General features: G+C 41.0%; 1 protein-coding gene across 2 annotated transcripts; it reads left to right on the top strand.

The window, feature by feature from the left end:
* Positions 1-6,467: 6,467 nt before the first annotated feature.
* Positions 6,468-57,796, top strand: LOC148025734 (conserved oligomeric Golgi complex component-related / COG complex component-like protein). Of its 2 annotated transcripts, XM_087692957.1 has the most exons (14): positions 6,468-6,754; positions 7,912-8,066; positions 9,896-10,048; positions 40,568-40,716; positions 40,916-40,993; positions 41,069-41,162; positions 41,369-41,443; positions 41,522-41,818; positions 41,909-41,976; positions 42,073-42,127; positions 55,932-56,070; positions 56,195-56,379; positions 56,667-56,793; positions 57,301-57,438. In XM_087692957.1, exons 2-13 carry the CDS (start codon positions 7,947-7,949, stop codon positions 56,748-56,750), a joined length of 1,497 nt encoding a protein of 498 aa, XP_087549083.1. In that variant the 5' UTR covers positions 6,468-6,754; positions 7,912-7,946; the 3' UTR covers positions 56,751-56,793; positions 57,301-57,438. The 2 variants fall into 2 exon arrangements, with proteins under 2 accessions (XP_087549083.1, XP_087549082.1); XM_087692956.1 differs by lacking the exon at positions 56,667-56,793 and having other exon boundaries at positions 6,471-6,754; positions 57,301-57,796.
* Positions 57,797-67,111: the final 9,315 nt, after the last annotated feature.

The raw sequence follows: 67,111 nt of genomic DNA, 5'->3' as shown, positions 1-67,111 counted from the left end.
TCATTTTCTTCAAGAAATACTTGCTGACAATGTAAAACTTACGACCTTTTCCTTTGATCCTTGAATCTTCAAAATAAACATTCTTTGGATATGAACCTGTTTTTTATGCAGTGTGCCCTAGTAGAAATATGCTTTTAAAAATGTACATCGTGTCCATTCATAGATGATTTGAGAAATATGCAATATTGGATCTATGATATGCATCCAATCAATCAATGCTCACACAAAAATTATGTATGCACTGAAGAATTGTGCCTAGTCTATCTACACGTGCTCATGACTCATGCATAATGCAAACATTGTTCCTTGTTAATTTTAAGTTTCCTTATTCTCATCTCTCAACTCTCAACAAGAAAATATGTTACACTCCGCTCCACCCATCCAAAATCCCACAATATCTTTGGAAACGATGGTCCTCAAGATGTTGACCAGATAAGAACAACCCATCTCACAATTAGCAGTGTCCTTCACAATCCTCTAACTCACCCAACCACCTTACACACTCAACCAGAGGTTCATAACTTTATGCTAAACATCCCAAATAATGTGCGTGCAAGAAACGTGTGTGCTCAATGATAGGTGCTCTCTCATGTGCGTGTGCAACTAGGGTTTACTACATATAGCTGCAACAAGCCTCATGCCATGCTAGTGCTCAACGATGGTGCAAAATATGTTTAATCCCAACCCATGGCATAACCCTCGAGTGCAGTGTATCAAACAAGTGCAACGTGAAGTGCTTGTGAACCCATCATCCCTGTGATGTGCAAGAGTCTCAACAAGAAAACAAACCTTGTTCCACAATGTTTGATTGCTACTAGCAAACTCTAGCTTCAACCTATCCAAAAAAATACCAAGCTCGACCAAGACTATCAAGTTTCCACACTCAACAAACCAAACAAAATGACAAAAACAAATCCTAAGCTAGATAAACATTGAAAATTCAATTACAAAACAATAAAACAAACTGTCATGCAAACAACTAAACTAACAAAAACCAAATCTAACTACAGTTTGACTAGGGTTTTCTAGTTTTTAGAAAAATGCTTGACAACGTCCCCTCCATCTCTTTGAGGGGACTTGTGAATGTTTTTTTCATTGAAGAGGAGGCTGCCGACAACCCCTTTTCTTGGCGAAAATAAATTTTACAAGTCCCCTTAGAGAGATGAATGAGAAGACTTGTGAAACGTTTTTTCACTACGAGAAAGGGTTGCCAATAGCCCCTTCCCTAATGAAAAAAATTTACACATGTTCCTTGGACATTGCTTCTTCTGTCTTAGGGGACTTGCTTTGAATTTTTTCTTGCCATGAAGGGGTTGCCCCTTTCCTCTAGAGAAAAAAAATCAAAGCAGGTCTCCTTGGTCCCTCCCCCACTCTCTCTCTCTCATTAACGTTTAGAGAGAAAGTCTCTCTCTCATTAACGTTAAGAGAGAGAGGGAGACAATGAAGCGGAGTTATGAAAATTTTTCCTATTGAAAAGGAGTTGTCAACAACCCCTTTTAAAGTCCAAAAAAATTTCACACCTCTCAAAGAGATGATGGAATGGAGCTATGAAATTTATTTCTATCGACAAGGGGTTTTTGACAACCCTCTTATTAGCAAAAAACAATTACAAAACAAGTGCTCCCTCTCTGCCCTCTACCAACACCTCCTCTCCCATTCTCTCTCCCTTTCCTGCATGTTTGTAATTGATGGCCTCATAGGTCGTTTTTTCCTTTTACAGAAGTTGATATATCATTTTAGGTACTTCCCAATTATTGGGGATTAGATGACACACACTCTCCCCTATTTTTGTTTTTGACAAATATGTAAAGGATATTTTGTACTCCCCCTCCCCTAAATTGACACTTGGATTGATGGAATTAAGATATTTACATCTCTTCTCCTCCTCTTGCCACATGCTAACCTCAAAAATCCCATGACATATATGAAATCCCCCCCCCCCCCTCCAACTATAAAAGAAAGACCGGTTGAGTGTAGGTGACAAGAGAGATAAGTGATAGCAGAACAATGACAAAATATGAGAAGCAATAATATACTAGAGCATTGAGAGTGAGAGAGAAGCAAACACAAGGTTCTTAAAGCACTTTCCCGAAGTCATACACCATTTTCCATCGTCCTACCCACTTTCTTTTTCTTCAAACACAATGCCCCTTTGCAAAACGGTTTATCTAAACACGTTATCTTTGCTCTTAAAAATATTTCCTCTTTAGTAGAGCAATGCAAGCATATGAGTTATTTTTGAGAATCCAACATTGTTAATGCAAGGTCACTACACCCTACATTACAATCTAATATCATGTCCCCTTTTGTGTATGTCAGAAAAATGAACTCTAAAATCCCTTACCACATTGAATGCCACCTACAACATATGGTTTTCATACCAAAGAATTAGGAATTTGCTAATAGCCCAAAAAACAGCCATCCATTAGTTTGACAACAATGGATCTCACACCAACCTCTCATTTGGGACCCATGTTGTATCTCACATCCACTCATCCATGGCAAAGAACAACTTATGTTGTACATAAGGCCCAATATCTCTACCCTCACTCTATTTGTCAATGCTTATCCTCCACAACTTGCTCAATAAGCTCCACCACGGAGGATATTGTAGCAATGAAAAGTAACATCCCTATGTCTTTGAGCATGTGATATGCTATATGCATGATGTCGACTAACTCCCCTTAGTGTGCAAGCTTTGTGATGATGGAATTCAATCTCCCCAATCCATGCACAACACTGTCATCACTGAGGATATGAACCACCATGATATCACATGCAATGTTTGTGGTTTCTCAAAGGGCCATATTGGCATTCATGTGGGAGCACCCTTGTAAGACATTGTCTACCGTAGCTTTGCGATGGCAAATGTAAAGTGGCCCTCGTAAGACATTGTCTACCGTAGCTCTACGATGGCAAACGTAAAGTGGCGTATTGCTCTCTATGACCCATTCAAAATAAGAAATGCTATATGAAGTGATTAGCCAAGTGAGGTGTTCTCCTAATTTGGTGGAGGCATTGGAGTAGGTCAACCAACACAAAATTTGTCAAGATTGACTAAACCACAAACACTGCATATGACATCATGGTGGTTTCCAATAATATCAATTTATAACGAAGCTCTTTTTTTAAAACCAATACACACATGTGCTCACCTTTTCTACTATTCATCTACAACTACCCCCCACAGCCAATAAGCTTATTGGGTTTGATGTGAATGGATACTTCTACATAGGCATCCAAGGCAAAAGGGGTCACAAGCCATTGGAAGTAGGCAGATATTTGGTTATTTATGACTAGGCCTCGACAAGTTTCTAAAGTGAACATCTATATTGTTTGACATTGCCATGTGGAGCTCGATGAAGGAGGAGAACTTGAGCAAGCTATACCAATTGATTAGAAGTGATTGTATAAAGCAAATAATACAAGCACCACAAATTGAGTTTAAATGTAGTCAAGGTAGGTGCAAAAGCATTCCTGTAACTCATTCTTCATGAAGGAGTCATATGAAGCCACACTTTCTAAAATGTTTTGATGATATTGATTGGGCACACTTCATGAAGGAGTCATACGAATCCACACTTTCTAAAATGTTTTGATGATATTGATTGGGCACACTTCATGAAGAAGTCATACTAATCCATACTTTCTAAAATGTTTTGATGATATTGATTGGGTACACTTTAGCCCTACAACGATATTATTTTTGGATGATAACATAAAGAAGATGCAAAGTAACCCACCCACCTCTTTTATATGTGATGCCAAGAGGCATATTCCACAGTGGATTCCATGCCACGGTGGATTCCGTGAGGTTTTACGGTGGATTCCGTAAACTTAGATGACCGGGGCTCATACACAAAGAGGATTCTTTGTGCGAGAAGTTGATGGGGACGCCTGTCCTTTTCGGGCGTTTCATTAATTTAGTGTGTACATGGGTGATTCCATAGCGGGTGATTCCGCAAAATGCATATTAAATTAATAAACGTTTATGAGTTTAGAGTGCGCACTCGTAATAAATTAAGGTTAGGATTTATTTCTAACCAGTTGATTTATTTATGTAGCTGAAGACTGCTAGGTATTCACTTTTGTCAGTTTAATTGTATTATTTTACTAACGATTGTGAATGCTTCAGTTGATGTGTAGAGATAGCAGCAGTGGCGGAGGAAAGCATTGGAGTCTAGCGAGTATTCGACCTTTGGACTATATTTTGATAGGCGCCACGCCTATATTTTGTTATGTCTATTGAGACATTGATTATTGATTATTATTTTGTATGCGCCTATGGGCACGGATATGTTATTTCTATTTGGACATTGAGATTGGGCGTGCCAGACTCTATGGGCACTGTCCATTAGCTTTATTTTCCTATTTTTGTAGAAAGCAAACTCAAAAGCTAAAAGCTTGTCATATTTTTGTAAATTGGGCTATTATTGAGCATGAAGATTGAAATATACATAAAATACATGCTTTGTGAAGCGCTCACACAAGGCATGGGGGGAGATTGAACCCAATTCGTCTCTTGCCTCTTGTCGTGCATGCTTTTACATTGTTTTTTGTGCAAAAAGGTAGAGTTCATTGTTCTTGGGGACCTTCCGGGATTCACCACGTGAGCATTCTGCGACCGATCTGCGCACCAATATGCCTACCTAGATTTGGGGAAAAACAAGTTTTCACGGGTGAGTTCAAGAGTTTGTTAGAGATCACCCATTTCATCCTCTAGCAATGGAGCTAGATTGATATTTGATGTTTACAATAATCATATACATTTGGTTTGTGCACAACAATTCAACACCTTGCAAATGCATTTCTGGATTTAGTATACTTATTTGTAGTAAGTTCATGCAGTATAACATGAAACATATTAGTGTATCTACATATATTGATTGTTTAAGTTTGAAGTGTTAATGGTATAGTCTTGGAAGGAGTAAATGATACATATAATGAGGCAATATGAAGCTACATTTTACAGAGACTGTGAAGCAATTGTAAGGGTTATTGTAAATGGATGTATAACTTCTCTCTCACTCTCTCTTTCTCTCACATGCAATGGCTATGGTGGAAATGAGAAGGTAGAGAAAAAAGAAAAAGCTTGAGCTCAAAATTGCACACACATGTTTCATAGGCAAATAGCTCAACTCTTCACCTCTCTCTCAAGCCTGGTCAACTTAGTTTTATATACATGTGGCCTTTTAGATGTGTGAGCTTGCCTATAGATCTTTATTATTTTTTGTATAGACTTTTTGATTATGACAGTGCAAATTAAATGTTCGATTGCATTTGGAAATGTATTCATATTCAAATGTTTACATACATTTTGATTATGCAAGGGTATGTTTTGTGTGGAAGAGAAGTAAATGAAACTCATTATTTGTTTAGTTAGGGTGTAATTAAAACCTAGTTCACTATGTAGTCTTTTTGCTTAAGAAGTTTCTTGCAAATGCTAGATTTTTGACATTTGTAGCAACTTGCAATCATTGGAAAACTATATTACATAGCCATGTTATGTGGAGGGTCTTGATCTTCATGGAAAAACAATTTTACTAGCATATACAAAACCTTGAACTTTCATCTACTTGCCTTTTGTAATATTACATATGCTAGAATTTCATGGAAAAACAATTTTGAATTAGATTACATCTACTTGCCTTTTGTAAAAGGAAAATGACAAAAATGACAATATATTATCACGACTAACTATCTTATTTTCCAAATTCTCAAATTGATTTTCACACATTCATAGTCTGTTAACTAAAATCAAATTACAAGAGTTGATTCCTATATTTAAAGTAATAATGATAATTTCACAAGGCCCATTTGGGAATTTTGAAACTATAAGGATCATTTTGAGAAATTTTTGATACTCCAAGTTCATTTTGGCAATTCTCTTTTTTTGATAAGAAATTTTTGTGATAGTGAGATGGTGTGTTAAACCCAAGGTTGAAGGTTCCATTCTTATAGATTACGGTGAAGGCACCTTGAATGCTTTTAAAAGTGGTTATGGCTCCAATTCGTTGGTCACCAAGATAGACATTGTAATGGGACCATGTGTTGAGCTGGTAGTTAAGGGTTTGAGCGCCTCCTGATTAGAAGTAATGGGACCATGTGTTGAGCTACTTGTCAAGGGTTTGGGCGCATCTTGATTACAAGTATCGATGTAAGCTATGTGTTGAGCTAGTAATCAAGGGTTTGGGTGCCTCTCGATTACAAGTAATGGGACCATGTGTTGAGTCAGTAGTTAGGGGTTTGGGTCGACTCTTGATTACAAGTATTGATGTAAGTTGAGTTGGTAGTCAAGGATTTAAGTGCCTCTGGATTACAAGTATTGATGTAAGCCAAGACGTTTCATTAATACAAAATCCCTTTGCATCTTATAAAAATGTTTTACTGTGTGTGTGTGTGTTTTTTGTTTTGTTTTGTTTTTTTTTTTGGGGGCCGGGATAAAATCTAGTTGAGTTCACAGTAAACCGTGGTTAGCGATTACATTGCAAGGGGGTGATATATGATTGTTCTGCATTTGCACGACACATCTATTCTAGCAACCCGCAAATTATTCAAGACCTGCGCATTCTGATGCTCACATGACGCATCGGAAGGATCTGTCGGAGCGAGAGGACAGTTGCTTCAGCCATGGCGTCAACCTGACTTGTGTGGTTCACTGGTTTCTAGCATCAGATTCTAGATCCGTTCACAGTTGAAGCAATATTGGCAGTTTTTGTGTGATTCCTGCACAGAATTCTCTCCTTTCGGGAAGGTGACGCAGTCAAACGCTACACTTTTTCTGAATCAGCATGCAGCTCCTTTGCTTTGAATCAAGGGCACACATCAAATGGGCACGCATTGAGATACGTTGCCTCCAGAAATGTGCATTTGGGACACATTTGCTTCATCTTACGCACTTATATGCTCAGATTTTGAGCTTGCACAGGGCTTAATGGTGATTAGATCCTTGTGTCAGTTTATATCTAGGACGCACATAGGTACATGATCTCTCTTCCTCGGAAGGCGATGCAAATACTGTCACATTAGCTATTGTGAGCGTGCGGCTCCTTTCTCTGAATCCAGGACACATATGATGTGTGCACTGAGATACGTATCCAACCAGAAATGTGCATTTTGAGACAAATTTAGTTCATCAGTGCATTTCTAGGACTCACATGAGTGTAGGATTCTTCATACTTGGAAAGTGGTACCGCTTTTTTAGAATTCCATGCATCTTTGCACTTCTCTAGTGAGCATGCAGTTGCTTGTGCTTGGATCAACATCATCAAGATGTGCATTGAGATAATATTTACTTTCCTTAGCCACACATCAATACCTCAGGGGGTACAATGTAGGCTTGCAAAAGAGGTTATCAGATGCTTTGTTTGGTTTATCTCTATGACTTATGTGAGTGTATCGTGACCTGTCAGCTCTCAAGTCCGTTGCTCTGCTAGTTTGATTCCAGCCACTGAGCTAGAAGACTGACCTATTTCTTGTAGCAAGGATCTTGAAACCCTTTTCTTTTTCCTTTTGATCATAAGCTCCACCAAACCAAGTACCTTTTACTGGACAATGGGGAAAGAGAGAATCACAATTACTAGAACAATCTCTAGAAACCGACATTTGACCTGAAATTAAATCTTTGTTGGAACACGAGGTTAATTCCAATTGAGTGCTCTGTCATGTATGCAAGATTCCCGTAAGCCCATGTGCATGGTGGTAGGAAAGCAAGTTTTGTGCATTGATGGGTTTCCAGGAAATTTCAGACACATTGCATGATTCTGCACACGTTATGTGACCACTGGCACTTGCCCCACAATGTTGAAGTTCGGTGTTTGAATTTGTAATCATGTTGCATTTTGTTGAAATGCTGATACAGTTTGATGCATCTTTTGCTGGGCTGATTTTATTTTATTTTCTATGATTCAGATTCACGTTCTTCACTCTTTTGCTTCAACTTCAACATGTTAGCGACAGTAAAATCTCCCGGAAAGATGGATGTGCTGCCATCCTCACTTAACAATACTTCACAGCAAGCATACGTTTCTGAGCTTCTTTCATTCAGTCTAGATCGATTGCACAAGGTACCACCAGTTGCTTGCCATCCTTTTGCAACAGTGCTGATGAACTACCTCTCATGGTTTATTGCTGACACAGTCATTTGGTGCCCCCTGTGACAAGATGCAAACGGTTGCTCTAACTGGCAAATTGACTTTGATAGAATTACCAAATCCAAACAAAACAATTTATTCCAAACTGCACATCTATGCATCACCTTACTCTTGAATAGGCAAGAAAAGTTCATGCAATGTACCTATCTTAAAGACAATACACAGAAAAAGATAGCAAGCATGCATATGAATAAGGCATGATTGCAACTTGAAAATTTTCCATTTAGCATCTTATTTATTATTCAAGTCCGAGTCCAACTGGAATATAAATCCTTTAGGGAATTCAACATTGATCACATAACTCGTATAATAAAGTGTATTACAAAATGTCACGTTCAAGTAATCCACTTATAGGAACTGTTGGGTTATTTGTCGGTATTTTCCAACCATGTTTCTTGTTTCGTAAGGACTCCATAACTCATCCAATGAGTTGTTGGATCTTCTGCATGTTTAACACCATGATTTAAGTTAGTTTTCTCTGCCCCAAGGTGGTGTCAACGAGGGTTAAAGAGATAAAAATTACGGAGGAGGATATGAACAGCATGGCATAGAAGAACAATGTGAACGATATTAATTTTTTTTTTTTTTTTGAGATCGTGTGTGGTGATTTGTAATTGGAAAATTTGTTTGGTAAGCAGAGAAAGGAGCTCAAGTAGGGCCAAAGTAAGAGTTTAGAGAGAGGAGAGCTTAAGCATTTTGAATTCGGCTAGTCATAGTAAAGCAATGTTTTGCAATTGTTTGATGACTTCTTGTGGAAGTTGCAAAAAGTTCAAGAATGAAGCCCCATGTTGGGGTTCCTTTGGAGGTGGATCTTTATAGAGATGAGAGCTAGAGGCCTTCAACCAGGACTTAAGAGAGATGGGACCTAAATGTAAAGGTTTCAAGAGGAAGGCAATATGTGATAGTGGACCAGTGAGCAAATAATTGGAATGGCAAACAGAAGGCAGCAACTGGAGGAGGCAGTTCAATGTGTGGAAGGTCAGGGGAAAGGTGGCCAGGGGAGAAAGAGGCCTTTGTTACAAGAGAGGAGGATGGGTTATAGAGGAAATGATAAAGGAGAGGGGAGGGGAGGGTGGATATAAGAGGGAGCCAAGGAGGAGAAGAAAGGAGGGAAACCATGGGAGCGGAAAGAAGAGGCTGCTATGAGGGGTGGGAGGGTTGGGGGGAAGTTGTGTAGGCAATGGGTTGTTCTATGAGTTGAGCAAGAGCAAGCAAAATGAGGATAGAAAGAGGAGGGGAGCAATGGTCAACTTGGAGGCTTTGTGTGCATAACAGCTTCCTTTCTAATAGTTATAATGTGCTTTTTTAGACTTTTATTGGATGGTTTTGCCTTCTTGTTGTACTTGTGGGTTTTATGGTTGGTTCTTGTTGTACTCATTTCATGTTTGCATGTACATAATCAATTATTGTATGGGTGAAGCGAGGCTCTTTACTATTGAATTAGTTAGACTATACATTTTTGTAATATTGCTTGTCAAGGTAGGATAATTTCAGAACTAAAACTCTTACCACTCTTTCGTAAACGACTCTCAACATGCTTTCTGCTCCTGGATCTTCTAGATGCTTTTAACAAACATTGGATCATAGTTTAGACAAACTTTTAAGTGATGACATAATTTGCTTTTGTGGGTCCTAAAACTTCATTACTATCATCATGATTTTTAAGTTGAATATTGCAAAAGTACATGAATTTTCTATGTACTGATTGAGGTTTGTCAATCATCTTTTGGTGGCACAATTAGGAACCCGAACTACTACGTGTTGATGCAGAGAGGATCCGGAGGCAAATGCAGGACTTGGCAGTTGGAAATTATAGGGCCTTCATAACAGCAGCTGATGCTTTGCATTCTATTGGTGAAGAAATGGCATCTATAGACAAGCACTTAGAAAATCTGGTAAATTTTTGTTTTGTGCATGGTATATATATTTTAAAAACTTAATCGCCATAGTCTCAACCAAAGACAACAAGAGGGACCTAACAGCTATGCTCTTTTTAGTTGAAGAGGTGTTTTGTGGGATTTTCAACTCATGACCAGGCACATGGGTGCCTTCCAGCCTTTCGCCACTTGGTTGGTGGTGGTTAGAGATTAGCTAGAAACCAGAATGGCCATCCTTGGGCAAGATCTTTTCTGCCTAAGCTGACTGTTTGATGGATTTTTCATGCACATGCATTGAGCTCCATTTTGCCGGTTTGCCTAACCCTTTGTCTTAGTGTAGCTCAATGCTACTATGTACAAAGTTTTTGTGGTAGTTAAAAGAAATTGGTGCTGCAGCCTTCATATAGCAACTATAAGATAGAATGGTGTTCATATCTAGTTTGAACAGTAGGGATAGCCAGTAGCCAACCAAGTGGGCCATGTGCATTGCTCCAAGCTGGACCCATTCAGGCCATCATGCCATGGTTGCTGAGTGTTCTAATTGTAACACTCCCTTCTTGAGGGCATAAGATTAGTTGTCGTTTGTGAAAGTGGGCTTCATCTCCGTGCAAGAGCTGTTTGAATTTTTGAAAGGTAGATCAGGTCAACTCTGGAGTTTGTTAGTCACATTTGGTGAGAGCAGCAGTCAGCTTGTGGCTTAGTGAGCAGGCATGGTTGGACTGATCTGTAAAAGAGCAGGTACTATAAAGAAATGCTTTACCACAAAAAACACAAAACAATTGCACAATAGATGCATAGATTGATAAAGAACATAGTTAGGGATAGGGTAACTCAAAGACAATGAACACAGTGAATACTAAATAGAATACAATGCTCAATGCGGCAAACATAGTTGCAGTGAAGACTATTGAATGCTTGAACTCCTGTGTCTTGATGGTTGGGGCAGAGTGTATGAGTTGGAGAGTGCGTTGTACTTTGATAGATCCCGAAATGCAGCAAGGCAGCTTCTGAATGTGTTTGGCAACAGCAAACGCAGCAGTAGGATGCTGGATCAATGATACACGGGTAGAAGATAGACAGAAAATTGCAAATGCATCACTAATGATAACATAAAAAAGATAAGGTGGAAGCAAGCTAGGCAAGTTGAGCAATCTTTGATGGTAGCAAAATTTGAGCTTGTAATAAGTAAATCATCTACATATAAGAGAGTGTAGTTGATCCCCTTTGAAGTGATTTTTACATATAAGTTCGGGTCATAAGGGATAGATTGAAAACCATGAGTCCTAAGAAACTTGTCCATTCTATGGAACCAAGAATGTAGTGCTTGCTTCAGCCCATAAAGAGCTTTCCGCGAATGAAAGACCTTGGCTTTATAGTTAGTCGAAGAAATTTCCAGAGGTTGCTCCACATAGACTTCCTCCTTCAAGTAAGTGTTCATGAAGGCACTTTTGACATCCATTTGATAGATTGGCCGACTGTGATAAGCGACTAGTGCAACCAATAGATGGAATGATGTCAATTGTGCAATGGGTGCAAAGGTCTCCTCATAATCTATGCCATGTTTTTGTCAAAAACCTTACACGACAAGGCGAGCCTTGTATTTATCCAGAATTCCATTAGCTCTCAATTTGTTCCTAAAGATCTACTTGGTTGCTTGGTCATGATGATTTTCTTGTGGCTTAGATGATCCACCAATGTCCAAGTCTCATTTCAATCAATGCTTACAAGTTCCTTTTTCATGGCCTCTTGCCATTGTGGATGCTTTAGAGCTTCTAGTAAACTCTCTGGCTCAAAATGCGCTATGTGATTTGTTGTAAAGATAGATGCAAATAAAACACTAGGTGCAAGCCGAACAAATCTTTTAGGGGCCTTTGGAGTGGAATCTGATAGAAGGATTCCAAATTTTGCATGGTTTGTTGGTATCCTTGACTTAGTGAGGTAATGGGTCTTGCGGAGGAGGCATGGGTATAGATGATGCTGTACGTGGGTCAAGAGGCGGGAGCAGACATAGCTTAGATGGCACTATCTTAGATGTGGAAGGAGTAGGGATCGGTGCAAAGGTTGGTGTAGTGCTATGTACAATATTCCTCTCATAGAAATGACATCTCTCCAGGCAATCACCTTGTTTGTTTGAGGATCGAACAAATGATAAGCTTTTGACTCAAAAGAGTAGCCTACAAAAAGCAGATTAGCTCGGGGAGTGAGCTTTTCTATCTTATTGTCAAGAGTGTGTGTGTATGCACAACATCCCAAGACTCTAAAATGGGAAATAAGAGACCAAGTGCCAAGAAATGCCTCCCATTGAGAAACTATTGCAGTTGGGTCCTTGTTAAGAGCCTCGACCCACAGGTGCTCAAGAAGCTTCGCTGCGAACAACATAGGGCATGCCATGTTTATCACAGCTTGGTTCCTATGCTCTATGACCACATTTTGAGAGGAGAAGTTGGTAGAGGTGAGTTGGCATGAGATTCCATGCTCTTGTAGAAACTTGGTGAACTCGTGGGAGATAAACTCACCACTAGAATCACTCATACAACCTACTCGACGACCAATCTGATTATGTACAAGTAGCACCCATTAAGAGAAGTAGGTGAATGCGTTAGATTTATGCTTTAGAAAATACACCACGTGGATTAGGAAAAATTATCAAGTATAAAAAAGAAATAGAATGCGCCATTAAGGGGGGTAGTGGATGTCGGCCCACAAAGATCGACATGGATCAATTTAAGAGGTGCCTTAGCTCTATGTGTAGTCTGTTGAGGAAAGGGTGTGTAGGGTTGCTTCGCGAATTGACATGCTGGACATATATCCTCGGAAAAATTTAGGCATGGAAGACCCTTAACTTGACAGTGTGACAACTCATAGAGTAAGTAACGAGTTATACCCAAGGTGTCCTGAGTGATAGTGCCAAAGGCACTTATTATTTGTAGGCTCTCGTGTGGTGGCTAAAGCCGTAAAGCAGTGGAACTCTGAATCATTAGCTGTCGGCAAGGAAAGGAAGCGAGTCATGTCAGAGAGGCCACTAGGCTGTGCCTTACTGTGAGCAATTACTAAACTAGTCTAAGAGTCTATGACCTGGATTGTGATCCCTGTAAAGAAAACAACTTGCACCAGATGGCAAAGTTTCGGAATGGATAATAAGTTCACCCCAAGCTAAGGGACATAGTATATATTGTCCAGTGGAGCGAGATCTCAGTCTTCATCATTAGTATCAAACTTGATGTGACCTAGACCATGGATCTTAATCGGAGAGTTGTTTCTGCATTGGACAAGACCGGCTGCAAGGGCTTGGGAGACAAAAATATCCTATGGTGACTGACCGGTGTCAGTGTGAGTTTGGCTGCACCACTGTCCTAATTTTGGTAGCCACCACCCCGCCTCCTTTGTTGGGGATTACTTGATTGAGGAGCGGGGGTGTGACTCTTTTTGCATTGCATGCCTTTGGCCTTTGATTGATACTCCTCATCAAAATGTCTTGCCTTCTGACAATGTTGGCAATACTGGTTTTTCTTTGATATAGGTTTTAAGGATGACCAAAAGTTTCCTTGGGTCTCACTAGCTTGGTTTTGGTTTTGATTTTGATTTTGTCTATGGTTTTGATTTTAATTTTTCTTGCCTCGTCCTTGTTGTCCCCTTCGAGAGTAAACAATAAGAGCTCCCTTCGTAGAGGAAGCACTATGGAATTGATTGAACAACCAAGCATAACGTAGTAGTTGTGACACTCAAATTCATAGAATGTAGCTGTCATGAAGACATGTGTTTTTGAAACCTCACTTAACATGTGGATTAATTTTTAATCACATGGTCAAGTAAATGTTGCACATGTGAGTTGTAACTAGGATTAGAGTAAATTTATGAGCTTGGGACTCTAGGAAATCATGGGATGTCAAAGGCGAAAGTTACCATAAGTTATGCCGCATAGGTACTTGGTGGCATTTGGTGCCAGTTGTTGGCCTAGGTCATTCATTTGGCCATAAGTGCCAGTTGGTGACACTAGAGAAGTGATGTTTTTTTAATGGTACCTAACGCTAATCTGATGGTTAAAGATGATGCAGAATCACTCGAGAATGGAGGTTGCCTAGCCAATTTAATTATTGGCCAATCAAATTATTTTTTAGGACACCGAAATAATTATTAGATTAATTTTCAGTATTTAAAGATTGAACATTAATATTTAATTATGGATAATGTTGGAAAAACCATTTGGAAAGGCTGCCACTTGTCAAAATGCCCATGCAAGATTGAAAAACGTCTTTAGAGGTTGGAGAGAGGCATTTTAGTGTATTCAGCCTGCAAGAGAGAGGGAGAGATGCTACTACTCTGATTTGCAGCCATTGGAGGATCTTTTGAGGTAGCGAGGGGCAGGAGAAGACCAATCAACAACAGGTGACAGCATCTATAGGCTGTTGAGATAGGGCAGCAACAATAAATAACTGATTTTATGTAGTTTTTTGCATCTACAAGCTGTTGAGATAGGGCAACAGCAGTAAATGACAAATTTTCTTTAGTTCTTTGCGAAGAAAGATTGAATTTTCTCTCTCCTCAGCATTCTTTCTCATTTCCCAACTTTTCTACAGCCTTGCTCCGAAGATTACAGCATTGAGATCACCGGAGGCTAAGAAATTTCAGGTTTCTCTACTGTAAATCCTAATTTGTTGCATAAATTAGGGTTTAGTAGTAGCCTCAAGAAGCATGCCAGAAATTGGAAGCTCCAAGACTTGGATTCAACAGGGTTGAAGCTGTTTTTGATCAAATTCAAGTGGAGGGATCAACAAATCAATGAATTTGGAGCATTTTCCATCTGTCTCAAAGTGGGTGAAGGCCAATTGATTGCTCGAATCAAGTTGCAAATCAGATTGAAGTCTTGTTGGTCATTTTGGATAGCAAGGAAAGTTGGAATAGTGAAAGGGATTGGGATAATGCCATTGTATATCAACTTCTTCATCAATTAAATTAAATAAATACGGAAAGGGGCGCCAATTTTGGGGCCAATAGGATATCCATTGTCTAAGATTGCTAGTTAATGTGCATTTCTCGGTTTTGTAATAAATGTTACTCTTGTGACTAAGTTGTAATTAGGGAATTTTTACACATCCACGGAAGGAAGGCTGGTTTTGGTAGGCATGGTAGGTTGTGTGATCACTTGTTGCACAAAATGAAAGTATTTTATGAGCAGCTTGTTTAGAAACAATTTGACCTAGTTAGCAAGGGACTTAGAAGCCTCTGTTGTGGAGAATCAAGCTAAAAGTCATCGATACTTGGCCAACTTGACCTTAAGGTCATCCCAGTCAGTGATTTTGAAATTTGAAGCTCATGATCGAGATTTATACAATGGGTCCTATCCCAAGTTGCATAGTGGTTAGTCAACTAGGGCTCTAGTCCTTGGAGAGGATACCACAAGTTCTGAGAGTCAAGAACATGTCTCATAAGATTTGACCAAGTGGTGTAGTTAGACCCATTAAAACGAGTCTTGTCAGTGAAAGCATGCTTGGTAGATGAGGGTGAAGAACCGAGGTGTTAAGAGTGTAGGAGGGATAATAAGGATAGGGTGGGTAGTCACATAAAGTTGGAGAGGGACCCAGAATTACCTATGGTGCAGACACATGGATTCTCAAACTCTGTGCAATTGTTGGGTTGAGGCATAGTAGCGTAACTAGATGACCCACTAAGAATTGTTATGGAGGCAAACTATGGTGTCAAGTGGTTGACACCTAGATAAGGAGAGGTAGAGATCCCATCTTGGGTGTTCCTAGGATCCGACTTGCATACAAGGCATGATACAACCATATTGACAAATAAAAGGGGTTAGACATAGATTCACCTCCTAGGCATCGAGCCAAATAGGCTCACGTCCGAGCTTGGGAGCTAGCAGTACTCCGAATCAACGCCACATCCCAAGGGTTGGTGTCCCATATCACCATCCCACACCATTCCAGTGTATGGATCCGTCGGCTTACGGGCCAAGAGTCCAAGAGTGGTGATAACACAATGATCTGAATAATATGGCCCGGAGTCCTAAAAATAGGACTAGATTGCCCTAACCCAGAAGTACCCTTAGTGCATTGACACTAAGTCACTTCATGGTTTGGTAACCAATGCTATTAGCATCCATTCGGATGTCCGAGGGTGTAATAGATGTGGCAAGTAGACTCCTCGTCTTTCTTCTTCTGCTTTTTTTTCCCCTTCTTTTGGGAAACTCGACCTGTAAGAGCCTCAATTTTTTTTTTGAATTTGTACCTTTAGTTGTTTCTCCTGGTCTAAGATCACAGGAATCAGCTGCTCTTGTTTAAGGGTCTCCGTTCTCCTTGAAGCAATCATCGCAGAGTAGAATGCATTGAATGGAGAGAGCAACTATGGTAACAAAATAATCACAAAATCCTTGGAGCAGATCAGCTTGCCAACATTCTGAACTTGCATGTGTAGCTGGTGTAGCTTGTTCATATGCTCCTGTATAGAAGCGGATTTGCTGGTTTCAAAGTCCGCATTTGCACCTCTAAAGAGACTCTCTTCATGACAATCATCTTGTTATAGAGCTGATTCCATACTTTGATTGCACTCTCGTTCAAGAGACAAGGTATCTTGTATATTTGGTTGTGCACAACAGCCAAGGATGCTTGGGATAACCTTGCTTTGTTGTATAAAGTGCACAATGAGGCTTGTATAGCCTATCTATGCAAGTAGCTCGAGATAGAGCACATGATAGAGGGTGATTCTGTGGATGCATACATTACATGTGTCAAGGATACCACGGAATAGCTTGCAAATATTGATGAAATAATTCCCAATGCTCTCTTGTATCTGCAATCTTGCTTGGTTTACTTGGTATCTATCAGAGTTTTGCTACTATGCTTCGCTTACTTGCAAAAGGAGATGTTGAGGCATACACATTTGATGCGTTTCGAGTGTTGTAATCACCAATTGGAGTGTGTCGGAGGGTGTAGAAGACCAAAACGCAGATGACCGGAAGTAGTGGAGTTGCATCACATGGTTTTTTGATGACAGAGCTTCCAAGCACATAGTGTCCTTTCATGACTTGTTTGTCTCGTATGCAAATGTACAAAAGGAGGAATCCATCATATCTGCAAATAATGCTTTGTATGCAATTCAAGGCATTGGACAGATTCCCATTATTGCAGTAGATGGAAAAACTATCATACTTGAAAAGGTCTTGTATGTGCCATGCATAAAGAAAAAGTTGGTTTCAATTTCAACTATTGTATGTGTTGGTTTTGTGGTTAAATTTCACATTGATTAATGCAATGTCTATGATTGTAGTGATGGGTATGCCCTCATTGTCATTGATACATTGTATAATGGCCTCTATTAGCTTGATTTATATGAGAGGAGAGTATCATAGGATGCATTACAGGTTGCCACCATTGTGGATGACATTGAGTTATGGTATGCTCGGTTTGGTCATCTTAATTACGATAGTTTGCTTTGCCTAAAAAGCAAAAATATGGTGCTTGATCCCCCTCCGTTAAAAGAACCTACTCACAATGTATGTGAAAGTTGTGTACTTGGCAAAATGCATTGTGCGTCGTTTCCTAAAGTTGGATCTATGCGTGCTGATCATAATTAATAGCTTGTGCATAGTGATGTTTGTGGACCCATACATGTCAAATCCATTGAAGGATACTTGTACTTTGTTACCTTCATTCATGACACGACTCGTCATTGTTGGGCATATGCCTTGAGATACAAATTAGAAGTCTTTGCATGCTTTAAAACCTTCTTGGCCTTGGTTGAAAATAGCAGCAAATGCAAGCTGATTACACACTCAGTTGAAGTTTGAGCTGAAGGATACTATCGAGTCCTGCTTGCTTCATGTTACATAGGTATAGGATCAACTTTGACACGTGTAGTACGCCCATCCAGAGGCTCATCTTATCGGGACTGTGTTCTACAAGCTCCCTTCGGAGTTTGATGGAGTGGCCAATGCTTTGTGGGCTTAGATGCCATTGACATTTTCTACAGATGTTTTCAATGTTGCTTGACCATGAGACGTCTTTGTGGTTATAGGGGAGACTTCCATCGCAATCTAGTGACTCTAGTGAGACCTTTACAGCTTTAGAAATGGTTTACAGGAAGAAGTCGAAAGCCCAATGTTATTATCATGGGAAGAAGGGACATTGGTGCAAGGACTGCAAAGAGTTAGCGGCTTTGAGAAGAAGAAGAAGAAGAAGAAGAAGAAAAAGAAGAAGAAGAAGAAGAAGAAGATGCAAGATCTAGACTCCTATGTTGAGTCATTCTCTTCCTTAAACATGACTCGGATCCCCTAACTAAGGACAATGCTAAGGCGTGGACATGATCATCTTCTTTAGGTTGAGGGAAGGGCTTGGCAGTCCCTCTTGCTTTAAAGTAAATGTGATGCAGTTATCACTCACCACTCTCTAGTGCCAAAGAGTGTGTGAGTGGGTGGTGAGGTGGGACAGGTGAGTGTCATGAGGACATGTATTTTTGAAACCTCACTTAACATGTGGATTAACTTTTAATCACATGATTAAGTAAATGATGCACATGTGAGGTGCAACTGGGGCTAAAGTAAATTTACGAGTCTGGGACCTGAAGAAATCACGGGATGTCAAAGGTAAAAGTTGCTATAAGTTATGCCGCAGGGGTACTTAGTGGTATCTGGTGCTAGTTGTTGGCCTAGGTTATCCATTTGGCCATAAGTGTTAGTTGGTGACACTAGAGAAGTGGCGTTTAATGGTACCTAACGTCCATCTGATGGTCAAAGATGGTGCAGAGATACTGAGGAATGAAAGTTGCCTAGCCAATTTAATTATTGGCCGGTCAGATTATATTTCAGGGCACTGAAATAATTATTAGATTAATTTTCAGTATTTTAAGACTAAAAATTAATATTTAATTATGGAAAATATTGGAAAAACCAATTTGGGAAGGGTGCCACTTGTAAAAAATGCCCATGCAAGACTAAAAAACGTCTTTAGAGGTTGGAGAGAGGCATTTCTATAAATTCAGCCTGCAAGAGAGAGGGAGGAGAGGTTGCTGGTCTGATTTGCAGCCATTGGAGGACCTTCTGAGGCAGCTAGGGGCAAAAGAAGACCAATCAACAGTAGGAGACAGCATGCACAGGCTGTTGAGGCAGGGCAGCCGTAGCAAATGACTGATTTTCTTCAGTTCTTTGTATCTACATGCTATTGTGGCAGGGCAGCAACTGCACTTGACTGATTTTCAGTAATTCTTTGTGACGAAACTCTGAATTTTCTCTCTCTACAGCTTTCCCTCTCATCTCCCAGCCATTTCACAGCCTTGCTCCAAAGATCTCAGCATTTGGACCCTTGGAGGTTGAGAAATTGCAAATTTCTCTGCTGTAAACCCAAATTTACAGCAATAGAAATTAAGGTTTAGCAGCAGTCTGGGGAAGCGTGCCAGAAATTGGGAGCTCCAAGACTCGGATTCAACAAGGTTGAAGGTGAATTTGAGCTGAATTGAGGTGGAGGACTAGGCAACCATTGAATTTGGGGCATTTCCATCGTCTATGAAGTGGGTGAAGGCCAATTGAGTGCTCGAATCAAGGGGCAAAATAGATTGAAGACTTGTGGTCACTTTGGACAGCAAGGGGAGTTGATATACCGAAAGGGATTGGGAGAATCCCATTGTAAGTCAACTTTTTCTTCAATAAAGCTAAAGAAATACCGAAAGGGGCACCAATTTTGGGGCCAATCGGGTGTGCATTGTCCAAGATTAGTAGGTAAATTTGTATTTTCAGATTTGCATTTATTGTTTGCTATTGTAATTAAGTTGTAATCAGGGATTTACCACCCTATCCGAGAAGGAAGACTAGTTTCATGTTTCAAACCACAAGACACGGTGGGAGCAGTATTTGCTTTTGGTTGAGTTTGCTTATAACAACACAGTGTATAGTTTTATGGGCAAAGCTCCGTTTGAGGTGGTTGAGGGTGGCAAGAAGGTATCACCTATTCTGCAAACTAAGGATAAGATCTTTGAGGCTAATCGTTATGTGGAAAACTTGGATGTAGCCTATGCAAAGATAAAATATGCACTTCAGAGAATCGCAAGAAAAGCAAAAGAGGGTAGCTGATCGACATAGACGTGCTTTTGCAGTTTGCAGAGGGTGATTATGTATTGCTGCGTTTTGAAAAGGCAAGGCTGAAAAAGATGAAAGGAAGAGAAAGATTGTATTCGAAGTTGAGTATGAGATACTATGGGCCCTTCCAAGTGTTGGAGAAGATCAACAATGTGGCATTTCGGCTGAAATTACCTCCACATTGGTGGATACATAATGCCTTTCACGTCAGTTTGTTGAGGCCTTTTCATGGTGATGCACCAGAGGAGATACTTGGTGAAAGGTCAAAGGTAAAGTTTCAAGGAGATACTTGGTGAAATTTTAGAATTATTCACCAATGGATGCTAAATGGATGGAAGATGATGACTTGGCAGATCATCCTCAGTTGTTGCATCTTTATCTAGATGCCTTTCAGTTAGAGCCGACTTTAGTTCGGGCTCCGTCAGGTTCAGCAGAGCAAGGGTCTAGAGTTTTGCCTGATGCTCAAGGGGGAGGTAGCACTTTCCCTCCTCCAGTTATGGACAACTCTCGTATGTAGTGGATCTCGGATGTATTCAGCATGCATCCAAGGTACTGCGCTGACAGTATGTTTGCCATGAGATCACTACTTAGTGTACTAGTCACTATGAGATGTATGCAGATGAGTATGAGTTTCACCCGGGCACTGGAACTATACTTTTGCATCAACTTATGATCAATTTAGCATGAAATTTGCTTAAATTTTGAGACAAAAATTTTGATCAGTTTCAATTCAGTTTTTGATCAGCTTGAGAACCGTTTATGGTCACTTTTTGGATCAGTTGTGTATCAGTTTTTGCACTGATTGTCGGTCAGTTTTCGGTTCTCAGATTAGCAAGTGATTAGTTTATGATTAGATTATGCTCAGTTTTCAATGGTTTACATCTAGTTCCATGGACAACAGCATATGTTGTGATGCCATTTATGTTTTAGCCATGGTTTATGCTTAGTTATGCTATGCTATGGTTTGGTTTTGCTAGATGAGTTGAGCTCATGAGAAATAGACATATCACACGATAATCTGGCAATGTTTTTGAGATTCTTTGTGAGTCTTATGTTATGTTGGCTGGTAAATTTCAGCATATGTTGGGCATATGGAATGGTTGAACAGCAGTGCGCAATGTTGTATTGACTATGATGCCCTATGGAAATTCCAATGTAGTACTTTGCTTTTGATGCATTTGGCAGTGCAATCGAGGACAATTGCAAGGATTCCAAGGGGGAGGGATGTTATGAGGACATGTATTTTTGAAGCCTTAGCATGTGGATTAATTTTAATCACATGATTAAGTAAATGATGCACATGTGAGGTGCAATTGGGGTTAAAGTAAATTTACGAGCCCGGGACCCGAATAAATCACAAGATGTCAAAGGAAAAAGCTGCTACAAGTTATGCCGCACATGTACTTGGTGCTAGTTGTTGGCCTAGGTCATCTATTTGGTCATAAGTGTCAGTTGGTGATACTAGAGAAGTGGCATTTAATGGTACCTAACACCTATTTGATGGTCAAAGATGGCGCAGAGACACTCAGGAATGGAAGTTGCCTAGCCAATTTAATTATTGGCCAATCAGATTATTTTTTAGGGCACCGAAATAATTATTAGATTGATTTTCAGTATTTTAAGGCTGAAAATTAATATTTAATTATGAAAAATGCTGGAAAAACCATTTGGGAAGGGTGTCACTTGTAAAAAATGCCCATGCAAGACAGAAAAACGTTTTTAGAGGATGGAGAGAGGCATTTCTATAAATTCAGCTTGCAAGAGAGAGGGAGGAGAGGCTGTTGGTCTGATTTGTAGCCATTGGAGGACCTTCTGAGTACAGGCTGTTGAGGCAGGGCAGCCACAGTAAATGACCGATTTTCTTCAGTTCTTTGCATCTACATGCTGTTGTGGCAGGGCACTGCACTTGACTGATTTTCAGTCATTCTTTATGACAAAACTGTGAATTTTCTCTCTCTATAGCTTTTCCTCTCATCTCCCAGTCATTTCACAGCTTTGCCTTGAAGATCTCAGCATTTGGACTCTCGGAGGCTGAGAAATTGCAAATTTCTTTGTTGTAAACCCTAATTTACAGCAGAAATTAAGGTTTAGCAGCAGCCTTGAGAAGTGTGCTAGAAATTGGAAGCTCCAAGACTTGGATTCAACAAGGTTGAAGGTGAATTTCAGCTGAATTCAGGTGGAGGACTAGGCAACCATTGAATTTAGGGCATTTCCATCGTCTATGAAGTGGGTGAAGGCCGATTTGCTCCACTTTTGACATGGTATTAGATTTTGGGATTTGTATTTCTGTTGTGTTTTATTGCTGATTTCAGGACTGTTTTCCCTCTTGCTGATCAGGCAGCTGCTGCTCCCATCAGGCGTTGCCTACGTTTTTTGTTGATGTCAGCATCCATACAGCCTGTGCATCTGTTTCAGCCTGTGTTTTCATCATCAAGCTGAAGGCAACAATTCCCTACACCTGTTTATGCAGTGTACAGCCTGCGTTTTGCTGTTTTCAGCACTCTTTTGGGCTAGGCGAGTGACAGAACAGGCCGTTTTTGCTGTATCTGGCAATTTTGAATCAAATTTTTGACTTCTAACAGCAGCTTTTGTCTTCTTTTGATCAGATTTTGGGTTATATTGTATGTGAACTCTTGTTTTTTTGTAGTCTGTGCTCGTGTTTTGGCTGGGTTCCCTCTCCAAATACCTTCTTTTCTCTACTTCTGTTCTACATCCTCTCCAGATGGCTCCTCCGTGCACATCCACTGATGATATGCTACATGGAGATTCCAGTGAGGCTTTTGCAGCTTTGGAGAGGGGTTTGAAGACAAAGAAGTCGAAGGCCCAGTGTTATCACTGTGGCAAGAAAGGCCATTTTACGGAAGGACTGCAAAGAGTTAGCGGCTTCCAGGAAGAAACAGGAACAGAAGACGAAGCGGGATGCAGACTCCTCTGATGAGTCATCATCTGCCTCAGATTTCGATTCGGCTCCTCTAGCCAAGGCGAAGTCCAAGGCATGGACGGGATCCTCTTCTTTGGATAGTGGGAAGGGCTTAGTGGCCCCTTCCTCAGTTGCTTTCTAGTGGTGGTGATGTGGTCATCCCTCATGACTCTCTAGTGCCAGAGAGGGAGTGTGAGAAGGTGGTGAGATGGGGCAGCCACGTCTCATCTATATTTCTATACAGATACACAGGATCCAGAAAGGGACATCCCTGACGCATCGACCGAAGTCTGGCAGGTACAAATGTTGGAGCTGGGATTGACATCTAGATTTATGATGGGCTGGTTACTTAACGGAGAGCGGGTGGCTTTCGTTTGGAGCTCACATGAGGGGACACTTTGGCGGTTTAGCCAAAGACGGGGAATCCATGGTCATTTTTGCACTGCGGCATTGGTGACAGGATGGTTAGGTATGCTATATCAAGGGCATTGTTGATAGACATTGAGAGCTGCTATGATCTTCTCTATCTTCAGGAGCTGGTATAATCGACATCGATATCAGGTTCTCTTCGAGGCACCTTGGTAGTGGCTTACGCACCCACTACTTGGGTATCCATGGTTCTACTCTGGTGGACATTGTTGTGTGTACTATGATGCGACATATCATTGTATATTGTATTGTATCAAATCACCCATGGTCTGAGAGAGGGCGTTAGCAGATTAGTCAGCTCATGGTTGAGTCTAGACTTGTGGTATAACAGGCTGGGCAAAGAGACATTTTAGGCATTTTATTTGCCATTGTTTATTATGGTTTAGGCATTATTTGCAGCCAGTCGGCTAGGATTTAATGCTGGCCGACCAGTCATATTTTGGGCATTTATTTGTCCTATATATTGTCTGGCTCCCTTCTCATTCATTCATTCATTCATCATTGGACAGTTCTTGGAGAGAGGGAGCAGGTGCCAGTGCCTCCACAGCCGGTGACTCACATTGTATCTGTACTGTCTCATGTCTTGGTATATGGATTCCATTTCCTGAGCATACATTTGAGTTCTTATCTGTATTGTGTTATCTCTTTCTTTTCTTTTGTCTTGTGTTCAGCTGTTTATTTCAACACATGTTTATGCTTCCACTGCTGTACCACTTCTGACACCCCCCCCTCCCCCGGCCCTGTGGCTCCCCCCGGCCCCTTCGCGCTGCACCCCCCCGCCCTCGTGCTGTCTTCCCCCACCTTGTGGCTTCTGTCCACCGCTCTAGGCTTGCCACCCGTTGCGCTCCCCTATTCTGACGCCCTAGTCCCCCCCCATTCTCGCATTGTTCCCCATCTCCTTCACCTTGTAGCTTGAGGCTCCTCACCCGCGTGGTTTTAGCTTGACGATATCGTTCGTGGTGCCAATTGTCTCCATCATTGTCAGAAAACAAACTTTCCCCCCCTTCCTTGCCATCGTATACCCCAACCAACCACCGTCCCCCACACCCCCCCGCCCCCCCGGCCCTCAGTCAAGCACCTTGCGCATCATCCTTTCTGAGGAACAACTCCTGGCCGTCCGGGCCACAGAGTTGTGTTGGGTGGAGTGGACAACGGAAGCAACAAGAGACGGAGGCAAGAAGCAAAGCGTGCTGCTGAAGTTGTATTACTGAAGTTATGAAGAATACAAAAGATACACCTAATATAATGAAACCTTAACCTAACATGATGAAACCCTAACTGGGTGTCATACGTGTACTAGGTGTCCCAACTGGAACTAGTACTAAGTGTACCATAGGTCCTAACTGATAATATCTAGGCCTTCAAGGCACATACCAAGGAATGAGTGACACCTATGGATAGCCCATAGAGTGGCCTACAAACTCCCCTCAACGGTATGGGCTGAAGTATCCTTTAAATGTCTCAAGATACCTGAAAGACTAAGTCATGGTTGCACAAATTCATCCAATGTGGATACAGCAACCTATGACTGTACAGAGAAGGTAGATCACGTAACAAAAGGGACCAAGTGTAAAGCTTGTCGAAAAGCTTCAAACTTAGGCTGCGGAAGAGCCTTAGTGAATAGATCTGCCAAGTTGTCCTCAGTGGGAACATAAGACAACTTGATGTCACCATTTGACCATCTCGTGCCTTTGATGTACCTGAAGACACGTTTCACTGCATGCCAATGGTGATGAGTGGGACTGTGCATGTATTTGCTCAACTGAGAAACCACATACTGCAAGTCTGGCTGAGTATGACATAGATAAAGCAAACAACCAACTGCCTGCTGATAGGAGGTAGCATTACATGGACCACTGCCATCTTCAGCAGAGAAACGAAAACCAGTCTCTAATGGGGTGGAGACATGCTTACAATCCTCCATCTGAAATCTATGTGGAAGCTGCCCAATGTACTTCGATTGTGACATCACAATTCCCCCCTCAGATCGAGCAAATTGTATGCCCAAATAGTAGTGCAACTGGCCAAGATCAGTCATGGAAAAAGACTGCTGTAATTCCCGCTTGAAATCTGCAATTTTCTCGGGATGTGGCCCAGTGAGAATCATATCATCCACATAGAGGATCAAAATCAGCAAATCTGCCCCCCTCTTGCGGATATATAAAGTCACTTCTATAGGACTATTCTGAAAGCCAAGGCTGAGCAAATGAGTGTGTATCCTGTCATACCAAGCCCTGGGTGCCTGTTTCAATCCATATAAGGCTTTCTTAAGCTGGCATACCTTGCGTTCAGACCCTTCAACCTCAAAGCCTGGAGGTTGAGCAACATAGACTTCCTCTGCCAAAAGACCATTGAGAAATACTGTCTTTATATCCAACTGATGTACCTCCCAATTATTATGGGCAGCCAAGGCAATAACACATCTAATGGTGGTGATGTGTGAAGTGGGGGCAAAGGTCTCTTCATAATCAATGCCTTCCTTTTGAGCATAGCCTTTGGCCACAAGACGGCTTTGTACCTGTCAACTGAACCATCAGCTTTTTTTTTTACCTTATATACCCACTTAGTCCCTACTGCATGTTTGTTTGCAGGCAAGTAACATAACTCCCATGTTTTGTTTGCATGAATGGAGTCCAACTGCTGGCGCTTGGCCCCTGCCTTACTTCCTCGACTGTCCCCCTCTGCCATCGACTGCCCACCCTGTGTTCCACCCTCCTGCCCCTGCACTGTTAGGGTTGTGCCCTGCCGCATGCCCTCTTGGGACAGGTCACGACTGAGGCGGACAGGGTCGCGTCTCCCGCTCTTCACCGCGCGTCAGTCCGCCTTCGAGATCCAATCGTGATACAATATGGCTGGTCTGGATCTGGATTTTATAGACCAAACGGTGGCAGCGCTTGGTCCGGATTCTGATACTGAGGAACCTGAGGATATGGTTCCGTGCACCGAAGAGTTGCCCCCTGGTCTTGACATCCAGCCTGCAGGTAAACGTACCAAGCATACTTCGGAAGAGACAGTGGATCATCAGGATCGTTCCTATGCTCAGGTTGCTTCGGATTCTGTGGACTCTCAGGATGTTGACTGGGAGCATTTGTTGGAATTTGCCAACACTCTGCTTGGCGATTATGTTCAACATAATCAGGAAGTCTTTTCTGACTCTGCATCTGACGATGTTCTGGAAGCCACTGTGGACCCGAAAACTGTCCTGCGCTCCTTTTCGGTATTTTATGATCGTGCTGTGATACTCTTCTTCACTGGTAGAATCCCACTGCTTTCCTGTATTCGCCAGTGGCTGCACAGTCTGCTACAAGGGGAATGTGTTGAAGAGATTTTTGTTGGGCCCCAAGGTTTTTTTGAGGTGCTGTTGAAATCTGAGACGCACCGTGCTGCTCTCCTGTCTAAACTGCCTTTGTCTTTTAATCGCCGGTTGGTCCATGTTGTACCATGGCGCCCAATGGCAGATTTTCAGCGTCTGCTACAACGTGAATGCCCTGTGTGGGTTGAAGTGGAAATTGTCCGGCTGTCTATTGGCCACTGTTGAAGGATGCTATGGCCGTTGTGGGCACTGTTCTGGTCCCTCCAAGTCTAAGGGCTGTGAATTGCAACCGGTTGTGTATGTTATGGGACACTGCAAGGAAAAGGTCTGCTTGGTTACATCTCAATTGCTTTGGCATGCATCCGTTACACTTTTGTTTGAAATGGGGCAATTTTGCAAGACATTGCTTTTCCTGTGGACAATTGGGGCATTTTATGGCCGAATGCCCGGAGCAGCAACACACTTCAGATGCTGGCCATGTTGCGCTGCCCATGGAAGATATGGTGTGTGATGCTCCGTCGCTGGATGCTATCCACCCACCTAAAGTTCTGGACAAAGGTAAACAACAGGTTTCGGGTTTGGATTCCCGTGCCACTGACTGGGTTGAAGTACACTTAAAGGCAACAGGGTTGTTGCTGGCATGGAGAATATTGTGCCTACTACCTCACAAGATTCCATGCGTACCTATATGCGTAGGAAAGAAATGTTGTCTTCAGAGCGCTTTGCTCCTGCTATGGTTTCCTCAGCCCCCCGTTCTCAGCCCACCAAGAGAATGTATTTGGATAGTCCAAAGGGTCTACCTGCTAAGCTGGCTTTTGATATCAGAGGCAAGGTCATTACCCCATGGGATCGTCGTTATCCCCGTTCCATCCCCAAGCCAGTAGATATGCCGTCTACCTCCAAATCTGGTCCTTAGAACTCTTTTGCTGTGTTGGCGGATTTCTTGGATGAGGGAGTCTTGGACATTCTCGCAGAAAAAGTCAAATCGAGGAAAGCTGTGCCTCGTACCTGATTTTGTTTTGAATACACATGAAAATAGTTATGTGGAATGTGCGAGGAATTTGTTCTCGCCACAAGCAACATGCCATGTGGACTGTATTGCATGAGAATCAGTGGGATGTCCTGTGTGCTGTTGAGCACAAGAGTCACGGAGAAGCTGGAAAAGTTGTGGATTGCCATGGCTTCCGTTTGTTCTATGCAGGGACACAGACCATGCATTATTCGGGTGTGCTCATGATTGTACATGACAAATATCAGCCTGTTCTTATTAAAAATGATGTACATGGCCGCTTTCTGGTGATTGAAATTTTATTCGAAGGGGAGATCTTATGGTTACTTGGCCTCTATGCTCCGAATGATCCTTTATCTCGCCGGGAGCTTTGGCAGACTTTGTAGACCTCCTTGTCACTTGGTAGACGGGGCTTCTTGATGGGGGATTTCAATATGTGTGTTGATTCTTCCCAGTCCACATCGGAGCATTTGGTAATGGACGCGCCGGAAAGTCGTATGTGGCATGAGTTGGCTCTTGCTGTTCTTAAGAAAGATCTCTGGTCCTAGCTACACCCATCTTCTACAGGGTTTACTTTCCATTCTGCCCAGTATGCAACAACATGGTTGCGGTTCGACCGCATATACATCATGCAGAATGATGATTTTCTTCCTGAGATGCTCGAAATGAAAGTGTTGCAGCAATATGCCTTGTCGGACCATTTCCCTCTGCAGCTTGAGCTGCTTGCACAACCCATTGCACCTTTCAAGCAATTTCTGGAGAGACTCCCTTTGCGTTTTGACTCGTCTTACTTGAAGCATGCAATCTTCAGGGCTATATGCAGCAATTGATTGATAGATTCTTATTGGACTTCTCCTCTCAGGGCACTGCTTCATTTGAAAGATTGCTCTCTAATGTGCAGCGGGTTGCTCGGCAGTATGGGATTCATCATGCCTCTCTTTGTCGGCGGCGTCGACAAGCAGCGGAGGACCTGCTGGCTTTGGTTCGTTCTTTGCTGGTGGACACTCCGGATGATGCATTTCTGCTAGCACTGGCAATGGGGGTGGCTGATCTTATTAAAGAGTTTCAGTTGAAATCGTATCAGCAGGCCAAATTGCAACATCTGACGGAGACTTTGCAAGATAGTGCGTGTCAGACTCATAAGTTCTTTCGAGCTCTCCATGCCTCTCCTGCTCGAGAGAATATGACCAGACTCGAGGATGCAGAAGGCCACCTGATCCTTGATCTGCAGACTATTGTGCATATGTGTAGGGATTATTTCCGCGACCTTCTTGGTTCCACTTCTCCACCTTCAGCCCAAACTTCTCCGGCCCGTTCGGTTTTTTATGACCTGGTCCGCAATCAGGTTCCGCAGGACATGCAAGCTACTATGGAGTCAGATATTTGTGAGGCAGAGGTTATGGACGTTTTGTTACACTTGCCCAAGGATAAAAGTTTGGGTTGGGATGGTCTCACCAATGAGTTCTTTGAGGCTTTTGCTTCCCAACTGGTGAAACCATTGAAGGCTTTGTTTCAGCAGGTGTGGGAAACGGGGATCATGCCTTCCTCATGGAAAGAAGGACTTACTAAACTGCTTCCAAAGGTTCCTTTGCCGTCTACGTTGAAACATTGGCGCCCAATTTCTTTGATGGGTTCTATGTATAAAATCTTTTCCAAAGTAATGGCGAATCGGCTCCATAAGCATCTCCTTGCCATTGTGCACCCTCTCCAGTATGGTTTCATTAAGGGCCGAAACATTCTGCACAATGTATTAAATGCGCAACTGGCGATTGATTATGCAAGGCATTCTAATCAGGAGATCGCACTGATTCAATTGGACCTGGAAAAGGCTTTTGACTATCTGGACTGGTCTTTCGTTGCTGAACTTATGTCTGCTATGGGCTTTGGTGCTCGGATGTCTCGTCTAATCTACACCATCAGTGCTGCGGCGTCTTCGCGAGTCATGCTGAATGAAGGCGTTACTGAGCCATTTGTCCTTGCCCGCTCTGTCAGACAGGGGTGCCCTTTGAGCCCTCTCTTCTTTGCCATTGTGACTCATCCAGTTCTTTCGATGTTATCTCATATGGCAGCTTCTACTCAGTTGGCTGGATTGTCGCTTCCTTCTGGACAGCACTTCATTAGTCAATCCTTGGCTGATGACAGCTTTATGATTTTGCGTGCGGACAAGGATAACCTTCGAAAAGCATTGGATGTTTGGGCTCTCTTTGGTCAGGCGTCCGGCCTTTGCATCAATGCGTTCAAATCAGTCATTCTCAGCTGCACGGAGTCGGATTTGCAGTCCTTGGACTGGCAGGGTATGGTTGTTCCTCGTGGCTCCATTGTCAGGCATCTTGGGTACCCTTTGGGTGTTGATGTTCCCCCAAAGCAGCTTCTGCAGTGGATTTCTCAGAAAATGGCTGCTAAGTTTCTGTATTGGAAGTCTCAGGCCTGGCCCTTCCATGTTCGCCTCAAAGTAGCCCAGACAATTATGTTGCCAATGCTCACATATTTCTTGCCATTGTTGCCCTCGACTACTACGACTTTGAATGCTCTTACTCAGTCTATTCGCTTCATGCTATGGAAGAAGGATTCCTTGCATGCAGGTATTTCCTGGATTTCTTGGTCGCATGCGTGCACCCCCAAACGCATGGGTGGAGGGGCTATTTTAGATGCCCAAACTCACATGCTGGCACTCCGTTGGTCTCTTTTCCGTGCCATGTGCTCGGATCATCATCCGTGGGTCGTTATAGCCCGTTATTTCCTTGAGGATCATGGGCTTCTGCATGGCAATACCCAAATCCGGAGTTCTTGGTGGCACGTTCTTAATGCTGATTCGCGGTTCTCCAGTACTTCTTCATTGCTGCTTACTCATTTGGTATGTTCCTGGAAACTTGTCCTCCAGAAGGCTCAGTGGAATCCAGCAGAGGATCGCTTAGCTACTAATTCTTTTCAATTGGAATTGCTGGCAGTCTTGTGGTTACTTTCATGGGAAGGTAAACACGAGCTTAGACCACAATTCAACCGGATGGCACGTTTGGGCTTATCTTCAGTCGCGAATGCCACCCTTGCCAGTCGCAATGTGCTAATATCGTTTCGTACAGCTAGGAGGCTTTTCAGGATCCCTCGTGGATATAGGCATTTATGGGAACAGCTTTTGCTGGCGCTCCAGAGCAGACAACCCTTTCTTGCCCTTGCTTCGGATCATCCCTGGCAGGATTGGGACTTCGAAGGCCGGCTGAATTTAAGCAAAGCTTCTGCTAACCAGGTGTATCATCTTCTGATTAAAGATCATCAATGGCTGGTTACTAAAGTGAATACTCTATGGGGATTGCGTAAATCCCGGTCATGGTGGAGGGCAACTGTGATGGAGGGCTGGTTGAACAAGACACCCTTCAAATATAAGGTCTTTCTTTGGAGAGTGATGATTGGTGGTCTTCCGCTTGCTTCAGCTCTTTCCAAGCGACGAATCTCCAATGGCAACTGTTTCTTTTGCACCACTACTGTGGAATCCGCCCGGCACCGATTTATTTCTTGCCCCATTGCTAAGAAAGTCTGGTTATTCTTGTCAGCCGTTTGGCGAGTGGTGGTTGGTTTCACACTACGCCCCTTTGATTGGGTTTTTGGGCAGCCCAGATACCCCACTCCGGCACAGCCACATATGAAGCTCATGTATCACTTTCTTCGATATTGGGGCTGTTGGCATAACTAGACCATTCGGAATGCTTTTCTTTTTGATTCCGCCTATAATGTTCAGCGGCATATTGCTAGGCTTAAGGGCCTCTTGTATTGGCAGCTAGATCTTCTCCAGCATTCTGACATGCTCTCTAGGGAGGACTTACGTCCCTGGCATATGGTAATTTCCTCCGCGTCTTTGCCATGACTTTGTAACTCGTAGTACTGGAACCTCTTCACATGATGGCTTAGTGTCATCATGTATCTTGTAATCAAGTAATCTTGTATTTTTTTCGTAATTATTACAATTACCTTTTACGAAAAAAGAGAGAGAGAGAGAGTGTGTGTGTGTGTGAGTGTGTGAGTGTGAACACAAGACAATGAGCAAGAGTGGGCAGTAGTTCCACACTCAAAAGATGCAAGTGCTAGAATGATAGAATGAAAGTACAGTAGGTCTTAACTAAGTTAGACCTATCCCTAACTCAACTAGAGTTCATTTAACTCTAGAACTAACTCTAGAAGTAGTGACACGACTTATTAACGTAGTTGTGTTTACACTACAAACTAACTACTAACTAAAACATTGGGCATTTCCCATAGAATTGGCAAATTCTAACACATTTTACTGTTGTGCTCTACTATGGCATTCTGTTACTGCATTTTGTAGCCTAGTCCTCTTCCTGGCATGTGAGGAGTGCGCTTCTCTCCCTCAACAGCTAGTGATCATCTTCTTCATCCTTGACAATATCAGAGGACTATGCTTGAATTCCTCGACAGCTGTCCTTCACCTTCTAGTGATTACTTCAATAGTCCATTGCTTGGAGGACCGTGTTTCTCTCCCTTCACTATGCAGATTCCCATAGGTACTGCCGCTCGATTCAGACAAGAGAGTGTAGTCATTTTTTGATTTTCGGTTTCACTGTATCAACTTTTCTTCACATAGCATGATTCAGTGCTTCATCATCTTGTTCTCTTGTGTTTCAGAGTTTCTCTCCTCTCTTAGTGTTTGCCATTCACATTGTGTTTCTCCTTGCAAACCCTACGATCTCTATACATTGTCGCATATCTTGACATGGTATCTAAGCACACTTGTTATCTTGACATGGTACGAAAGCATACATGTTATCTTGACATGGGCCAACAATACCCAGAGTAGTCATCGATTAATGTGACAAAATAAAGATGACCCCCAAGAGCACGAGTCCACGTGGGACCTTCTTAAAGGCAAATTGATGTATTTTTGACACCTCTGAAGAGTCATGAGACTACCAAAACTTATGTGCCCACATCTAGCATGCCATAACTCTGCATTTACATTGAAGGAGTGAGTATATAAACTAAAAATGCAATGTTGGATCTCTTCACCTAATCATTCCAAAGAAAGAGACCTTTATGCAAAGTGCGAGAAAGCCTCAATGCATAATTATGCTCTTTGTCATAATAATGTATTTGTCATCCTCAAAGATAAATTAAAATCCACTTTTATTAAAAGCAGACACTGAAAGCAAGTTCTTGGTAATTTCAAGCACATGGAAATATGTGCCATTTGTTGTTGTTGTCAACACTTCACCAATACCACAAATTGCATGAGTTGCATTCCTTTGAAAGATGCCTCTTCTTGCCACAACAATAATATGGTTATTTTTTTTCTTTTGTTTGTCACTCCCCTTTGAAGCTGTAAAAGATTCCTACTTGCTACCATATTGAGATGATAGCCTCCTGTGTAAATGCAAGGAAGTCTCATGCTTTAGTAACACAGAGTTCATATGCTCAAACCTAATAGGTGTTGCCAATGTTTGAGCTTGTAAGGCATTGGCCGGACCATCAAACTCTAGAGAAAGCTTGTAGAGAACAATCCCTACAAGATGTGCTCCTGAAAGGGTGAACAATATGTGTTGAACTTGATTCTGTATCTGTGTCACCTGAAGAAAGCATGACTAAATCACATAAGTTGCCTTGAACCTAATAGTCTAAATTTGGCCATAGAGGGTCACAACTTGCATGGTTGACAAAGCCTCATATATAAGCTGTAATGTCTTTCACACTTTTGAAGGTGTCTTGTAGGAGGTAACCACTAGAAGAACTTTTGTAGAGATGCATCAAGGAAGTGTAGAGTAGGCACAAGAATCATCTCTCTCCCAAGTAAGAATTGTTTCTTCATGGTTGTGTTTGTCCCAATCATTTGGAATAGGAGAGGGCATCGAGGACGTAAGATCGCCCTTGAAATGATGCCATGCAAGTGATTTTTGTACAAACCAAGCTTTCATGATAGCACTCCAAGTAAGATAGTCACATCCCTTAAGCTTGTCATCAATAGGGCAACATGGAGGAGCCATGTAGATGAGGCACAAAGAAGATGAAAGAAGGCAAGGAGTTTGAGAGAGATAGGTACTTGTAGAGAAACGTCTTGATACCATGAGTTCAACAGCTCAAGCAGTATAGTTCAAAACATAGAGAGCATAGAAGTGAAGGTAGTGTAGTGACAGAAGCATGACAATTGACGTGTGTGATCTGTCCTCTAAGTATGTCTAGATCAGACTTAAAACACAAACTTGACTGGAAATGCAGACTGCCAGAGAGCAGATATGCAGAAAACAAGGTTCAAAATGATTGCAAAACAACAAAATCATTAGTTGCAGAAGCAAAATGTCAGCTGTCCTCTCAAAAGCAGCAGCAAATAAAGCAAAATGCAGGCAGAAACTGCAAAATGCTGGGATCAGCAGCAAAAACACAGGTTGAAAACAGATGTTTGATGGCTGAAAACTGCCACCCAGCTCTCTACACACTTGCTTGACCTGCCCAGGTTAGAGCTGCAGGCTAAAGCAAGCTTTTTGAGCAGCCTATGCAGGAATAGACTCAAAACAATAGTGAAAAACAGCAGGTGGCACCAGAACCAAGAGGAACATGCTCAAATATCATATCAAAGTAGTGTGGAGCAATGGAAGCAAGGGGACAATACTAATACATACTTCAATGAACACAAGAAATAGAATAGAGTACCACAAGAATACAAGAACTCAAAGAGAATAGACACGGGAAATGGAATCCATATACCAAAGCTCAAGAATAGTACAATGGCATGGGCAATGAGTCACCGATAGGGTGCATTTTGTTTTTCTCTCTTTACCTTGAAGTAATCATGCTATAGGATTGTGTATTTTATGAATAACTAAATGGATAATTTAGGAGGAGGGCAACTGCCTATAAATAGGCTGAAACAATACCGGTGAAATGACTAATCGGCTGACTAAAAACTGGCACCAAAAATCAGGTTGGCTAGCTTAAAGAGGCTCTAGCATCAAATCAAGATGCACACACACACAACAAGCTCTGACACGTAGGAGATGCACTTTGCTAACAACAACATTTATTGCGTAGTATGCTTTACCCTTTTACACCTTTGAACAGAGATCCCATGCAACATCCATTGATCTTGGATTGTCACCGTTATATTGCCACCACCCTCCCTTGTAAAGGAATACTCGAGTAGAGGAGATAAACACAAGCATATGACAAAACACCAAGTGATAACAATAGAACTCAAAGGTAAGAGTAACTCAAAGATAATGAAGAATTAATGAATAATGTTGAATGCAGTAAACACGCTATGCAAGAGTAAATACAAAACCTTGAACTCTCTTGTCTCAAAAAGAATTGGGACAAAGACAAACTGGAGAGTGTGTCGTACTGTGAACAGATCTGGAAATGCAGTAGGCAGCCTCCAAATGGTGACCAACTGCTGTAAACAGCAATGGGTTGAGGGAATAGTCAGAGTGGCATGTCCACTAGAGATGGATCCCATGTGCTGTAACCGCTAGTTATCAGAGCTGAAAGAATGCTGAATGTAGAAGGATAGCAGGCTGGTAACCAAAATGCAATAGTCTAGAGGCTGAAATCTGGTATGCGTTGTAGTCTACCATTGATTGAAGGCTGGAAATTGATCACCAGAGTTGATAATAGCAAGGTGACAACTATAGGGATGTGTCCTAATGTAGGGCGGCTTGCAAAATAACAAAATGGAGGACACAAAAACTCTCTAGGAATGCATTTCTTTTTAATGAAGTTTGGTAAGTATGAGGTTTAGGGCTATTTAATGTATTTTTAGCTCAACAGTTTGTACCTACAGCTCATATCTCTACTATTTGGGTTGTTTTGGTTCTTACAGCTCATCAATGTTGGCCAATTTAACAAATGGATATAAAGTGTACCTTCTTGAATGGCATCTTAGAGGAGGAGATATATGTTGATCATGTCTACAGGTTGTGGAAGGCCCTCTATGTCCTGAAGCAAGCTCTTAGGGCTTGGTACCGACAAATTGATCGGTTCTTTTTGTAGAGTGGCTTCCATCATTTCAATCATGACCTTATAAGATGGAGGGTGACATATGTGTTTTGGTCATCTCATATGTGGTTGACTTGATTATTATAGAAAGTGACTCAAAGCAAGTGGATTAGAATCGAGAGATCTTGCGATAGGAGTTTGACATGGTAGACCTTGGGATCCTACACTTTTTCCTTGATCTTGAGATCTATCAATTGATATAGGACATCTTTATTTCCCAGCATACCGACTTTTTCCAGAGTTTGGTATGGTCGAGTGTAAGCCCATTTCATGTCCCATGGACTCCAAGTCCAAGACCGAAACTATTATCAAAGTTTCCCTTCCTAATGCTACTTGATGTAGGTGTCTTGTTGAATCTGTGATCTAACTTATCCATATACTAGGAAGGACATTTCTTTTGTAAGCGCAGGGAAGAAAGTGAGAATGACAATACTTAATCACCTCGATCAATTATCACCATGAAAATTAGAAGATAGAGAGAGAGAGAAAAGAGTTGACACCATGTTGGGAGGGGAATTGATCTCTTCTCCTTTATAGGAATTTATTGAAACAAAACCACGAGCACCAAGTACCTAAATCCTAATTTCTCAAAATTGGGGTTTTGAAATCTTAATTTTTGTAAACTTCGGACATCAATTTAATTAGAGTTTTAAAATCCTAATTTTTACAAACTCTGGACAACAAGTTGATTTTCTTTTTTAGTGCTTAGATTAGATCAAAGCTAAGTATAAAGTGTATCTTGGATGAGAGATAGATAGGAGAATACAAAGCGTGTGGCTGAAATTTCAGCATTAAAGCTTATTTCAAATGAAGAGAGAGATCTCTAATATATATGTGTGGGGCTTAGGTGCTCAAAAGTGAAAAGTAGAGGCTACAAATGATAAGTGTTTGTTAAAAATGACAAGTGTAGAGATACTTGTCTCTTCAAAATGACACATGTCCTCATCTAGATACCACATGCTCCTTTTCTAGAGAAAGAAGCTTGTAAACCTTCTACTCTAAAAATCTCTCAAATGGTTAGGAATTTGAGATAGTTGTCGAAGACAAATTTGTTATTTGGAAAATTTTGGAGTATTTGACACGAAAAGAATTTTCATTTGAGCAACTTTCAAAAATAGTAATCTCTTAAATCTTAGAAGTCGTCAAATTTAGCATCTAGAGAGCTTCATTAGATAGGTTTACCGGTTCATGGTTTGTTTTTTCAATCATGGAGATTTGGTTTTTTACTTTGTGAAACTACTCATTATATGGGCTTCTAGTTAATGTGACTATCTGAGTATAAAAGCCTTAGTCATCTGAGCCTTCTGGTTAATCAGACCGCTCAACTAAACTTTTAATTTCTCTTAGGCATTTCGTTAATGATGATCCAAGTATAATTATAGGGCGTTCTAGCCATTGGCCACCCTTAAAATAGAAAAATAAATATTTAATCATATCTTGAAACACTTAAATAATACAAATTGCCTTTCAAAGTACATGAGCATTAAATTAATTTGGAATCATTGAGCCAATATGTCTTAGTAATAATTGATATACAAAAGGTTGTTATATCTCTCTCTTAAAATCTGTCTTGTTCTCAAGGCATTGCTTGAAGTGATTTTGATTATATAACTTTTTTATAAGCTATAAGTATTTTTGGATAGTCTTTAAAATACTATTCTGACATTCATTTAGAATCTAAATGAGAGTAATTTTCACATTTTTCAAAAGGAATTTTTTAGAATTGTTTCTTTCTCGTTTCCTGATTATATGAAAGACTATTTGCTCTGGTTGAAGTATCTCCTCTTGTTCATCTACTAGGATCCCTTATTACAGGTTTCAATGGTGGAGGCTCTTCATAAGGCTTTAAAAGATGGATATGAAAAACATTGTGAATTTTTCAATGCTTTGGAAGTTGTAACCTAAAAAAAACATCATTAATCTTTGTAGTGACTTGAAATAATTCATAATTTCTTGCTGCGAGCTTAGTGACTTGGGATGAAGGCTTGTTAGGGCTTCTTAGACGAGCTTTGTTAAATTTTAGAGTCATCAATCTCCTTCTTAATTGTGTTTGATGCTTATCTACTGTTTTCTTTTGTTTTTCTTGAGATTTTTGGATAGCTCATTTAACTTGGGCTCTAATTTCTATAAACTTTTGGCAACAAGTTGATTTTCTTCTTTAGTTTTTGGATTAGATCAAGCTAAGTAGAAAGTGTTTCTTGGATGAGAGATAAATAGGAGAGTACAAAGCATGTGGCTGAAATTTCAGCATGAGAGCTTATTCCAAATGAAGAGCGAGACCTCAAATATATAGGTGTGGAAATTGGGTGCTCAAAAATGGAAAGTAGAGGTTACAAATGACAAAGTGTTTGTTAAAAATGACGACTGTAGGGACACTTGTCTCTTCAAAATGAACATAGAACATGTCCTCATCTAGATGTCACATATCACTTTTCTAGAGAAAGAAGCTTGTAAACCTTCTACTCTAAAAATCCCTCAAATGGTTAAGAATTTGAGATAGCTGCTGAAGATAAAATTGTTCATTGCGAAATTCCAAAGCCTTTAATGCGAACAGAATTTTCATTTGAGCAGCTTTCAAGTGTCTTAGCTCTAGCAAAGAACACAATGTTTCATACTCGCATGAAGCACATAGAGGTTTTGTACAATTTTGTATGGGAGCAAATCGTGTCTCCCATGGAGGATAATGCAGTGGATCTCTTCATGAAGCCTTTGTCTTAGGTTTCTATTCTTCATCACACGAAATCTTTGGGTCTTCAAACTCTCCTAGGATTTGAGAGAGGTGTTAGCTTGTTCTTTATGAGTTTGTCATCTCATGATTGTGAGCTCCGTCAAAGTTTGATAGAGATAAAGGAGGTTTTACTGTTTTAGCAATGTCTAGATGTGTGCATTTATTTTTGAGTGAGGTTCGAGTGTGTTCGGACTGACACCAGCACATGCATTTCTTTTTCAGTGGGCGGCCTGCACAAAGTCTTTCGCCAGCATTTTTACCTTCAAAGCAGGCTGATTGGCCAGTTTTATGTTGGCTGACTGCATTATTATATTCGCCATTAATGAGGGCGACCAGTTCTGGCCATTTTTTGCTATATATAGCAGGCAGGTTGGAGGCAGCAGTCATTCATGATACTTTTGCAAGTTCAGCACACTTTGTCTAAGACATTCTTCGTCTCCGATGTAGTCATCATTATTGTCCTGATCCGGTGCCCTCACTGACACCTCAGGCTGGGTGCAAGGACTGATCAGTCACTCTCACAAATGGCCCCAGCCTCTCCTTTTAGTTGAAGGGATAAGAGTGAACTCTCATCATCTTGTATGTGGATAATTTAATCTTGACAAGTAGCCATATATACTAGGTAGAGCGTACATGGTAGACTTTGGGCTTGCATTTTGATATGATTGACCTTGGCCTAATCCACTTCTTCCTTGGTCTTGAGCTCTACCAACTACCTCATTACATCTTCATTTCCTAGCATTACTACATAGCTCAGCTTTTAACAAAGTTTGGCATGGATTAATGTAAGCCCATTTCATACTGCATGGACCAAGAGTCCAAACTTTCTATTGTAGGTGATTCATTGGTGGATGCTACTTGCTATAGGAGCCTAGTTGGGTCTCTCATTTGGCTCATCCACACACAGGCGAACATATTTTTGCAGTAACATTATTGTCTTTGTTTATGAAGACTCCCGTTCAGGTTCATCGGCGAGTGGGCCACACTTCAAGATGGAGTGCCTCAGATGGGGCTAGTGACATTGACACTCAATGTTCGATGACTGGTTACTTCCCCTTGGATCCGATGCAGTTTGTTGGAGCAGTAAGAAGCATCATATGGTTAGTCTTTCATTGAGGGAGGTAGAGTATCGGGCTGGAGATGACTTTGAAAGAAGTACATTATGGTTTATTGGGGATGAGGGATATTATGGTTTGCTGGGAAGCTGCTATCATGATGGAAGTCGCACAATCAGCTGTGACACCTGTTGTGTGAGAAATGCAGGTCCGGACTGCAACATTCCCACAATCAACCTGCAAACACTTGCCTTAGAGGCAATATGGACTCTATGTTTTGGTAACACAGTGGAAATAGAGGTGCAAAGAAAGGTAAATACAAAATAGCACGGCAGCAATGAAGCAACAGCTGGTACTTTGGGAAGTGGCCACAAGATGGTAGAAATGAACGAAAGCACAGGATGGAGCAACATACATGCAAGAATACTGAATTATCAATGGAGTCTGTGGAATTGTGAAGCCTATAAACAAGCTGTGAAGATGCAACTGGCTGACCTGCATCAGTGGATGCCAAAATGTGGCTGACTTGGTCTAGAAATGTGTGCCCTTCTTGACATGTGGCATAATGACCTAAATGGTAACCAATGTGGGAACTGCAGGATGCAGTGGGGGCCCAGATTGAGATGGACACAAAATCTCAACAGGGTGGTACGTAGACTTTTGTGATGACATGGTATTCCTGTCAGTTCCCATTGCCAGTAGAGGTGCTATTCTTGTTCCAGTTCTTGTTATGTTGTGACTTTGCTTTGCCATTATGGTTGTAGTTACATATTTGCTCTTCTATTGTTGGTTAATGTTTTGTTTTGGTGTTTTACTAGGCATTTGTTTGCATGCAAAAAATAGATACTGAAGGCTGAAAAACAGGGATGATTTGATAGGGCTTGCTTGAAATATTTTTATAATAGGAAGACGTTGGATAGGAAAACGTTTTCACAAGAGGATACTCAGTCTTGTCTTGAAGTTCTTAGTCAATTAATAAACAGTGGACATTGATGCCTTTTTATTGGCAAGTGCAGATAAGAGAAATTCCTGAGTTAACTGGTGGCTGTAATCAGTTTATGGAGTATGGGCAACAAATACTGGAGAAGCGCAGTTTAAACCAGACATTACTGGCAAATCACAGCACGATTTTAGACCTGCTAGAGATTCCTCAGCTCATGGATACGTATGCATAGTTTCATGTTTGTGTTTTTCAAGGCATTGATAATTATTTTGTTAAAAGGCTTATTTTTGTGAAAGCCATGATGGATTAAGAAACAGCAATGCATGTTAGCTTATAGTGGAGGTGGATTTCATAGAAGCTACTTTTCTTGGAAATGAAATCATGTGTTAATGCCTTAGATGTTTGTTTCTCCCTGTTTTAGGTGTGTGAGGAATGGGAATTATGATGAGGCACTTGATTTGGAGGCGTTTGTTTCAAAGCTGGCAACTATGCATGCCAAGTACTCAGTTCTCTTCTCCCTTCTAATATCTTAGGCTGCTTTTATTTTCTTCTGAAATAAAGAAAAATTTTGCAGGCTTCCAGTAATTCAGTCATTGGTTAAAGATGCAAAACAGATCACTCAATCTATGCTTTCACAACTGCTTCAAAGGCTACGGTCAAATATCCAAGTTAGTGAGAATTTCCTTGACTATGCTAGCAGCTACTTTTAAAGTCATAGCCATTTCAGCATATGGTTTCTCTTTTGGTATGCAGATGTCTGGGGGAGGGATTTATTTCATCATTTGTTGTTACATCATATGATGTTTCAAACTTGTATGCAGGGTCAATTTTATTTTATTTCAGGATTTTTTCATGTTGATAAATTGGATTTCAGTTGCCTGAATGTCTCAGAGTTATTGGTTACTTACGGCGATTGGGTGTTTTTGATGAACATGAAATTCGGCTTCAGGTAACATTGAAATCTTGCAAATTGTCTTCTGTAGATATTAAAACATTATTATCTGATAGCATTCAAATTTTCCTGCAGTTTTTGAGATGCAGAGATGCATGGCTTGCAGGGATTATAGATGACCTGGATCAGGGAAATCCATATGATTATCTAAAAAGAATGGCAGACTGTCATCGGGTGCACCTCTTTGACGTTGTTACCCAGTATCGGGCCATCTTTTCTGATGACACATCTGGAAATGAGGAGCATTATGATGGGGGCCTTCTCTATAGTTGGGCCATGCATAGGATTACTCTGCACCTGGCAGTATTGCAGTCTTTACTTCCCAAAATATCAGAGGGAGCATTGCTCGCTCATCTCCTTGAACAATGCATGGTAAACAACTGTATAAACAATCTAGTGTATCATTGTGAAACCATGGTAAATAATTTGTTAACGGTTTCTAAAATGCCTTTTTCTGGACAGTACTGTGGCATGAGTCTTGGTCGTGTTGGCATGGACTTTAGAGGACTGCTTCCACCATTGTTTGAAGCGTGAGTTTTTTAAAACTTAATGGCATTATCAGAATGAGATATACACCGTTATCTGAAAACAGTTTTACTATATAAGATGTACCTACTTCTTTACAGATCCATTCATAATCTGTTCACCAGCAACATGGCAGCAACACTAGAGAACTTTCAAGTGAGTATTATATTCTTGTCTTAATAATGCCAGTAGAAGGGTTTGAGAATTGGCACCTATCCATCTCAAGTATATGCTGTTTTTTTTTTTGCAAGTAAAGTGTGGCCAATTATATTACTCAGAAGGCTGAATACAACGAAGTGTACATGCTCAACAGACTAGCTGGAGCTGATGCAAATCACAAATCCATCATGTATACAAGCCTCTCAAGGCGGTCTAGGGGGGATAGGGGCAAGAAGCCATGGAGGGGGGATGTATCGCCATCTGGGGCTGCCTGCCTGCATCATGAAGAACAGATCACGGCCGCTCCAAGTGCGCAGAAAGTGAAAACGGAGTTCCTGACTGGCTCGAGACTCGCCCTGCACGTGGTCTCACTGGCCGTGGAAGGAGTGGATGATGATGGAGGTCCAAAGCTCTGGCAAAGTCGCATATACTGAAAGGCACTCCTTGCCAAAAACCACTTGGCGGCATGCCTTCCAAATGTGCCATCCTGTAAGACTGCCTATGATCTCCCATACCTCTGAGTGCTTTGCTGTGGGCTCCAATACTTGGCGGATGGGTAAAGCCTCCAAGCTGACCATTGCACAAAACCCAGCCTCTACGAGAAAAATCATGTCCTGCATCCCAACCTCATACAAGAGGTGATGGTCTTGGCTGACTGCCTGTCAGCAAAAAGTCCCCCCCACAAGATACATCCAAGGCTGGGTGCCACATGGCAGAGAATACGGCAGGCTCCTCTCTATACGAGTTGTGCCCCCTGGCAAGACCACAGGCTGTGCTTTGGAGTTTCCAAGTGCTGCTGTGGGTAGTGCTTACAACCTCCATCCTGCTACATCTAGGCCAACCAATTCCCACCAACAGCCAGGCCCCCATGTGCCAAAAGCCAAAGGAAATACGACTCCCTCCTCGATCTCCAACTGTGCCACAGGTGATGCCAGAAGGTTCGACGGAAGGCATCTGTGATGCTATGCTCCGTCCAGTATTTGTTGCGCGAAGGCGCCGAATCCATGTCTTCCGGCATCAGTAAATGTCTACCAATCTTGGCTGTGTACTCCAAGAACCTCAGAGGCTTCTTGGCGACTGTAGTGGCCGGCCATAGCCACTCTCCAGGATTCCACTCTAACTCATAAAGTGGCCTGCTCTCCCATATCCAAAGGCGCCACTCCCGAAACTCCTTCGAGGGCACATAAGGGTCCAGTCACCAGGTCTTCCCTTGGAGTCCGTTGACCACAGGGATTCTCCTTCAGGAAAGGAGAGCAATCTTCTCATCTTGTTGTTCTTTGTCAAGAGCCAGACGCCCCCCATCCGGCACGGTAAAGAAAGTCCCACAGGGGGCACCATCCACTCTACCTGCCACTTGTAAGGGGATACCAGTCGGTGAGAATCTAGCATCCCACACCCCCTCAAGCTCCATCAGCTCTCGGATTGGGGGATCTAGCTACTCCTGAGGGATTGCTGAGTCAATCTCCCTCCTCCTTAGCTCAGCACCTCTTTCCAAAACAAGCTAGTCATTCTTGGGTCTCTATCACTGACAATTGACCATGGCATTTCCCGGTACTTGAGGATATTATGCATAAATACCTTTACCATGTGTTCTGACTTAAGCTTTTTTCCTTACATGAATGAAATGTGCCTATTTGCTGAGTTTGCAAATGATAGTCCAAATTCCATCATTCCCTGAATAAGTTCTTGGAAGATAAAAAATGAAATCCATGGTAATACTTTCCCATGGCCTTTTTGAATAGGCAGTGGTTGCAATAACCCTGGTGCCTTCTGTCTATCAAATTTGATCTTTTGGCATACAAGGCAAGATTTGACATATACATCAACATTAGATCTCAAGGTTGGCCAATAGAAGAAAGTCTCTACCGCTTTGATTGTAGCATCTATATCGTGATGTCTTGCATATGGTGGGGCATGACTTTCTAATAAAACTTTTGGCCTTAGCTGTTTTGTAACGCATAGTCTTCCATGCATCATGATAAAGCCTTCTTTGAACATATAATGATCATGATGTTGGCCATTGATCAACTGTTCATAGATTTCAGAGAAATCTTTGTCATCAGCATACTACTCTTTCATATCATCCAATTCATGGTGATAAGAAATTGAAACAGCTGACACTTGTGGTTTGTGAGATAAGGCAACTGCAACTACATTCTTCTTGCTTTCCACATGCACTATCTGAAAATGAAACATAGATATGAAATTTGCCCAACGCATGTGTTTCTCTAACAATTTAGCCTGTGTGAGAAAGTACTAAGTGTTCGATGATCCATTTGCACTACAAAATCGGCACCAAGCAAATAATGCTTCTAATTAGAAAGTGCATGGATCACAACAAATAACTCTTTCTCATAAATTTAGTAAGTCCTTTCAACAACAAAGAGTACTCTACTCTCGTATGCCACAACTCCGCCATTTTGCATTAATACAGCACCAGTGCTGTTTCCACATGCCTCACACTGCACTACGAATGGCTTAGACAGATGTGGAAAAATAAGTACTGGATCTGTAGTCATTTTCCCCTTCAAACATCTAAATGCTGATTTCTCTTTGTCAATCCATTGCCATTTGACATCCTTCTTTTGAAGCGCATGTAAAGGAGAAGCAATCTCTGCAAAGTGTCTTACAAATCTTCTGTAGTAAGAGTATAGGCCAAGAAAACTGTAGACATCATGAACGGTTTTCAAGTTTGGCCAAGAGACAATTGCTTCTATCTTTGCAGGATCCATCTTCACACCATCTTTAGAAACTAAGTGCCCAAGGAAGTAAATCTCTTTAAAAAAGAATTCACTCTTCTTGGCATTAATAAGCAATCTGTTACACTTAAGCTCATTAAAGACTGTAGCTAAGTGTTTTCTATGCTCCTCTTCATTCCTTGAAAAGATAATCATATCATCAAAGAATGTGCCAACGAAACTTCAACAAGGGCGGAAATTTCTATCCATTATCTTGTTAAACGTGGCAGGAGCATTGGTAAATCCAAACAAAATGACGAAGAATTCATAGAGACCGAATGTCGTTCTAAAAGCAGTCTTATGCATATCCTCTAGCCTGATTCTGATATGATGGTACCCACTTTTTAAATCTATCCTGCTAAACATTCTTGCTCCTTGTAATTGATCAAGAATGTCATCTATCCTCAGAATCAGAAACCTATTCTTGATCGTGTTCTTATTCAAGGCTTTGTAGTCAATACATATTCGCCAAGAGCCGTCCTTTTTCTGAACTAGCAGCACGGGGAAAGAAAATGGAGAACTATTGGGCTGAATTAGTCCCTTCTCTGAAAGCTCATTAACCTGTTTCATAATCTCTTTCTGCTGTGCTGCACTGACCCTGTACGGTGGCCTATTGGGTAGACTAGTCCCTGGAATAAAATCTATGGTATGATCTTCAGGCCTCTCAAGGGGTAACTCTCTTGGTAACAAATCTGAGAAACAATCACTGAATTTATCCAAGAAAGCCCTTCTACTTTCATCTAGTACAGACATATTACTGTCAACTTCATTAATTTGCTTTGCAAAGACCAAGTACGCAGAAATATAATTTCTCATTATAGAAGTAATTGCAGAAGCAAAAACAACTGGCACAGACTCTCCTTTAAGTTTCACATCTAACACATGAGTCTTTCCCCTATGTACAAGAGTAATCGTTCTGTTGTAAGTACCCAAGATAACATGCTTCCTCTGGCACTATAAAATACCCAACAGAACATCACAACCCTCTAAAGGCATAATATGGAACTCCTCTGTGTCCACATAGCTCTGAATGTGCATACGAAGTTTGCCAAGAATGGGGGTGACAGGTTCAGTATGTCTCGGGCATGCCAAATTAGCTTGTCCAACTGGTCCCATTTCCTCGGGATGTATACCCAGCTTAGCTACCAATGCTGGTGAGATAAAGTTTGCACGAGCTCCAGGATCAAAGAAAATAAGCACTGTGGAATCTCTAATCTCTCCCCAAGCTTTGCACAATTCTGTAGCATCATTAGCTGATTGATCTTCCACCATATCAGACACTAAGTTAATGTTGGGCTTCTTTTTACTTGGCGTATCTTTATCCTTCGTATCTTTAGAAAATTGTTGTGGGCATTTAGAATGGGTGTCTAGGAAACTTATTGTGGAGTGCGAACTCCTCCACTGTGAAGACACTATATCAGGGAACCATGTAAATGATCCCCTTCATGGAGGCATAAGGTGAGCTATACCCTAGCTCGCAGGCTGCATCCACAGAGGTAAGTCAAACCATGAAGATCTCCTAACCCACGAGAAGTGTCTCTGCAATTTGTGTTGTGCCAATGTGTAGCATGTAGTGAAGCCAATCTCGAAGCTGGACCGTGGATGTAGAGTGTCCAATGACCTGTCCATAGATTGTTGTTTCTTTAAGTTCCAGCTCTGTGGCACGGACGGAAAGGAGCTGTTCCTCTCAGAGAGGACGATGCGCATGGTGTTTGACTGGGGGGAACTCCTAGAATGCTTTAGTATCTAACCAGAGGTTTCCATTGCATGTCACTGTTCGGGGCTACCAATCTAGCTGCTGTGATACCGGGGGGAATGTTGCTATAGACGAAGGGAGCAATGACTGCTAGTGGTATGAATGTGCAACATAGAATGGAGGCACTGGAGTAGGTCGACTGGGGAGGTCTTTCGTACGTGAGGTAGAGGGTGGAACTGCCACAGCATGCCAATAGCTACTCAGAATGGTTCCTTTGAAACCAATCTTCCTTTCGTGGATGGGTGGTAAATCCCTGATTACAACTTAATTACAATAGCAAACAATTAATGCAAATCTGGAAATACAAATTTACCTACTAATCTTGGACAATGCATACCCGATTGGCCCCAAAATTGGCACCCTTTTCGGTATTTCTTTAGCTTTGTTGAATAAAAATTGATTTACATTTCAGTATTCCACCTCCCTTTGCAATTCAAAATCACCAGCAAGTCTTTAACCTGATTTGCCCCTTGATTCAGGCAATCAATTGGCCTTCACCCGCTTTGATGGAGATGAGAAATGCCCCAAATTCAATTATTTGCTGGTCCCTCCACTTGAATAGGCTAAAAACAGCTTCAGCCTTGTTGAATCCAAGTTTTGGAGCTTCCAATTTCTGGCACACTTCCCTCCAAGGGTCCAAATGTTGAGTTCTTTGGAGCAAGGCTATGAAATGGCTGGGAGATGAGAGGGAAAGTTGTAGAGAGAGAAAATTCAAAGTTTTGTCGCGAAGAATGATTGAAAATCAGTCAAACATAGCTACTGCTCTGCCACAACAGCATGTAGATGCAAAGAATTGAAGAAAATCAGTCATTTACTGCTGCTGCCCTGCCTCAACAGCCTATAGATGCTGTCATCTGCTGTTGATTGGTCTTCTTCTGCGCTTGGCTGCCTCAAAAGGTCCTCCAATGGCTGCAAATCAGACCAACAACCTCCCCTTCCTCTCTCTTGCAGGCTGAATCTATAAAAATGCTTCTCTCCAGCCTCTAAAGACGTTTTTCAGTCTTGCATAGGCATTTTTTACAAGTGGCAGCCTTTCCAAATGGTTTTTCCAGCATTTTCCATAAGTAAATATTAATTTTCAGCCTCTAAATATTGAAAATTAATCTAATAATTATATCGGTGCCCTGAAAAGTAATTTGACTGGCCAATAATTAAATTGGCTAGGCAACTTCCATTCCCAAGTGTCTCTGTGCCATCTTTGACCATCAGATTGGTGTTAGGTACCATTAAACGCCACTTCTCTAGTGTCACCAATTGACACTTATGGCCAAATGAATGACCTAGGCCAATAACTGGCACCAAATACTACCAAGTACTTGTGCAGCATGTTGGGAATAAAGGGCCATCGTGCCTTTTATATGTGCACGGGTGTGAACACACCCTTAGCACATTGTACTTTCATACATATATCTATCTAAAACCTAAAGTGGTACACTCGTCATTGTATCTAAAAACGTGTTCACTCTATACTCTGCTCTTTCGCACTCTCTCTCACTGCGTGTAATGACTGTCTGCCTCGATCTCCGTGCCTAATCGATTTCTTCAAATTGGTATTAGAGTGTAAGGTGCTGCAGGCGGTCGTCAGGCAGAGGCAGCTCACGTACAACAGGTGGGTGTTTGTCTGTCGGCAGACAGGAGAGTGGAAACAGTCACTTCAAATTGGCTAGCAGGTGGTAGGTCTAGCTAGTGACAGCTAGTCCAGTGTGGACCAGAGGGCAGCAGCATGTGTGACGGGCAGCAGTTGCAGACGAACGGACTTCGTGTCCAGCGCTACAGCCTGGTGACAACGACCAGACCAGGTCTGACGAAACGGGCTGCAGGCGACAGCCTTCAGGAATGCGACAGGTCAACGACAGATTGGCGATAGCTTCCGATGTGCAGGCGACAGCTCCCGTGGCATCAGGCAGCGCAACAGGACCTCTAGCAGGGCGCGACAGCTTTACGCGACGGGACTGCATGGGACGCTGACGAACGTGACCAGCTGGCGGGCGTGACTGTCAGGCGACGCCTGGCGGGTCAATGGACCCGTCCCCGTCCATTTTTTCTTCAAAAAATTCAACTTTTTTTTCCTTTGAAAATTGCTTCACCCACTGACAAGGCTTCGCGCACGTAAGCACAAGACTTCAGATCTGTGCAAAATTGGCTCAGAAATTTGGGGCTTTTCTTGAATCTAGGGATCTCAACATAGAATTGGACAATTTGACTTAGAAATTGCAAAGTCGGTGCACATTTGCCCGGGAGTTTTGGGGCTTTTCACATTTTTAGTGAAATTCTTTCAATTTCACTGAAAGTAGTGCACCTAGGACTTAGAAAATTTGGGGATTTGTCCAGATTTCATGCGCGCAAGATGCAACAGTGATATTTGTCTCAGAAATTGCAGGAATTTGTGACATTTCGTCCCCGACATTTGGGGCTTTTCATGTACATGCACAAATTGGGCTGAAATTGACCCAATTTCTCGACATTGAGGCACATTGGACCCCGTGCAATTTGGGGCTTTTGCGATTTGGGCAAAATTTGTGCAGCATTTGGTCATTTTATGTACATGTAGGTTGAATTCCGCGCAATTTGGACATCAACACTTGGTAAAATTTGGGGGTTTTGCTGAAATTGCTTTATTTTGGCAAAATTGGACAGTCCTATGCATGACAGAGGAAATGCAGATGCGTGTTTGACAATTTCAAGCACCAAATTTTGGGGCTTTTGACCGTTTGTGTCAAATTTTATGCCCGTGGGTACACATACGACAGAAATTGCAGCTGAAATTTTGGGGTTTCCTCATGTAAAGTGATGCACATCCCTTTTGGAACAGCTGTAATCAGTTGGATAATGCTGTAGCACTTGGTTTGGTGCTTCTGAAAACTGAATTACAAATCTGAAATCTGTACTTCTGCGTGGTCATTTATTGCTGATTGGTACTCGTTTGTACCTTGGTCACTTGGGTGACAATTTGGGCCTGCATTTACTGGTTATTTGGTCACTTTTGAGCTGAAAACCATGGCTGGCAGCAATGACAGCAGTAATTTGATGAATATAAAGAAGCTTGAAGGCGCACATAATTTTGCAGTGTGGCAAAAACAGTGCTACAATATCCTGTTACAAAAGAAGCAGGCAAAGCCAATCAAAACTAAAGGGGCAAAGCCTGTGGACATGGATCAGGACGATTGGGATGAGTTGAATGAGCTTGCACGCTCAACCATAGAGCTATCGATTTCTGATGCCTTGCTATTCAACATTGAAGGTTTGGATTCTGCATATGCTATATGGACTAGATTGGAAGAACTGTATGCACAAAAGAGCGTTGCAAATAAAGTGTATTGGCTGAAAAAGCTTATGGATTTGCATATGAAAGAAAATACAGCAATGTCTACTCACTTGAGTGAGTTTAACTTCATTTTCAGCCAGCTGATTGCCTTGAAGTTCATGATTGATGAGGAATTTAAGGCTACTTTCTTGCTTTGCACTCCACCAAAGAGTTGGGATATATTCATGACTGCCATGAGCAATTCTAATGGGATCCTTTTGTATGCTGATGTAGAGAGTGCTCTACTTATGGAAGAGATGAATTGACAGAACGATGCATCCAGCAAGTCTTCTAGTGCTTTGCATACTAGGGGCAGATTACAGCAAAAGGGCAAATATGATGGCGAGGGATGTAGTAAATCACGTGGCAAAGATGTTGAATGCCATCATTGCGGCAAGAAGGGTCACTTTAAACGTGACTGTTACAAATGGAAGAAAGAGAAAGGAAAAGACAAGAAGACAGATGATTGCAAGGAAGAGAAGAAGGACAGTCAGCCTAAGAAAAGCAGTGTAAAAATTGAAGAGGTGAATGTAGTCACTCATGACAGTGACAGTGGGAGTGATGTACTCTGTCTCTTCACATTTTGGTGCACATGCTCTGCTTGCAGATACAGATGATGACATGCTGACCTGGATTCTTGATTTAGGTGCTTCTTTTCATGTCACCCCTCATCGTAAATGGTTTTCCGCATATACAGGGGGTTGACATGGTGTTGTCCATCTTGGGGACAACTATGCATGTGAGATTGCAGGTATTGGCAGTGTGTAGTTACAGTTTCAGCACGGCTCTGTCTTTACACTTCAGCATGTACGGCATGTACCTTAGCTCAAGAAGATCTTGATTAGCACGGGGCAGCTAGATGATGATGGTTTTCATACCACCTTTGATGGAAAATGGAAGATCTGTAAGGGATCTAGGGTTATTGCCAGAGGTTGCAAGAGTGATACGTTGTATCCACTTCATGTATCTAGTGTGCGTGACCATGTTGTTGTCGTGACCCAGCAGCCAAGTGTTTCTTTGTGGCATGGCCGGTTGGGACACATGAGTCAAACATGAATGAAAGTGCTTTCTCGTTTGGGTTACTTGTCTTGTCTTCATTATGCTGATTTTGATCACTGTGATCATTGTATTTATGGCAAACATGCACAAACTTCTCACAAAAAGTTACTTTCTTTGAAATCTTTTCCTCTAGAGTTAGTACATTCAGATGTATGTCAAATGCTAGGATTATCTTTAGGGGGAAAGAAATATTTTGTCACCTTTGTTGATGATGCTACACGGAAAGTATGGGTTTACCCTATTCGTAGCAAGGATAAAGTGCTTGACAAGTTTAAAAAATTCTTGGCATTGGCTGAAAATCAGACAGATAAGACACTTAAGTGTCTTCACTCTGACAATGGTGGGGAATATGTGTCCAAAGCCTTTCAGGCATTTTGTGACAGCAAAGGGATAAAGAGGGAGCTCACTACCCCTCATAATCCACCCCAAAATGGAGTTGCAGAGCGTATGAATCGGACTATACAGGATAAGGTCTGTACGATGCTGTCTCATGCTGCATTACCCCATGGTTTTTGGGCAGAGGCTATTATGACAACCGTTCACTTGATTAATCGGTCACCAAACAGGCCTTTGGGGGGGGGGGGGGGGGGGGAAGCTCCCCAAGAAGCGTGATCGGGCAAGCCACCTTCACATGCTCATTTGAAAGTGTTTGGCTACGAGGCTTTTGTGCACATTCGTAAAGAAAAACGCAGCAAACTTGAGCCAAAGTCCTGTAAATGCATTTTTCTAGGATATGGTAATGAGGGTGAAATGGGGTATAAATTGTGGGATCTCAAGAAAAGGAAAATAGTGCGCAGCAACGATGTCATCTTTCGGGAAGATCGCATGCACAAACAACCCGAAAAGACTGAGGAGGTCCGTAGGGTTGTATTCTGGGAAGAAATACCTTTTGGACAGCAAAATGTGCCCGCTGTACAGCAGCAAATACCTACTGTAAATGAACCTGTAAATGCAAGAGATGATGCTGGAAATGATCAGCCAGCTATTGCCCATGAAAATGAGCCATTACATTTGCAGGAACAGCCAGGACAGCAAGCTGTTAATGTTGATTTGCAGGCTGAAATGCTAGGACAGCATATTGAAAATGCAAATTTGCAGGAACAGCCAGCAAACAATGACCATTGGGTTAGGAGATTGTCTAGGGCTACTAGACAACCTGACATATTTGTTCCTGGTACAATTAATGTGGTTGAGTATGTCATGTTGACAGACTATGGTGAACCGTCTTGCTTCATGGAAGCAATGGACAGACAGGACAGCAAGAAATGGTATAAAGCCATGTTGTCAGAGATGGAATCTCTTGAAAAAAATGACACTTGGGACTTGGTGCAGTTGCCTAAAGGGCAGAAAACCCTTCCATGCAAATGGGTTTACAAAATGAAGGTCACTTCTGGTTTCTCACCAAAGTACAAAGCAAGATTGGTTGCAAAGGGGTACAAGCAGGAGCATGGAATTGACTTTGATGAGATTTTCTCTCCTGTAGTCAAGATGACTACATTGAGAACCATTTTGGGCTTGGTTGCAGTTGAGGATATGGAGCTCATACAGATGGATGTAAAGACTGCGTTTTTACATGGTGATTTGCATAAAGACATATATATGCAGCAGCATGAAGGGTTTGTTGAATAAGGGAGAGAACAAATGGTATGTAAACTTAAAAGGAGCTTATATGGGCTGAAACAAGCACCAAGCGAATGGTATCATAAGTTTGATACATTCATGCAATCCCAAGGCTTTCATAGAAGTCAAGTGGATCACTGCTTGTACACCAAGAAGGCAGCAGATGGCAGCCTGATTATCTTGGTTTTGTATGTTGATGACATGCTGATTGCTGGCAGGGATATTCATGCCTTGGATTCATTGAAGCAAAGTCTTCATGGTAGCTTTGACATGAAGGATTTGGGTGATGCAAATCACATTCTTGGCATGCAAATACTCAGAGATAGATCTAAAGGTTTACTCTATCTATCTCAGCAGGAGTATATCTCCAAAGTTTTGCAGCGTTTCAATATGGAGGGGGGTAAAACAATGGGGGTTCCATTGCCTCCATATGTGAAACTCAGTGCAGAGGACAGCTCTACATCTGATGATGAGAAGGTTACTTCAGCTGTTGGCAGTTTGATGTATGCTATGGTTGCTACACGTCCTGACATTGCTTTTGCAGTGGGAGTGGTTAGCAGATACATGGCAACCCCTGGCAAGAAGCATTGGGATGCAGTGAAAGGTATTATGAGATACCTTAAAGGCACAAAGGAGTTGTGCATCTTCTTTGGAAAGTAGAAAGTATCTGTTGTTGGCTTTACGGATGTAGACTATGCTGGTCATGCGGATTGCAGGAAGTCCACTTCTGGGTATGTGTTTACTTTCACAGGAGGAGCAGTCTCTTGGATCTCCAGGCTACAAAAGTGTGTTGCATTGTCTAGTACAGAGGCAGAGTATGTAACTGCCACCATTGAGGCATGCAAGGAGGCTTTATGGCTTTCACGTCTGGTGGGAGAGCTTAGGATCACGGAGTTACCTATTCTCTATTGTGATAGTCAGAGTGCTATCATGCTAGCACAGAATCCTGTCTTTCATGTAAAGAAAAAGCACATACAGGTGAAGTATCACTTCATTAGAGATGTACTTGACAGCAAGAGCATTGAGCTTGTCAAAGTGCATACAGATGATAATCCTGTAGACCTTCTCATGAAGGGTCTCTAGCAGAGCGGTTTGCTCATTGCCGAGAGATGATGGGAGTTGGATAGATATATTTATTTCAGCTTTGTACATACTTAGACTTAGCTGATTCTTTTCTCCTCTTAAGGCACATTGCCTTTAGGTGGGAGGTTGTTGGGAATAAATGGCCATCGTGCCTTTTATATGTGCATAGGTGTGAACACACCCTTAGCACATTGTACTTTCATACATATATCTATCTAAAACCTAAAGTGGTACACTAGTCATTGTACCTAAAAACGTGTTCACTCTATACTCTGCTCTCTCGCATTCTCCTTGTCTCTCTCACTGCGCGTAATGACTGTTTGCCTCGATCTCCGTGCCTAATCGATTCCTTCACGGCATAACTTATAACAACCTTTGCCTTTGACATTCCATGATTTATTCGGGTCTTGGGCTCGTAAATTTACTTTAACCCCAGTTGCACCTCACATGTGCAACATTTACTTAATGATGTGATTAAAAATTAATCCACATGTTAAGTGAGGTTTCAAAAATACATGTCCTCATGACACCCTTCCACAGGCCCAATCAGGACTGCCAATGCGTTACAAGGTCATCGATTCACAGATACCCCATCCACCATATATTGCCTTCACGATCAAAGATATCAAAAACCGTGAATTTTGATCTGATCTTTCTTCACAAGGCTAGCCTGTACAAGAAGTATATGCTGTTTACTGGATAAAATTTTTTTCAAGTCATTTTGTTTTCCTCATCAGTGGGACTTCAAAAATGACACATAAATCTCTGGTTCTGTATCTGACTTTCAGATTTGCATCAGTTATTCTGTTTTATATTGTGGTCAATAGCTGTCTATGCAGAGATATAGCAGACATCTTTTTTGTGCATGCAGGAATTGTGTACAAGTGCATCATCAGTCTAGTGTTTCATGTGCCTAGGAGCATGTATTGAGCAAGTTCACCCCCTAACAATGTGCAATGCATGTTTTCTTCTGCATATGCTCAGAAAAGTGAGTGAACCAATCACCACGATTATGCCTAGGATCTACACAATATTTGCTGTTTTAGACATGCATAAGATATTACTGTTTATCACTAGACACTGTTTTTCAAATGGCCACTGACAATATCTCAAGTGGTGCTGGATGACACACTGTAGTGCTTACACTCCTAGTGCAGCACGAGTGAATCAATTATATCAAGCTGTCAAATGGAATCTTTGTTTCAAATATCGATAGACCCTAGTTGTACCTCTGGAAAGGTTCACAAGGCTGTATTCAGGGCACCTGCTTGTCATGCTAGTCTCTGCATTGACTTGCTTTGTTTGTTGGAGAGGCCAAAAGTTATTCTCATGATGAGAGACAGTGCACATATGCTACACAGTTGTGGTTTTCTACAACTTGAAGAGTTTGGGTATGTTAGGGCCTATATCTGCTTGTAGTTGCAGCCATATTAAAATGTCTGCTTATAGTCCGGACTGACCTTGTTCAGTCAGCTATGGCATCTCTGCTTGCAGCAGGTGTGTATGCATGTAATATTGTGGATTTGGTAGTCTGAAATCAAGATGAGTGTATTCAATAAGTTAAGATTGCACCTGACATAGGTCATTGTGCATTTTATCAGCAAAGAAAGAGGTCTCTGAAAGCTGAGTGAGATGTTTAAACTCCAGTGATAAACGTGGAAAGAGGGGAGAATGCAGACCAAAGTAACATATGATCCTTTCTAGAAGGGCAAGAGATTGAGATGACTTAGAATCTGATAAAGAATGTCTAGAGCTTGGACTGCAAACCAGCGCCCTTCTATAGGACAGCCTGCACATCCAACTCTAGCTGAGGACAGGTGCAACTGCGTGCCTGTCTAACATCCCAATCAGCCACTTGATTCGACTGCTGGCCCTGGCCATGTCTGCTTCCTGCACCACCTGGCCTGCCTTACCTCTCTGGATGCTTGCCCAGCTATCCGCCTGCTTCTTAATGTGGCAGCCCTCCTGTCCTGCCTGCCCACCAAAGTTACAGTGGTATGTCTTGCATCTGCCTTCTTATATGGGCTTCAATGCTTGTATCTGCCTTCTGTCCTGTTCAAGTGAATCACAAGAACAATCACGAAATTTTGAAGAACTTCATAAGTTCTGATTGATGTTAAAACCTGTGTAGATATCCTCTAATCAGTGTAAGTTGTGCTGAAACAGTTGAGATTAAATGAAAATTTGCATTTGCTTAGTGTACTGTTTGAGTTGTATACTGAAGATAACCCTATGTTTCAGCATGTTCTTGACTCCCATCGTTGGATTTCTCTTCCTCCTGTTGGCATTGGAAGTAGAGGGATTGGTGATGAAGTCTCTAATGATGTTACCCCACCATATGCATTGATGGAACATCCTCCTCTTGCTGCATTTGTCAATGGTTAGTATGTAGTATTTTAAGCTGTTTATATTCTCTCTACTACTTCCTCATGCAGTTTTGTGTAGATCTTTGTCCAAGAAGTGAGCATCTTACTGTTTAAATTTCACAACACTTTTCAATGCAGGGGTCTTAGCAGCCCTCAATGAACTGAGGCATTGTGCACCCATAAATTTAAAGGAAATTCTGGCTTTGGAACTTCAGCAAGCTTTGCAGAGTGTTTCAGATTCTCTCCTTCGCTACAATGCAACCTGTATGTTGAGAGAACATGAGTCGAATCTTTTCATGGCAATGTGCCGGGCATTTATTGAGGTGAGTGTGCTGAAATTGACTTACCAATAGTTTATGGGGCTGTGTGCAATTATAGTAAACTTCGCAATTTACAGTGAAGAAATTCAGGAGGGGGTGAGTTGCTGATTTTTGATCCACACTTGTTAACCTGCACTCTTGACTATGTAATATTTGTGGGGGTTCAACTTCATTTGCCACAAATGGGACTAGCTCATTTGTGCAATCTGTGCATCCAATACTAAAAGGTGAAAATGAAAGAGAATTGTGGAAGCTGATGTAATCATTCAACTCATTCTGTGCTGTTTCAGGGTAGTCTAGGTTGTCCTGTAAAAATTTTCAGTCCAGTTCTAGTATGGATAGCTATGCTTGCTGAGCTCAACGATGAAGCATGAGAGATGCGCATCTATACGAGGCAAGATTTCAAAACCGTTGAAAGTAAGTCAAACATGTGACCTGACAGTTCTATCAGGTATTTAAGGGAGCGTTGTATTCAAAGGAATGAGCATTACAATGAGAGCACCTACCAACCTCTGATCTTAATACAACATTAGTATCATACTCGAGGTACAGTGTGAGGTATGACAAAGTCCACATGTGGTGTGGTCTCGAATATACGAGTTGTCCTTGGCCTTCTGTGACTCCATAGCTTCACGTACTGGTTTTTGTGATGCACATCTCTTATGAAAGGCAGTTTTATTATAAGTTCTACCACTACGGTCCCTCCTTAGGGGGAGGAGAGTTTTTTTTTTTGGGAGGGGGGACGGCCGGGGTATGATCTGTGAGCAGAGAAGGTTGATTGAATTCAACCCTAAATTCCCCAGGGTTGGTCCTCATACATTTGGAAAACTGTGTATATTTTTCTGCTACACGATTATGTTTTGTGTCATTTCTCTAAACTTTCCATTTGTAGGCACCCAATGCAAACCTCTTCTGGCCTTGCAGGTGGCATGCCCATATTGTATCAATTGCTTTGGACGATGTTACCCTGGCACAAATCCAATACAATCAAAAGACTTTTTAGAAAATCTCCGCAGATTAGTGTTTACTGCATCTTTCCCTGTCTTACGTGACAATGGGTTCTCAGCACTTGGTGACAGAGAAACCTTGGAAGTGGTTAAGCCAAATATGGAATCCAACCTCCAGCAAAACGGGACAGAAACATCTATCGGGGAAAGGGATTCTAACAGCTCTAATTCTAGCCAACTAGAAGATGGACAAGTAAGAACTGATGGCATTGTAATTTCTGGGCAGCAATCACAAGCCTTAGAGCATAAGTAATTTTAAACAGCTTTTCTCCAAAATCATTCATGGCATGCAAAGAACACACTTGTGCTGATTAATCAGAGGCTGTGTTCTCAACTACATGTACAACATGAGTTGAGATTTTGTTAGCTGAGCAGACCTACCTTTTTCCAAATGAATAGTTCTAATTTTTGTACAGGTATGCGTCCTGTTTTAATCTGGTGTTTAGGGAGGTATGATAAGTTACTGCCAATAACCTGACCTTTTTTGAAACTCTCTAACAGTCACTGATGGTATAACGTGCTGCTAGTGTTTTGATTGTCCCTCTTCTTTTGTTGATGTCTCAGCAGTTTATTGGCCATGTGTTCACACTATATTTTCTTGCAGTTATTAAATGTCGTGAGGTGGAGCTGCCTAATGGTTTTCTTGTAACAGTTCTACATATTTATTGACTAGTGATCTTAACATAAAGCTTTCATAGGGCATTGGGACTCTTACCACTTTGGTCCAGTTGCCTTGGCGAGTGTTTTTTTGCCTCATCTGAAAGCATCAAGCAAGTTTTCTTATGTTACCTTTTCTGCACATGCAATTGTTCAATATAATGTGACTTGGTCTCACACCTTTGATGTAGGCATCTGTGAACTTGAACAAATAACTTCCTTGATGGCTGCGACCTTTCGTCATATTTTGGTTTTGGTGTTCCAAGATAAATATGAAGCAATATAAGCTCATTGGTACAAGTGTAACTACACAAATGTAGCTCCTTTTCTGGTGTCAAATAATGGTCAGTACTTATGAGGTTCTAGATATGTAGCACGATTCCTCCAAACTCCAAACTTGAGGCAGATTACCATCTTAATTGTTGGTGCTTTTGAATACCTTATGGGAAAAGCCATTGATCTTATCATTCTCTTCAATTTGTGGTAACCATGTCTATAGACTGGTCAATTTCCCTGGTATGTAGTACATGAGATTTAAGTTCCAACTAATATGTTTGAAGTTTGGGGGTGCATAAAGACTCTTTTCTTGCATTTTCATGATGGTTTCATTTTATGTTAACTAGCATAACATACTGTTTGAAGCTTATTTCAACGGAATAAAATGTTTAATCCCATTGACATACATCCCTTCTATGCATTCTAGGGTTAGAGATACAATGGTCTCATTAGTCAATTGAAAAAGATAAGGGTTTTGGAGTTAAGAGGATTAGAATGAGTGTAAGTGTTTGGCTGAATTGTAGAGGTTTGGCTTACATTCTGGAGTTGGAAGATTAGTGGTGGGTATGAGTGTTTTGCTCAATTGTAGAGCTGTGGCTTAGGTTTTGAAGGTCATGAATTTGAAAGTATCTTGGGTGTCATGCTATCCAGGATTGAAACATATAAATTGGGAGTTTTAACACTGATAGGAGAGTGGAAATGCACCTCTTCAGAGCTGGCAAAACCATGTCCTCTTTTTAATGTGATAGGTCTAAGAACTTGGAAAATAAATAAATAACCCCTTGTCATTGCACTCTTAGTTCATGAGCAAGAGAGTAGATACGAGGATGTTTGGACTTGTCAATAACTTCAAACCAATGCAATCTAGTTACAAAATGGATGATTTACAAGGAGGCCCTTGCAAGGACTCAAGACATACATTTTCAGTCGTACTACCAGCCGCCTTGAGTTATTCGTATCTATGACTTGAAACATGAGTTATAATAAGCCAAAGATTTACTTCCATTGAGCTTTGCAAAGTTAGCATATTAATCTTTTCAAAGAGGGGTTCCATTTCTAGTCTTAGTCCTTTGCTCCCCATAATGTTGAGGAATGATGTCAATTCCTTAGGTCTCGTATGTTCCATTTCTTCCCTAGTTGCAATCTAGCTAGATTGATGTATGTGAGATTTGTGGGTTTATTTATACATTGAAAACTTGAGTTTGAAAAAATGTTTTGACTTTGGTTTAATGGGATCTACCTACCTGCAAGAGTTTGAGTTTGTATACCTTGCTTGTGGGGAGGGTCAAAGTAAATACTTAATTGCATATTCAAATATCTTTGAAAACATGCTTGAACAAAGAAAAGCACATTCAAGGATCTGGCTTTGGTTGTATGCGTATCACTTGACATAATGTAACATCCTTAGACATGATTATTAAATTGAATCTTATATTTTTGTAAGATGCCCAAGTCTAGTAGCCAAAGGACTAATGGTAATCAATGTCTCTCTGTGTCTTTGACAAGTGTAGTACAAGTGACCAATGGTAATCAATGTCTCTCTATGTCTTTGACAAGTGCATTACAAATTCATGGCAATTTTGCAAATCCCCATGATTTGGCCACTTGAAGAATAAATATGCTCAATGTCCAGTTTTGAATGTCAAATGAACCCTGCTTGTTGGTCATCAATTGGACATCAAGTTTAAGTAAATGCAACATCTTCTAACTTTCTATCTTTAAGTGTGATACTATGCATAATTTTTCTAGTCAAATTCACTCCTCATGTGCCAATGCAATAGCCACTCTTATCACCTTTCCACTCTATTATCCCCATTAAAGTGATATGCAATGAGAAGTTCCTGCATTTATAACCTCTAGACCCTAGTGTATCCACCTTCGTGCGGGTGTTTGCAAAGGTAAACGTATATCACAACAACTATTGTGTCGTAGGAAATTTCTTAAGTATGTATTGCTCCTTTGATTGATCTAATTTAATTGTCACGGGACTTAATCATGATGTTGTAGATATTGCTCATATATTAGAATTCATTGGAGGGGTGGCAAATTATGGATGGTCTTTAATTTGGAAAATAAACTATTATGACCAAAATGTTAATATTTTGTATGGAAGGGAATAAATCTTTGCTTGCATGGTTCCTTTTGCATGTAGGCAATACATTCTTTGATATTGTTAGACACTCTTTTCAATACGTTTTTTGGTATTGTTAGACACTCTTTTCAATACTTTCACTTTTTCATTTAGGGATTTGGGAGCTCCCATGACTTCTCAAAACCTTCAACCATGGGCATCTAGAGACAAATTTTCATTGTTGGGTATTTCCTTCAATGGGGTTGAATTCCCAAACCTACCTACTCCTTACTCCTAGGCAATCATCTAAGCATTTTATCTAATAAAAAAATGAGGTCCATGGTGAGTCATTAAGAACAACTTTGAAGCCAAAAGCTTATATATTATGGTGTTTCTATGACTTAAAAGGACTAGGACATGTCATATGGCGAGCAAAAGGGTTTCAATTAATTCAACACATCCTTATGCGACAATTCAAAAAATTTACATAACGTTGGTTGTGAAGTCTTAGCATCTCAAGATCTCCTTCATGCTCTGTTTCTCTAAAACTCTGAATTGATATTAGTGCTTTATTCATCTTTCATTTGCTTCCTATCACTTTTCTTTGGGGCTATGCACTCGTTGGCAAGGTAAAATCTACATTTTCTTATTGGCCTCCTTCTTTGGGCTTGTGCTCTTCATATGTAGGTCCATTATTTAGTCCAACATCAACAACAAAATTATCTCCTGTGGAAAGGCATCACTCAATGATGGCTTGCATACATGGCCTCGTCAACATCCATCATTGTTAACTTTGTCATTTGGGATAAGAATGTGAGATTTCCAACCATCACTATAAGCCTTAATTGTAAATCACATTTACGCACCAATTGGAGAAGCATCAATGCCACCTACTTAGTAGTGCTTGCCATTGTGAGAGTCACATCCAATGATGCTAGAGTAGCTCAAGATTGGGGATTTGCTCACAATCTCACTACATATAGTGTTATCTATCTTCCCTTCTTTGTAAGAGAGAACCTGGATGCTCACTAAGTAACATCACTCACACCATCATCCTTTCTATGGCATTTAGGTACATCCAATGAATTGAATAATGTAACAAATTAATTGTTGCTTTGCATGAATTGAGATGTCGCTCCATCCAATCACGGTTTGCTTCAATTGTTGCACATTCAATGATTTTTGGTGTATGATTGATGATACACAAGCAATTATAATGCTTCTTGTCACATACATGAAGGCACAAGTTCTTTTGACCTTGCCACTCACCCTAAAGTAGATGCATAAACTTCTTTTTGTTCTTCTCTTTAGAGGAATAATTCTCACAATCAACAAAGGGGCCAATTGTATTATCTATAAATTATCAAAGCCACTCCTTCAATGACTTGCCTTCTCTATCACAAGCAATAGGATGGTTATCAAGATGGTTGGTTTGATTTGTTGATTAGGAGTTGTCATAGAACTAGAGAGAGAAAAACGTGGGTAGAGCTATTGCAATTTGTGTCCTAAACTCACATGACTAGTTTCATCTAAATACTAATACTTAGTAAGTTAGATGCTTGCTTGCCATATCACCTATTTACTCAACCTAAGCTCATGTTCACAATTGATTTATGAATTGTTTGCCCTTAGCTTCTGTTCACATGCATCTCATGTGCACATAACTAGTTGTTTCTTGTGTGTGTATATTCTACAGTAAACAAATATTTTTTATGTGACAAAGTTAGTAGTTTCTACTCACCCTTGACTCAAGGGATTTGGAAGAGCTCAAACAAATTGAGAAATATATAGAGATGATCATGGAGAATTGGAAGAGCTAAAACATATTGAGAAGGATGATGTTCCATTCCATAACTCCCTTGCAAATGGAGAGTTTAGTGAAACAAAATAAAGAATAGAAAATTGTTATCAAACTCTAGTACCTCACAATTGTGAAGTTCCATTATTACACAAAATAATTGTACTTTGGCATACTTCAATAATCTAGCCATTGATATATGTCAATTCACAAGAAACTTTCACACGCAAGTTGTGCGCTACACATCCTAGCTACTCTATACTTAGGTTAGGTGGAATCATGTGGCAATTCTTAGAAGTAATAATCAAGAGGACATTGAGAAGATCCATGATAATCATGTCCGTAGTGATGACTTTGAGTGTACATGCATAACTTTTTAGTGCCTTCTTACTATTTCCCAATGTACATGGGTGGGTGCTTCATATCCACAATCTCAAATGAATTGCATGGTTGACCTCTACATGTGGTAAGAAAGTGGATTAGGTGGGGAGGTGGATATAACCATGTTTAGAAAAGTGGATTAGGGATTGGGAAGTGGAGATAATTGGGGTGTAGCTAAGAATGGAGATGACCAATGGGGCTCTAGTGAGAAAAGAAATCTCTAGCATTAGATGTAGGCTTAACTTGTAAATGCAAGAGGAAAGCTCAGAGTGCCAAAGATTAAAGGGGAGAGTGGGGAGTGGACTGCAAAGATTTTTACAAAGACTATGGAAAGTTGGATTTAGGAAGGAGAGGAACAAAGGAAGTTAATGAATGCATTGAAGGAGGTATAAGGCTAGGATTTTATGTTTATGAGAGTGATCTTTACAAAGGAAGTTAAGGAATGAATTGAAGGAGGTATAATGCTAGGATGTTATGTTTATGAGTGACATTGCAAGATATCTTCTTGTTATGGGAGATTTTATGGAAAGTGTGTTCTTATTATTGATTGTGCCTCCTTATTAAGTACCACTTCTTGGTATAATTTGTAGGTAGAATGTTCTTACTGTTGATAGTACCTTTTTATCAAGCAACATGTCTTTTGAGGATCATTTTGGCATAGATCTTACACTAAGGAGGCTGATGTTGGTGGTTTGATTGATTTTTCCTTTTTGTGGGGCCGTGCGGATTTGGGGGGGGGGGGGATAAGTGTGGTTCTAACAAAAATCAAGTGTTCCTCTATATTTCTAGATGGAATACGTACCTTGCAAATCTAACTCAAGATGTTTGCATTTTGGAGTCATTGTAATTATATGCCCTAAGTGTATGTTAATGTAGTAAAGAGGAAGGTTTCCTCTTCCTTTACATCTAATTAATTGTTAGTACTATGATTGTGGCAAGGACTTCTAACAGGTTTGTTATGCATGATGCAGGATGGTTGATGTGCATCAATGTGCTCTAGGACTTTGCTCTACTTAATACCTATTACTTGGTAAAAAGTCAAATAAATAAGAAAACCATAACTAGTTTATCAATGACAAGCTAGAAGTTTTCTGAAAGGAAAGTACCTTGTCTTGTATCCATATTGCCCATTAATTGACACGTGAAGTATTGGTGAATCGTCTAATGTAAAGACTTTTCTCTATCTTTTACTTGTGTTTTCAAATTAATTGCACAAGCTAAGTCAAAATATTACATTTTGGAGTCATATCCCTTAAGGAGGAATATGCTAATATATTATCCCTTGCAATTACTCTGTGGTAGATAATGAACCTAATTTACATGTATATTACAACACAAGGTGATTGGGGATGAGAGGTCATGTCCAATATACAATATCATACATTAATAGAATAGAATGATTGTGGTGTAGTAATGGATTGTATATACAATTCAAGTCAAGATGTGTGAGTAATTCTAATGATTGTCTATGAAGACTACATTAGTGCAATAAAGGGGGGTTTTCCCTTCTTATAGCTTTGACTGTACCATTGGTGGATGATCTTATGGAGACTTATTTTAGGTGTTTGTTTGAAAATATTTCCCCTTCATACATACTAATTCCAAAAATCGCCATAGATTATGCATGAAATCCTTTTTTTTTTAATTGAGGAAAAATTTTCCAAGTAAATGTAAAATACTAAAAAACAAAATCTACATGAGGCATGTAGAGTACAAACATGTGCCATCAAGTACATTTTCTTATTTCTTGTGGTAAATGCATAAGGACTTTGAGTTGTCCACTTTGTCGATATTGAATCTACACTTGAGGATTTTGAGGTCACATGCCATATGCAACTCAACTTGGAAATCACCTTTGTCCTCAACACGAATAGATCATTGAGTGGTGAGAGTTGCTTGCAAACTATAGATTGTACACAACTATGTTTGTGGTCCAATATAGACCCTCTATTTCAGCAAATACTTGTTACTCATGAATTTTATTGAACTGGTTTAAAAGCTATTATTTTATGTGAAATAATGAGAAAACCTTATCATTTTATGTGTGTAAAAGCTATCATTTCATGCATATAAACTTATGCGAATTCCATACTCTATCGTTTCACGCATGCAACTTAGAGCTTAGGATAAACAAAAACCCTAGGACTCGTTCTTGTTCCATGCACGTCATCAATCCTTTCATCCCTTCCATGAGAAATAATTCCAATTTAATTTTAAAGCTTAAAACCTGGGCTTGATTCGTGTGTGCCGCGTTGGTTGTTCCGCTCGCCCCTCCAACATTACCGGTGGCTTGGGCGCCTATGCTTCCAGTGACTTTCTTCTTGGGAGCCATTCGCCTCGCGGAGAATGGGCAATCCGGACCTTGACGAGTTTCGGGTTCACAGGTTCGGAAGAAAAGACCGCTGGATGGGGTCCTTTGCTGAGAGGGTGGTTTGGGCGTGGCTCCTTGTAGTTACCAACTCCCACTTCTTTCTTTCTCCCTCTCTCTCTTCTTCCTCTTTTCACTTAATCTCCTACTCTCTCTCTCTCTCTCTCCCTCTCTTCTTCTCCTCTTACTACCTCTTCTTCTTCTTCTTCTTCCACTACTCTTCTCTCTCCATCTACCCTTTCTTCTTCCTCTTCTACTTCTCCCTCTCCTTCTCCTCCCCTTACTACCTCTTCTCCTCTTCTTCTTCTTCTCCTGCTCTTCTTCTCTCCCTCTTCTGTCTCTTCCCTCTTCTCTCTTCTCTCCCTCTTCTCTTCCTTCTTTTCTTCTCCTTCTCTTCTTCTCTCCCTCTTCTCTCTCTTCCCTCTTCTTCCTTCTTCTCTTCTCCTTCTTTTCTTCTCCTTCTCTTCTTCTCTCCCTCCTCTCTCTTCCCTCTTCTTCCCCTTCTTCTTCTTCTCCTTCTCTCTTCTCTCTCTTCTCTTGTCTCTCTTCTCTCCCTCTTCTCTTCCTTCTTCTCTTCTCCTTCTTTTCTTGTCCTCTTCTTCTCTCCCTCTTCTCCCTCTTCCCTCTTCTTCCCCTTCTTTCTCTTGTCCTCTCTTCTCTCCCTCTTCTCTCTCTTCCCTCTTCTCTCTTCTCTCCCTCTCCTCTTCCTTCTTCTCTCTTCTCTCCCTCTCCTCTTCCTTCTCTGACATACATGGGTCTATGATTTGAAATCTAAGTCCAAAGCATTTTCGTGGTTCAAGAAATTTGTTAGCATGGCTAAAGTTTTGATAGGATGTAAAGTGGGCATGCTCTATTTTGATTGAAGGGAGGAGCATATATCTAAGGAGTTTAATGCATATCCAAGGAATTTAATGCATATCTGTATTTTGATTGAGGGGAGGAGTATATGTCTAAGGAACTAATGCTTATCTTGTTGAGCATCGGATAAAGCACCAATGCACAATGTTGTACACACCATATAAAAATGGTATAGTTGAGAGGAAGAATAGTTCTCTTATAGAGATGGCGTGATGCATGATTAAGATTCAAACTTTGCCACACAATTTTTGGATTGAGGGAGTTTTATATGTAGCCCATGTATACTAAACAATTGTCCCATTAAGGCATTACAATCTATCACTTTGTATGAGGCTTGGTATGGTAAAATCCCATCTTTGGCCCACTCATGTGCTTTTAGTTGCTTGGCTTGTTCTTTACTACCATTGCAATAGGGCAAAAAGTTGGATGACGATGTGTAAGCTATGTTTTTTTTGTACAATAATAAAATCAAAGGTTATAAGTTATACCATCCACAAAGTAAGCATATCTTGGTCAGCCATGATGTTGTCTTTGTTGTGGAAGATGCTGTTCATCCTTTACTTTCATGTACGAAAGAGACGACATGATATCTATAATACTTTGTTGCCTCTTTTTAGTGGTGTGCCATCACATGCAATGTCAAATGAGGCAGTTTTTAAGCCTATGTATGTTTCTCATGATGCTAAAAATTAATATATTTTTGATGCTGATAAGAATGATGCACTTCTTGACTATGCCAAAATGAATGGTACAAATACTATGTAATAGTAAGTTTGATGCATTGTTGACTAGTTGTACTTGTTCGGGCTCTCATAGTGCCTCTTATGCATCAAAACATTATGCATTGGTTGTTTCTAGTCTATGTGATAGGATGAGCCTATGTCTTTTAAAGAGGCACAAAATTACAAAATTGGATGGCTACTTGCAATGGCATTGAGTTCGATGAGACCTTTATTCCCGCTTGTCATATGATAACTATTCATAAAATTTGTGTATTAGTAGATCATAATGCTTGGAATGTACATCAATTGGATATCAAAACTACATTTTTGAATGGTTATTTACATGAGGAAGTATATGTTCTTAGCCTTATGATTTTGTATAAACGGAACAAGAAAACAAAGTGTGTAGATTGAGAAGATACATCTATATTGAGAAGAAAACAAAGTGTCTAAAGCAAGCACCTCAAGCTTGGTATGAGAAGATACATGTGTATTGACTGCACATCATCATGGTTTTTAGCATAGCCCAACTCAAAGCAACTTATATGTCAAACATGGAGTTGATGTGTCTCATCTTTATAGTTTATGTTGATGATA

The sequence above is a fragment of the Lygodium microphyllum genome, chromosome 14 (genome assembly GCF_053477565.2).
Source record: "Lygodium microphyllum isolate KBCC chromosome 14, Lygodium_microphyllum_v1.1.10, whole genome shotgun sequence".
Taxonomy (NCBI): Eukaryota; Viridiplantae; Streptophyta; class Polypodiopsida; order Schizaeales; family Lygodiaceae; genus Lygodium; species Lygodium microphyllum.
This window is presented reverse-complemented; position numbering and strand designations above follow the sequence as displayed.

Bases quoted from the DNA above. Each gene is read 5' to 3' on its own strand.
- LOC148025734 (XM_087692956.1), top strand. From the start codon at position 7,947: ATGTTAGCGACAGTAAAATCTCCCGGAAAGATGGATGTGCTGCCATCC. The intron at 40,717-40,915 runs GTATGCATAGTT...TCCCTGTTTTAG, and splicing joins ATTCCTCAGCTCATGGATAC to GTGTGTGAGGAATGGGAATT. The intron at 56,071-56,194 runs GTTAGTATGTAG...TTTTCAATGCAG, and splicing joins TCTTGCTGCATTTGTCAATG to GGGTCTTAGCAGCCCTCAAT.